This window comes from Lynx canadensis, chromosome E1, assembly GCF_007474595.2.
Source record: "Lynx canadensis isolate LIC74 chromosome E1, mLynCan4.pri.v2, whole genome shotgun sequence".
Lineage (NCBI taxonomy): Eukaryota > Metazoa > Chordata > Mammalia > Carnivora > Felidae > Lynx > Lynx canadensis.
The window spans coordinates 2,403,375-2,464,322 of record NC_044316.2 but is presented as its reverse complement, the minus strand read 5'-3'; the positions used below and the strand labels follow the sequence as shown (position 1 = coordinate 2,464,322).

Genomic DNA, 60,948 nt, shown 5'->3' with positions numbered 1-60,948 from the left:
CCCGGACTAAGCCACTTGGAGTTCCAGCCGGACCACTTCCTATTTCAGACGAAGGCACTTCCAGTTTCTGCCGCACTGCTTCTGCCACTGCCCGTCTGGAGCAAGTCACTTCCTGTCCCCAGTGGCCCACTCAGCGTCAGACCAAATCCACGCCGTGCCCCGACCGGTTCGTATCTTGCTATGGGCCACTGACAAAACAGGACACTTCTTCTCATGGCGGCTGTCATGACCCAACCACCCCAACATGGCCGGAGGACGTACGAGGGGGCCCGGGGCAGGGCAGAGAAGGAGGCCCCGCTGCCCACGCCCGGAGAGCTGGGGTGGAGTGCCGGAGCCTTCCCCATTAAGGCCCCCATTTTTGGCAGACTGAGGGGAGGGTCGGTGAGAGAGGTCAGAAGAGGGGGCCGAGGGCACGAATGCTTACATACCCCCACCCGGGGGAGATGGGAGAGGCGGAGGAAAGAAGCCAAGAGGGTAAGAGGAGGCGTAGGGAGGGGGGTGCTAGGGAAGAGGAACAGACCTAGAGGCAGAAGAGACAGAGACAGAGAGAGAATAAGAGAGAGAAGAGACAAGAAGAGAAAACCAGTGAGAGGCAGAAAGGAAGGGGTGCCAACAAAAGACAGACTGTTCCCGCCCCTGGCTCTCGGCGTGTGAGGGGCACAGGGATCGCCGGGTCGCGGTCAGGAGAGGAGGCTGGGTCCCTGCCCCCTCCCCAAGGAAAGAGGACCCAGGAGCACAGAGACGGAGAGGGGGCTCACGTGGCCAACCGAGGGCAGGAGTCTTAAGGAATCCTAACAGTGGAGGAGAGGGCGACAACAGCCAGGAGCACAGGAGCTGGGGGTGGGGGGGTGGGGGGGCGCAGAGGGGTCGAGGAGATGCCAGAGGTGGCCCTCCAACCGTGACTTAAACCGGAGGAGCACCCGAGAAGGCTGATCCAGGAGAGCCGGGAGGAGAAGCCCTCATACCTTGTAGTAGATGTTTGGAGGGCTCTGGGGGGGCCCCATCCTGCACGATGTACACAGGGTGCCCGTAGTCACCACTCACCTTCTCATAGTGGGGACAGAACGGGGCGTCTGCAGCCCCTCCACCCCGTAGAGCTATCCCTAGCTCCCCAGGCTCGGCCTCCCGAGGTCCCATCACAGCGCCACCCCCCAGGCCCAGAGACCCTCCCCTCCCGAAGGAGCCGGGACCAGGGTGGCGACTCTCCGAAGGCTTGGCCCGCCCGTCCTCCGCCAACACATGGCGCCCCCAGCCCCTGCCACGCCCAGCAACAGCAGCGCCAGCCCCCCCGCGGCCCCGGCCACCGCGGGCATGCTGGGAGGGGGCAGGGGGCCTTCAGCACCCCGGGAGGTTGCATTGCTGGTGGGGTCACCTGGCAGGGAAGGGGTGAAGGAGGAAAGAGGGGGAGGGGCTGAAGGAGCCACCTGGGCCTCCGGACACCCGGCCTCGGGGGTCCCCGTGGGTTTCCCCGACAGCGCCCGAGCCCCCTGGGGACCCCGCCTCCCCTTCCCCCCGAAATCCCACTCAGAATCCAGGTGGGTCCAGCCCTTCAGCTGGGCGCGAAGCAGTCTTCCCCCACTTCTCTGACTGCACTGATTGAAACACTGGCTCGGGTAATTACTTCTAATGAGTCTTTTCCTCACTCGGCTCCACTCCCCTCCCACCCTCCCATCCCCTCTTCTGTTTCCTGTATCACTCCCCCCCCAAAAAAAAAAAAAAAACAACAAAAACTGAAGGCGGAGGGAGAGGGTGAAGGCGGGCAGCTGGGGTCTGAGAGCAGAGGAGGTTGGGGTGGGGGGGGGGGGAAGGCAGGAGACTGGACCCCCGGTTCCTACCTGGCATGTTCTCCTTCCCGGGCTCCAGGCTGTGAGCTGCCCCCCGGTCTCTCTCCATGGGCATCTCAGACACAGGCTTTCTGGGGGCAGCCCCTCCTCGGGGGCCTGGAAATGGGGGAGACCCGACAGCAGGGGCTGAGACGGCAGCCCCCGGACCCTGACGGTGCTGCCCCAACCTCCCTCGGCTCCTAGGAGGTGCGCCCCGGCCCCCCCCCCCCACTCACTCTGTCCTACTCGGAGAAGCACCTTCATGCCCCGAGTGAGGCATACACCTCCCTGCAAGCTCTCCAGGCCTTCCCGGGTCCCATCCGACGTGGCTGGGAGAGAAGAGTCAGACGGAGAAGTTGGCACTCCAGAGTCGAGCCCCTCTTCCGCCCCCCATTCCCTGGCCCTGACACCACCCCGGGGGGCATCAGGGGTCTCTCTCGGCTCCTCCCCTGCCCCTCAGTCTTGGGGTTGGGTGGGGGAGAGCCTCCCCGCGGACCCCGCCCTCCGCCCAGCAGTACCAATGATGTAGTAATCGTGGTGTGAGCGGAACTCGTGGCCCCAGAGGTTAGGGCTGTACTCCTGGAACTTGATGGTGAAGCGGAGATCCAGGTCCGGCCGGTCACAAGTGAGAAGCAGGTTTGGGGCAGGGGGGGCCTCGCAGCGCCGGCCCTGGGCACCCCCTACCAGGTACAACTTGTAGAACTCGTAATTAGGAGAGGAGTGGGGGCCAGGAGGCCGGGCCCGGGGGCAGAGAAGGTCAAGCCGGTCCCCGATCTGAGGGTAGAGCACGTAACCCCCCTCTGCCTGGAATCTGTCAGGAGGGCGAGGTGGACAAGGAGAGGTGTTAAAGGTCTGGCCCCAGAGCTTTGCCTCCCTCACCCCACATCCCTGGCAGGCCGGCCTTCGCCTTCGTCTGAGTGGAAAGTCTGTTCCGACGGGGCAGGCGCTAAGGGCTCGGAAGCGGTGGGAGGCCAGGCTCACAGGTCTCTAGGCCCTCGGTGCCCAAATGCACTCTCCAGCCCGCCCTCACCACATGCACACTGTCATCTCTCCTCCATCCACTAGCCCCGTTGCCGTGGCAACAGGATGCCAGTACCAAGGAGCTGGCCTCTCTGGAACCACACAGCCCACCCATCCAGGTGATTTCACTATTGCACGGCCATGGGGGCAGAGCCTCCCCTCCCCCAGGCCACCGCTGAATTTGAGGGATCTCAGGGCAAGGGAGGCACCAGGGGTGGGTCGGGGGGGGGAATCCAGACCAGCCTCCCAAGTCAGCCAGGGGACGCGCCAGGAGTTAAAATGCCTGGCCTGGCCATGGCCCTACGTGAGGCTAACGGGAACCACGGTCTGGGGGCCAGGTGCCCCAGACACCCCCCTGCTCAGTCACCCCTCCTCCTCCAGGTCTCGGACTTCCCAGGGAAAGTGCCTTATTGCTGTGGAATTCAGGGAGTTAACCTTTCTAACCACAGCCTAGAGCCCACATCTCCCTCAACCCAGCCATCCACTGGCCCAGCACTGCCACTTGCCAACGCCTGTGACCCCTCCCTGTGCATTAACGGCCACGAGGTCTCAGAGCTGGGTCCCCGGGGACCGCTGCTCATTATCTTCCCAGACTCCCAAAGGACCCACCCCCTCCCCGCCAACATCCCAAAGAGCCCCCAGAACACCGTACCCCCCCCCTTTCCTCAACCCTATCAGAATAAGCCTAACTACTTCCTCAGGCTGCACCTGATACTCAAACTGCAGCTGGGAGTTTGGTGGGTAGGAGCCGGAGAAAGACATTTGAGATTATACCCCAAGAGACATAGCAGGGAGGGAGGGAGGGGAGGCCGGGAAGTCAGAGAACACAACCAATAATTCTAGTTCTCCTCTAATGAGCAGTAATACGTTCAAACACCTTACCTCTAATCCTCATAAAAGGTGTCAGGGTGTGGAGACTACAGACTCAGAAAGGTTAAGTGGCCCAAGGCCACACAGCGGAAAGCAGCGGAGCTCGGATTAAGACCTCGGATCTGATGGGCTCCGAAGCCGACCCCCTTCCCTTGGCCTCACACAGGCTCCCCAGGGAGGCAGGAAGTTTTCAAACCACAGAACTTTTGCCCAGCGGGAGTGGGAATCTGCATGGAGGCCAGGGTCCTAGATGAACCTCCCAGGGGTTCTGTCTTACCCTGTGTGATGAGAAGCTTCATGTGACCCCTGGCCTTTTTTCAGAGCGAAGCAAGCATGCCAAGGAACAGAGGGGTCTGATGGAAGAGTTTGCAACACAGATTGGGGGGGGGGGTGTGGTGTGGCAAAGGAGTCCTCAGGACTCCAGATGCAAGAGAAAGGAGGCTTTAGGGGGCTCCAGGCTTCTTCCAGAAAAAAAAAAGTCTCCAAGCCAGGAAGGCAGGAGTATCTTCTGGTTTGGGGACTGGATCCGCCAAGGGCTCACTGACCCTCTGGCTGTGGACAAGAGTTAGGGGACTGACGGTGTGGACAGAGTCGAGAAGCCTTGGGTGAGCTGTCCCCCGGAGCCCCCAAACTGAGCCCCCTTCCTTCCCGTCGCCGAGTCCCTTCTGGGGAGGGAGGCACCCTGCCCCTTCCCCAGCGCGCTCAGCGGCACCTACTCGGCGGCTCTCCGGAGAGCTGACATTAACCAGGCTCCCTCCAAGCCCAGCCCCCGACAGGACACGCGTCTTTCACAAACCCAAATAACCACTCCACTACCCTCCCGGCGGCTACCCGTGAACTTTGCGATCCTTGCCCCCTGTGGGGTCTTTCCAACTCCCGACACATGGCGATCACCACCCACATCCAGCCGTGTCTGTTGGCGACCCAGGAGTCTGGCTCCCAAGATCACCTCTGTCTCGTTACCCATCGGCTCGCATCAGAGCACTGGCACCCTCCCTCCAGCCTCCTCCCAGCTGAGAGAAGCCAGCTCCCCACCCCGAACCCCCGAAGCTTCCCTACTCCCTGCCCGAAGGGTGTGGGGTCTCCCCAGCCCGGGGCCACTCACCTCTTATTCGCCGAATTCCAGTAGACAGGCTCCAGGCTGAGCCCAGACACCAGCCCCAAAACGCCGAGCAGCAGCAGGGCCCCGACTCGCACGCCCCCCGGCCCAGAACGGGGGGCCCCCATGACCCCCGCCAAGGCCTGGGGGGGGCGGGGCACCAACTCCCCAAAGTCGCTCCACCCCCCCTGCGGTGCCTGCCTCGGCTGCCCCGGCGATCCGGCCCCGACCACCCCGGTGGCGGCCGCCCCCCTGCTCCCACGCGGACCCGCTTCCTGCTCTGCCCGCGCCCCTGCCGCGGAGCGCTCAGCCCGCTAGAGCCCTCCCGGGGCCGCCTGCAGGCGCCCTACGCCCCCGGCCCACCGCTCCAGCGCCCGGGATCGCAGCGCCGGCCTAAGTGGGGGACTGGGGCGGCCGGGGGGCCGGGCGGGGGCGGCATGGGGCGCCGCCGAGGGAGCGCGGGAGGGGCGCGAGCCGGAAGCCCCAGCCTCGCCGGGATTGAGGGCAGCGGGCTAAGGGAGGAAACCAGTCCCGAGCCCAGGAGGGGGGAGTTAAAGGAGTGGCGGGGAGGGGGAGAGGCTGGCGGAGGGAAAAAGCGGAGCTGGAGCGCGCGGCGGGAGCGGGGCGGCAGGGTAGCCCGAAGACAACGCCCACCACGCCGCCCTACACCATCGCGCAACCTTCCCGCCCGCCCCGCCGCCGCCGCCGCCGCCGCCGCCGCCGCGCCCCGCCGCCCCGCCCCGGCCGCCCGCGCGGCCCCCCGCGCCCCCTTTGTCCCAGCCGCCCCCCGCCGCCTCTCCCCCGCCGGCCCCCGGGCCGCCGAGCGGCTGGAACCTTCCGCTCTCGGATCCAGAAGGCCCTCGCCCTCGCCACCCGGAGGAGCCGGCCCCACGTGGCTCCCGCAGCCGCCGCCTCCTCCCCCAGCCGGAGCGCCGCCGCGGCTCCCGGCGGGTCCTGGAGAGAATAGTAATAACCTTGAAGGCTCCGCACTTTGCGAAGTGGGCTGAGTTGGCCGTCGCGACTACCTGTGTCGAGTGGGAGGGGCAGAGCCGCAGGCTCCCCATTGCTGGGGGGGGGGGGGGGGAATAGAGAAACTGAGGCTCGGGAGGCCCGTGACTTGCCAAGGTCACACGGGGAGTCTGGGGTAAAGGCGGAAACCCAACCCAGGTCGCTCAACTCCTCCTCCTGGGTCGTTGTTTTTGTTTTTGTTTTTTGGTCCCGGGGCTCCTGGGCCCTCTCCTGTTACCTGGGATTGGGTGGAAGGCGAGGGTTTAAGGGGGTAAACTCGGGCCCTTCTTGGACGGCTGTGGGGAGAAGCGGGGCTGGGGGAGGGAAGGGAGTACCTTTCCCCAAACCCACAGTCAGCCGGAAGGGCTGTTTCCAATTATCCCTGGGGGAAGGGAAGAGGGTTTGCCTTTTGGGTGTAAGAACCCCTCCCTCGCTTTCAGCATCTCTGGGCAGAGGGTGACATTCCTCTCCCTCTGCCGTCACAGGCCCCCAGTCCCTTCCCTCTGATGGTGAGGGTCCCAAAGCAGATCCCCCGCTGACAGTCTCTTCAGAGCCCCCTTCTCAGTGTCTGGCGAGGGAGGGGGTGGGGCGGAGGCACCGCCTGAAATAACATACTCCCCCCCCCACCCCAACCCCCAATCAAGCGGATGGATGGAGAAGCGGGACCAGGGATAGCTGCCCAATGGAAGACTCCCGCCCTTGTCCCGCATCTATCCGAAAACGGAATGTGACGCCTGCGGTTTCTCGGGAGGCACCTTTACTCTTTCGTATGGTGTCCTTGACTCTGGCCACTCAGTCGCCTGCCTCCTGGGGGAGTCCAGGGGAGAGGCGGGTGCTCCTGCTCCCCTTCCCCCAGAGCTGAGTAATGGTCCCTCTGCTGCCGGATGGTGGTAAACAGTGTCGAGCGCGAGTGAGCGGGTGTCTTGTCTGTCACCGTCTGCACAGTCTCACGCAGTCACACCCAACAGTCTGACACACCGCTCCTGCCACTCCTGCTCAGCCACCGCTCACCCTGACCCCTGCCGCCCCCACCTTGGGACCGAGATTCAAACAGGTTCCCCCCCTTCAGTTTACCGAGTTGCCTAGCAACCGGCCCAGTCAATGGCACGAAGCCCCCACACCCACTCCCTTGACTTCACACCGAGCCCCCGCAGCCCCATTGGCTCCCGCCTAGTCCCACCTCTCAACCCCGGGGTCGGTGTCGGGAAGGAGCCGCCAGCCCCCACCGCTGCTGGACAAGGGGGCCCACCTGTACCCCACCCGGCCCCATCCCCAGCATTTGCCTCCCCCCAAAGACACAAAGACTCTGGTACCATATAAAACCTGTTGTATATCAACTCGCCCCCCACCTTCCTCTGTCCCTCCCTGTCCCTGCCCGGCCCGGTGAGCGGTCAGCGACCCCGGTGTCCGGGCCCCCCCCCACACCACCAGAGCTGAAGCTGACTTTCAAAGCGGACGTGGCGCATGGAAAGCAGAGGAAGGTCCCCCCGCTGCTCCCCTTCGTCCTCACTGTCCGCGGGCTCCGGAAAACACGCGCTGAACCCGACGCGGTGGCCAGCAATGGCAGGCTGGGGTTGCAGGGCTGCAGGGAGAGAGGAACAGGCAGCGCCTGTCAGCATCCTGAGAGAGGATGCCTGTTCCCTCGGCACCCCCCGTCCCTCCCCAGCCACGAGCCCCAAGATCTGTGGCATTAACCGACGACCTCACTCCGTTGGTGCAGTCCTTCTGGGGCAGAAAGAAACCTCAGCACTGGCTCCGGCTTCCCCCTCGCGTCCGGCCCCGCTGGTGTCCCACACGGACACCGCCCCGTTGGTGCTTCCGCTCACTAAGAACTGCCCAGTCCCTGGGGAGAAGGAGGAAGCCTGTTGACTCGGAAGTCATCACCCCCGGGGGCAGGAACCCCTCACGGCCAGGGGCTGGGACCTACGGCTGGGCTCTGACATCCCCGGGGCACTGGGACCCTGGGCAGGAAGGACTCGGTCACTCACGGGTCCAGATCGAAGTAGACGCGCTGAATTGGTGGTCACCTCTCGACTCGGTGACCACAGTGGATGACCGGGCTGCCGGAGATCCCAGCACAGAAGCTCAGCATCCTGAAGACACAGACCAGGGGCCTGGAGTCCATTCCCCCTCCCGCACGAGATGTCCCCGCTTCCCCCAAGGTTTGCAGACACTCCCTTAGCTGCATCCCACGTCCGACCCCGACACATCACAGACTGCATCCCCATTGCTGCCTTCTGTGCACCCTCTTTGGGATCTCAGGACGTGACCCCTACCTTGCGGGCTCCTGAGAAGAAGCGGTTGCCGTCGGGTGTGAAAGCAAAGGTGAGTGACGCCTCCTTGGTGTCCTCCAGCAAGGCAAGAGGGGAGCCGTCGGTCACAGGCATACAGACCCAGGGACACGGCCGTAGGAGCCACAGGCATAGAGCGGCTGGGCTGGGCTGAAGGCTATGCAGGAGATGATGCCACTCTGGCCCTGCTTTTTTGCTAGAAAGGGACGGAACAAAGTGGGGACAGGGCCAAGGACACCGGACATTAACCGGGCCGATCAGGGACGCATCTCTGTCTCTTGTTCCACGTGCAGGGAACCAGTGCCTCCCCTGTCCGTCTGCCTCAAGCAGGCTAAAGATCCCTGATGCTCCCAGATCCTTCTATCCCCGCAAAAGGACCTAAACTTCTTCTTCAAGACTTATTCTTCCTTCTCAAATCTGTTTCTCCTCGAAGGGATGGAAACCTAAAGGCTTATAGGAAACGAAATCCGCCTCACTTCCAATTTCCCAGAGAGACCAAGATTTTAGAGATCAAGAGGCACACGGCTGACAGGGCACGGGCTCAGGAGTGAACCAGGTTGACCTTGGGAGAGTGTCGCCCCCTCCCTGAATCTGTTTTCTCCTCTGCCCCACCGAGTACGACCTGCCTCCCTGGGGCTTGTACTGAAGACGACATGATGGGCCCGGTCCCCCGCGACTCACACGAGGCCCCTCTGCACGTGGCCGTGTCCTCCCCCTTCCCTCCTCCCCCTGGGAGGCACAGATGCTCACCAAACGTTGCTCTGACCCTCGCAGTCACGGCCAGGCCGGGCCGTGGAAAAGAACAGCACTGTCCTGTTTGAAGCACAGAAGAGGCTGGGAGCCGTCCGGGGAGAAGGCAGAGGCGAGTGGGCTGTGCCGTCAGCCTCGTCCTAGAGGCAGGAAAGAAGCCGTGCAAACAGCCTCAGTGGCCCCCGGGAAGGAGCCTGGGCGAGGACGAAGCCCTGGGACGGGCGAGGGAGGCCCTACCAGGTGGTGGTAGGCACGGAAGGAAGCCCGGAGCTGTCCGGTGAATGCATCCCAGATGTGAATGGGGTTCTCCCCGGCTGCTGCTGGCCACGCTGTAGAGGACACGGACACTGAGGCCCCGTGCTGTCGAAGGAAGGGGAGGAAGCCAACTGGCCGGCCCTCTCAGCCCGCATTGAAGGGTACAGCAGCCTTCCCTCCTCCCGAGCCCCCTGCCAGTCCCTAGCTCGCTCTCCGCTCTCCGTAGAGGATCCCCTTGAAACTTGTGGTGGAGGGGGGGGAGGGACGATGAGAGGGGAAGGCGGAGGGGAGGCAAAGGACATCACTTACTAGGAGGTGTCTGGCTCGGCTGAAGACATCAGCGAATACCAGCAGTAATCGTAGATGGTGTCACCTTCCACCATTCGAAGGACGGGGGCCTGGACAGAGATGCAGGAACGCCTGGGTCACGGGCAGGAAAGGGAGGCAGACTCGTGCTACGGAAGCTTTATGCCAAAGGGGGACTGTCTGTCGGCACTTAACCGGGGGGGAGAAGGCAGATGGTGTCGATACGAAGAACAGAATCCTGATCTCAACGTTCAAGGATCAGCTCAGACTGTCGTGTCAGATTTGGGCCACCAAATGCCATACAGACTTCTTCTTTTGCTTTTTAAACACTTAAGAAGAAACAAGCCTGGTGACTCAGTTGGTTGAGCCTGCATCTGACTTCAGCTCAGGTCATGATTTCACAGCTCATGAGTTCGAGCCCCACATCAGGCCCTCTGCTGTCAGAGGGGAGCCCGCTTTGGAGCCTCTGTCCCCCTCTTTCTCTGCCCCTTCCCTGCTTGTGATGTCTGTCTCTCTCAAAAAATTCTTAAACTTTATTTTTTTAATTTTTTTTTTGAGAGAGGGCATGAGCGAGGGGCAGAGAGGGAGAGAGAGAGAGAGAGGGAGAGAGAGAGAGAGAAGCAGGTCTTATGCTCACCCAAAATGGAGCTCAAACTCACAAGCCGTGAGATCATGACTGAAGCCGAAGTCTGATGCTTAACCAACTGAGCCACCCAGGTGCCCCAAAATACATAAGCTTAAAGAAAAAAAGGAAGGAAAAAAGAAAAGAAAAAGAGAAAAGTAAAGAAACAAAACTACAACCAACCATTGATACCAATATTTACTGAGCACCTACTAGATGCCATTAGATCCTTTAAAAATTGTATTAAACAGTCCAAACATGCAAAGAAGTATATTTAAAACTTCCTGTGACTCCTCCACCCAGCTAAAAAAGGAAAATACAAGACAGTTAAAACTTCTTCCCAAGGACACCCTCCCTCAGAGGTATTCGTGCATCTCTTTAGAAATGTATTCATACAGGGGCGCCTGGGTGGCGCAGTCGGTTAAGCGTCCGACTTCAGCCAGGTCACGATCTTGCACCCCGTGAGTTCGAGCCCCGCGTCAGGCTCTGGGCTGATGGCTCGGAGCCTGTTTCTGATTCTGTGTCTCCCTCTCTCTCTCTGCCCCTCCCCCATTCATGCTCTGTCTCTCTCTGTCCCAAAAATAAAAATAAAAAAAACGTTGAAAAAAAAGAAATGTATTCATACAAGAAACACCCAGACGACGACGTTGTCTACCACGGTCTTTCGTGGCCTTTACCTTTAATACCGATGGTACCAGACCTTTTGCATCCCTTTGTGACTGGGGGATTTCACCGCAGAGACACGCTTAGCTCTAACTCAGGCACCTTCACCGCTGGGCAGCACCCCCACTATCCTTCTCTGCTGACAGTCACCCACGTTTTTCCGTATGTTGGGTGGAGGGCTTTGAACATTCTGGTGCGCGTGTGGGAGGGCCTCTCCGCAGCTTCTGCCAGCTGACCGGGCTCTATGGCACCCACTCTGCCAACTCTGCCGGATGGGGTCACCCGTTGGCCCAGAGGGATCATCCGATTCACTCTCCCACCGCCGCTATGCGGCGTGCAAGGGAGTGCCCGTGGCCCCTTGGTGCGGCCAGACCTCCAAGTCTTTGTCAATAGAAGGCTGTGCTGGCGCCTGGGGGGCTCAGTCGGTCGGGTGTCCGACTTCAGCTCAGGTCACGATCTCACGGTCCGTGAGTTCGAGCCCCGCGTCGGGCTCTGCGCTGACGGCTCGGAGCTCGGAGCCGCTTCGGGTTCTGCGTCTCCCTCTCTCTCTGCCCCCCCCCCCCCCCGCTCGTGCTGTCTCTTTCTCTCTCAAATACAAAATAAACATTTAAAAAAACTTATTTTTAAAGGCTGTGAAGTAGAATTTCACTGGACTACGAAGTTGCCTTTCCCCCATGACCACTGGGGTCAGACGTTCACCTACGTTCAGTATTCGCTTAAGCACACCTCTTCGTAAGTTCTGCTCACTTTTCCAAGTTACTGGCTTCTCCTTACGGATCGGAAGGGAGTCTTTCAATCATCTGGGTAACAGCCCTTTGTCAGTTATTTGCTGGCCCTCGGCGCGATGTCACGCACCCATGCCCTCAGCCCCCGCTCCGAACACACACGTCAGGCCGCCTGGCACAACGCTCCGCTCACACATCCCACGGGCACCTCACACTCGGCTTGTCTGTGACAGACCCGGCTTCCGCCTCCTTCAAACCTACTCCCCCACCCCCCCACCCCCACCCGGGGCTCCACATCCAAGTGTGGAAGCCGCAAATCTGAGCGGCAGCCTTGACCATTCCTACCCCTCACCCACTTTCCACTCCTGGTGCAGCCCGCGCAAGACCAAGTAACGGCCGGCGATCCAAAATCTTGCCCGGTCCGCCGCCCCGGGGTCTCTTGAACGTGTCCACACCCTTTCGTTGCCACCAAAGCCACCGCCTTCCTGCCAGCATTTGTGCGAGTCTGCGTGTTCTCCGGGCCTCCCCGCACCGCCGCACCCCAGCCTGCCCGCCCGTTCTCCACGCTGCAGCCACGTGCGGGCCGCGGAGACCTCATCGGGCTGGAATCCGGCCCTGCGTCACTCTCCTGCTTAAAACGTTCAGTGACTCCGGGTAACCCTCAGTATGAGACCCGATCTCCTTACCAGGTGTTGGCCCCTACCCACCTCTCATGGCGCACCCCTCCGTACTCACCCCTTTAGAATCTCCACATCCCGGTGGGACTCCCAGCTCCCAGAAGGTGCCGACGTACCGTACTCCCGATCTACAGGCTTTCACACACGCCAGCATCCAGGTCTGGAATGTTCCTCCTTCGCTCCCCTCAACAATTCCTCCTGGCTGAATGCCGATCACGCTTCCGGTCTCTCAGAGGCGTCTTCCCCTGCGAAGCCTTCCCTAACCCCTCTTGCGGAGCAAGGAGCCCCGCTCCGTGTTCCTACAGCCCTCTGCCCCTCGCCCTGCATCGTACCCATCTGAGGAGGCAACAATCACACCTGTCCGGCTCACCACGTTTTCCCCAACACCTAGCGTATCATCGGCAGTCAGAAAGAAATGTTCTGATGGGCGAAGAAGAGAAGACAGTTCCAGTAACATTAGGCCCCCAATAGTGACCTGACTTAAAGCGGGGACAGTGGAGTAGGGAGAAGCAGATGGAACCGAGAGATAAGGGGACTCGATGGGGGGAGACGGGGGGAAGGGTCAGGGAAAATGAAAGGATGAGACCAGCCTTCTGGTCTGGATACCTGACGTCACCACGACAGGAGAAAGACTTGGGGTGCAGCCCATGTCCTTGGTGAATGAGGGAGAGCCAAACGGCACAAGCCTCAAAGGAAAAGTTTTCACAAGAGACAGCGCGAGTGTCTGGATGCAGCATTTGGGGGATGAGGACAGCCCCCCTCCAAACCTGAGATACGCAGGCTCCCCTGGGCAGGGCTACAGGGAGCGAAAGCCTCGGGCAAGGGCCCCAGGGCAGGGACAGAACTCAGGACCGAGGCTGGGGAGTTAGGGATAGGAGTTCCAGAAAGCTCCGTGAAAAGGCACAGAAGGGAGGAGAGGAATTAAGAAAGCATGCCGGGAAGAAGAAACAGGTGCGTGGAGGGAGGGGCGCCTGGGTAGCTCAGTTGGTTAAATGTCCCGTTTCGGCTAAGGTCATGATCTCACAGTTCGCGGTTCAAGCCCTGCGTCTGAGCTGTCAGCGCAGAGCCTGGAGCCTGCTCGGATTCTGTGTCTCCCTCTCTCTCTGCCCCTCCCCTGCTCGCACTCCATCTCTCAAAAATAAATAAACACTAAAAAAAAAAAAAAAAAAAAAGAAACAAGTGTATGGAAATACTCAAAAGTGACCTCCTCCCATTTCCCCACCTACACTAACTGTATCCATTTCCAAATCCTAAACTTGCAGACACATGAAGTGTAATCATCTGATGCGTGCACTTGTGATACAACTCGTACACTCACACGGCTAACAGTAGTTTAAAAAAAAAAAAAGCAGAAGAGCTTTTGAAAACAGACTGGGTATCTGTCTACAAGATGTAGAACAAATATTGATACTTTTGACCTAGAGTATTTCTTACTCATCAAATTTCTCTTAGGAAAAGAATCTCCGTCAAAGCACATGAAGACGTTCACTGAATAATTTAGGATACAAAAATCCTGGAAACAGCCCAAATGCCCAAAGCAGGGGAATAGGTATGAAAATCATCAATCGCGGGCACTCGGTGTAGTCTCATACACCATTAAATACGGTAACTATGGAGACCGAAGCACCACGGAAATCACTTAGGAGACGACTGTTAACGAAACAAAAAAGCAGCGTACAAAACCATCTACAGTAGGAACACAACCACATAAAAAGCCTCCGTACTGTACAGGCCGAAAGAAGAGGGGATAATTTAAAGGCTGAATTTTGTAGAGTGGTGGCTGATGATGCCTTTTCTCTTTTACCATTCCCGTTTTTCTTAAACGAGTGGTGCAATAAATTCTCAACCTGCCACGCTTCCAGAAGCTCTTCTAACGACCCCTGCTCCTGAGCTCTTTCGGGACGGCCCACCATGCCCACCCGGCCCCCGAGACAACACCTGCAAGAACCGGGCCTGGAGCGCCCCGTATGTCGCACAGAGATCGCCAACAGGGGCGGCCTCTGCCTGTTAGGTGAGCGACCAAGCCGTCCCCGGGACTGGGCCCCCATCTTCGAGGCGGCCGTCACCACTTTCTCTCGTCACCACTTTCTCTCGTTCTCCTCCTCCCCAGGGCACACCTCAGGGACAGGAGGGAGCGGGTGAGTGTCAACCTTGCTCACGGTAGCCATTTCCAAATCTTTTCGCTTCCCCGAACTCCAGCTTCTCCGCATTTAAAAAATATATATTTATTTATTTTGTGTATGTGAGTGAGAGAGAGAGAGAGGGAGGGAGAGAGAGAGACAGAGAGACAGAATCCCAAGCAGGTCCCATGCTGTCAGCTCAGAGCTTGACTCCAGGCTCCATCCCATGAACCACTAGATCGTGACCTGAGCCGAAATCAAGAGTCAGATGCTTAACCAAGTATGCCACCCAGGCGCTGCCTTAAGCTCTTTTTTAAGATTTTACTTTTAGGGGCGCCTGGGTGGCTCAGTCAGTTGAGCGTCCGACTTCAGCCCAGGTCATGATCTCACGGTCCGTGGGTTCGAGCCCCGCGTCGGGCTCTGTGCTGACAGCTCGGAGCCCGGAGCCTGTTTCAGATTCTGTGTCTCCCTCTCTCTCTGACCCTCCCCTGTTCATGCTGTGTCTCTCCCTGTCTCAAAAATAAATAAACATTTTAAAAAAAATTAAAAAAAAAAAGATTTTACTTTTATTTTAGAGACAGCGCACGCGCGAGAGCAGGAGAGAGGGGAGGGATGGGAGAGACAGGAAGAGAAAGTGGGAGGAGAGAGAGAGAGACAGAGAGAGACAGAGAGAGAGAGAGAGAGAGAGAGAGAGAGTCTTAGGCAGGCTCCAAGCTCAGCATGGAGCCTGACTTGGGGCTCAATCCCATGACCCTGGGATCACGACCTGAGCCAAAATCGAGACTCACATACTCAACCGACTGAGCCACCCAGGTGCACCTTAAGATTTTATTTTTCAGTGATCTCAACGCCCAATGTGGGGCTCGAACTCACGACCCCGAGATCAAGGGTCACCATGCTCTACTGAGCCAGCCAGGAGCCCCAGCCGTACTTCTTGCCACCACGCCGGCCCCCCACCTTTCTGTCACCCTCTCTGATTCGGGAGACCGATTCACTGCCTCGCTCCCCGCAGATGCTCCTGTCACCGCACCCTCTCTGGCCACCGTCTCCCACCCGGCCAGGTAACTTGCTCTCTTTCCACCACGACAATTATCCCGCTTCATCAAAAACACATTTGCGATCCGCCTCCTCGTCTGCTTTCCGTCCGAGTCCGCCGCCACACGGATGCCCCCGCAGACGCTCTCGAGACACCCGCCTTTCTCGGCCGGCAAACCCCAGCCACACCAGCCTCCTCTGCCACGCTCGACCCAGCTCACACCCGCCACCGGTGTTCACCGAATACAGAACAGGCGCTGGTTCGCACACGTTCCGCTAACTCTTTTACTGCTCCCGACGGCTGTGTGGGGTGGGTGCTGTTGCTGTCATCCTCATGTCACACACAGGAAAAACAGGGTCGATTCGCTTGCTGGGAAGCGACGCACAAGGAAGTTAACAGATCTCACCTTAAACGGACGGCAGCAAATTCCTAGCGGGCGCTGAGCACGGAACAGCCACGTTACCGCATTCCTTGCCGGTCTGGATCTTCGACTCGCCGGGACCCGTCATCCCGCCTCCTGCTCTCTCCCCACAGAACCCCTTCCTTCAGCAGGTCAGCTCCCTCTCTGCTTCCCTGAGAAGCCAAGAGAGGAGACCCAGAAACCCTCCGACCCCCAAACGGCTGCCTCTCTTCCTACCTAGAGAGAGTGTTCCCCACCGAACCAAGTCCTCTGATGGGCTCCGGATCCTGTCCTCGGCCAGCCTCTCGGGGACCTGTTACCCCCCTCTCCCCTTCAGCATCAATTCCTCCGTGTCTACGGGGTTATTCCTGATGCTGCAGAAGCACCCCGCGAACCCTTCTCTGGCCCCACATTCCCTCTGGCCACCATTCCGTTTCTCGACACCCTTCCACAAGAAAGCTCTCCAAAGAACTGTCTGTACCTCCTCCTCTACCCGCTCTACCTGGGCTCCTGCCTCCATTGCTTTTCTCAAAGCGCTCCCGCTAAGGTCACTAACGCCTTCCGCCATTCTCTGCGTCTCGCCCTCAGCAGCATCAGGCCTGACCCTGCCTCGGCCTCTGCCATCCGTCCTGCACGCCACCCCCATCTGCTTGAGCGCTCCGGGCTCTGTGTGAGCCTCCTCCTCCTCCAGCCACACGGTCCTGACACCGAATCATTCACAAGATGCCAGATCCCGTCCACGTGCTCCTCCACTTCCCAAAGTACATCCCAGCCCCGGCTTCTCCCCTAGCTTCACATTTCACACAGACCTAAAAACGCTTCACTTGTCCGAGGCCTCCTCCTATCTGTTTCCTCCTCTGAGTAAATCGTACCACTGTCCCCCGGGCTGCGAGAATCTGGACGTCGCCAGTGATCGCTTCCTTCCCTGTACCGTCCAGGTCCTACAAAATACACTTCAGACCCACCCACACCTCTCCATGTCTCCTGCCACCGCCTGGCCCCGGCCACCACCGTCTCTCACCTGGACCGTGATAAACGCATCCTGATGGATCCCCGATTTCACTCTTGCTCACCACAATCCGCTCTCTAAACTTTGGCCATCCCTTCACTCTTCTGTGTGTGTGTGTTTTTACATTTATTCATGCTTGAGACAGAGAGAGAGCAGAAAAGGAGCAGACAGCCCAATGCAGGGCTTGAACTCACGGACCGTGAGATCTTCACCTGGGCTGAATGAAGTCAGACGCTTAACGGACTGAGCCACCCAGGCGCCCCACACTCTTCTGTCTTAAAACTCTCCCCTGGCTTCCCAAAGAAACCCCAAATGGCCTACCCACCAGATCCAACCCGATATGGGTTGTGGAATCCGTCCTCACCACACTCTCCCCCTCACTGGCCTCAGTCCAGGCACACTGGCCTACTTTCCGTTCCTTGAACACACAAAGCTCCCTCTTAGCCCTGGGCCTCTGTAAAATCATTGCCTCTTCCCGGGACGTTCTTCACATAACCGACCCCATCACCCTTCACGTCTCAACTCAACCGTCTCCTGCTCAGAGCTCCTTCCTGACCAGTTTATCTCAAGTGGTCTCCTCTAGGGGCACCTGGCTGGCTCGCTTAAACGTCTTGATCTTGGCCCAGATCATGATCTCACAGTTCATGAGTTTGAGCCCGCGGTCGGGATCTGCACTGACGGTGCGGAGCCCACTCGGGCTTCTTCTCTCCTTCTCCCAGCCCCTCCTCCACTTGTGCACGCTCGTGCTCGAGCTCTCTCCCTCTAAATAAACTTAAAATACATAAGTAAGTAAAGTGGCGTCCTCTGGTTACTTCCTCCTCGTTCTATTTATTTCCTTCACACCACTTGCTATCCTTTATAACGAACTTCCTCGTTTGTCAGTTTCCACGTTTGTCGCCTGTCTCCCACACAAGACAGCAAACCAGCTCTTCTGTCTCCTTCAGCTTTATGCCGGCACCAAATACGGTAACTGACACATTGGCAGTCGTTCAATAATTATCTGTAAGTCAACTAAATACCGCCACGACAAACCCACCGTTCTTTGATGGAAAACACACATTCACGAGTAAAGAACGGGCAAACACCACCTTAAATATCTCCGCGTCCAGGGTAGAACGTGCTACCTGTGAACGTTCGTGAAGAAACGTTCTGTTTGCGATCAGGAAACACGTGGGCTCAACTTTCTCCAGCCATGCGCAGGACTGACACGTGCAGCGTCCGGTGACGGGACAGAGGCAGCCCGTACCCTTACCATTTCTGCATATTCCAGCTGTTCCCCCTCATTGTACAGCTCTGGGGGCAGGTTATAAATACGCAGGATGTTATCAGCACTGTTGGTCAAGATGCAGGAACCATCAGGGGCCCTAGAAATAGGAAAGAGTTAGAAAGCTGGGCAGGGCTCTATTTTCCAAGTGCCAGGCTCCCTCTGGGGGTAGGTAAGCACCCCAAGACCCCGAGAAAAGTGGAAGACACATATTTCTAGGTGAAATGCAAGCTCAGTCCAAGAGGAACTTTTACTTTCTTCCCAACTCCCACCTCGATGGGCTCTTCTCCAAGATAACTGGAGGTCTCTTTATGGTAAAAATCCTGGGCACGGTTATCCCCCAGCCCCATTACCCTTAACTTACCACTTACAGCCCTTCAAGAAGTTCTCGGGCTGGGTGCTGAACTCCGACCAGGAACCACTGAGAAATCGAGGTAGCTGGGAGAAGCTATAGCTCCAGGTGCTGGAAGGAAGATGGGGAGACAACAAGGCAAGGAGGAAACGGGCCTGGTGAAGTGGGCCCCAAGACCCGCGAAGAAGCACACATCTCACGCTCCCAATCTCCTCGGATCTCTGCGTCCACGCCGTCACCACTTACCTGAATCCCTCATCCTCCGGAGGAGCTTCCTCAGGCACACCTGCTGTGGGCTCTCCGGGCCCCAGCTCCGGCCTGTCCGTCTCTTCTGCAGGAGTGCTCACATTCTCAGAAAGTTCTGGCTCCTCGACTGGAGGGCTCGGCTCCCTAGGAGTACCGAACCCCGTTTCCGGGGGAGCGGAGATAGAAGCTGAGCCTCCCTCTCCCGTCTCCTGGGAACCGGCTGAACCGGCCTTGGGATCTGGGGACAAGCGGGGCGGCTCGTCCCCATCGGCCGGCGGTGGTACCAGTTCAGGGTCCGGGTCTTTATCCGTCAGGGAAGCTTGAGGAGAGAGGCGGGCCGGGGCGGGGGCCGGGTCCGGGTCCGGGGCTAACACGGGCGCCTCCGGCGTGTTCATGCTGCCGAGGACGCGCGGCCACACTGGCCTCGGCCGGGCAACCCTCGCCCCGCCGCAGAGTTCGCAAGGCTCCGGACGCCGAACTGGAGCACCTACCTGCGCCTGCCTCCTTCCTCCGGGAGGGGGCGGAAGACCCCGGGAAGGCGAGGCGGACACAAGGACACCAAGGTGGCAAGCTCGGCGTTCCTCAACCCGCGCGGTCCCTAAGAGCCACGCGCTCTCGCGGGATTTGGCCTCACCTTTCAATTGGACCTCCGCCTCCCGATCGGATTTCGCGGGCGACCCGCGAGAGGGGCGGGGCAAGCACGTAACAGGTCACGAGGGTTTACCGTACCCATCACGCCCTGGGGCTCCCGGTGGCTGCTGGGTGTTGTAGTCCGAAAGCTTCCGCCTCTGTTTGAAGAGCTTGAGCTCCCCCTGCCGTCTCCCTCCGTCACTCTTAAAGCACCTACTCCCCCCTCACCTCCAAGAGGGCGCTAGCGCTATACTTGATTTTGATCCTTTTGCTTCTCATTCGCCAAATTCCTCACACTTCCGTCTCTTTTCATTCATTCAGTAAGTATTTATTATTGAGCTCTTCCTTGCGACCCAGTACTGTACCAGGCACTGAGAAATACAACAATGAGTAAGATAGCAGCACAAGGGTTCTGCCCTCCCTAAAAGGCTTACGTTGCTGTGTATTTAAGGCAAGGAACACATCTTTGCAGAGAGCGGCAAGGGCTGTGAAGGAAATTAAACAAGATGGTGTGATACAGAGTATCTGAAGGAATGCGTTGGATTGGGATATTAAGGAGGTCCTTCCTAAAAAAGTGGCATTTTAGCCGATGAGAAGAAACTATCCAGCTATCTGAGAGAGGGATGACAAGTGTCTTTCTTTCTTCCACCTTCATATTTGACACAGTGGCGGGAGTCTTCCAAAATGGTTTCCACCGATTCTGCCCTCCCAGTTCTGGCTGGTCGAACTTCCCCACCCCAGTGTCAAGTAGCTGCAGCACCAGCACGACGAGAATCCTGTCTTACTCCCACCGCCCCCCGGCGAACTGCTTGCCCTTACTTGTCATGGCGACTGTCCAGCTTTGTGCCAGGAGCCTCGCGGGGGTTGCTGGGATTGGGATTTTCCCCTCCCATGTGCTCTGTCTGGCGCTAAAAGTTTTGAGCTTCTCAAAAGTCCAGAGCCACCATCCTAGGCGCAGGTAGCTGCTGGGCTCCGGGGTCCTCTGGCGTCCGGCCTCGGAGCGTGCTTCCCAGGACGGTGACACGCTCCCCTGAGGTTCGGGTAAGCTCCTGCCTGAGCCAGATGAGTCCTCTCTGAGTCACCGGCTCTTGGCTCCGTGTATTTTCAGCTTGGGAGAATTGTGGGGTCTGGGGATGGGGCACTGGGGACTTAGCGATTTGGGGGAATGGACGCTTGGTTGACGGCACCGACATAGGAATGCAATGTTGGGAGGCCTCGGTGTGGATGATGGGGATGTTAGGACCAGCCGAACTCAGAGCTGAACAAGAGAGTGGGACCTTCAGCCGGCCTAAAGGGTTCTTCCCCCACCCCACCCCCATCCCAGGGCTGGGTGTGGGGAACCCTGAAATAGGACGCACAAAGCATCAGGATATGAGACGCTCGGAATTTGGTTGGGGGGACCCGTGATCCGAGATTTTAGGGCCCACAGCATCCTGGTGGAACCTCGGGCTCCATTCCGAAATGATTATTCGGGGGATGATCCGGGAAGCCCAAGCTGCTCAGGTCCCATAACTTCCGGACCTTTGTCCTTCCTGGAGTGATCTTTCCAACCGGTCCCCGGCTCCGCTAGATGGAGCAAATCCAATTAGACTGTCAGTTGTGGAAGTGGGAAGTGCTCAACGAGAGATTTGCCCGCGAAGCCCGGGAGGACTGTCCGGGCCGGAGAGGCCCACGAGCCCTGTTATTGTTTGGCTCTGCATTTACATTTTGCCACTTACAGGAGCGCTTCCGGTTTCTTTTTCCGGAGCAGCTCACTGTGCACCCGATGAGAGGGCATAGAGAGAAAATGTCATTCCGACAGGCTCCTCTAACTTGCGGAGGGAGGCTACTAGCCCCCTCCTCTACTTTTTTTTTGTCCTTCCCGAGCTACTTAGCAGCCGCTTCGGGGAGGGAAGGGGTATTTGTTTTGATGCAAACCTCAGTCCCTCCCCCTCTTTGAATGGTGTGCTCCACCCCGTTGCCTGCCATCTGGACGGACGCTACCATTGCGTGCGACGGGGTTTTAAAAAGCGTGCCGAGGGCAAGCCCTGGGTATTTTCGAGACTGGGTACGTTTGAGAATTAAATGGTGAAAGCGGGCGACGATGCGCGGTCCGTCTGTGGCGGAGACACGGTTTCTCCGGCATCCGGCTGCAGCCCAGCCATTCCGATTTCGGACGCAGAGCGAACGTCGCGGGGGCGGAAGGGGCGGGCCTGGGGGGGGCGGGGCCCGCCGAGCCGAGCGGACGGGGGGCCGGCCTCTCGCCTGTCAGTCACTTGGGGCGCGGTGTTTCCAGCCTGCGCTCGCGGTCGGCGCACCTGCTGCGTCCTGGACCCCGCGCGCGGTGCTGGCGTGCTGCTTGTTCCGAAATTGGGGTAGCGTTTCCGCCGACTGCAATTAGACGAGTCGTGGCAACTAACCACCGCGTAAAGCCCGTCAAAATACACATTGTCATCGCCCCGGAGAAGGTGGATGTGCCTCTCTTCCTAGTCGATCTCTGACCCTCATCTTTGGGTTCTGTCACCAGTTTTGCCCTTTGGAGAACGTCCTGTAAATGGAATCACACAGTATGTGCTCCTTTGTGTAGGCTTCTCGCCTGCAGCGTGATGCCTGTGACATTCACCCGTGTGACATTCCTGCGTGTATCAGTCTTGTATCAATGCTTTGCTGCTTTGTGTTTAGCCTACTCCATTGGATGAATAAACGATGGATTGTTTATCCATTCTTCTTATGATGACCCTTTGAGATGTTTCCCGTTTGGGGCTATTCTTAATAAAGCTGCTTTTAACATTCTTGTACAATTTTTTTTTTTTTTTGGACTACTTAGGAGTGGAATTGCCAGATAAGAGAGGAGATGTAAACTTGCAAATTCCTATATTTCAAAGCGGTTGTCCCGTTTTACATTCCCACCAGCAAGATCTGTCCTTCCTCACATGTGTGTGGTTTGTCAGTCTTCCTAATATTGGGTACATCGTTGTGGTGTTAATTTGCAGTCCTCTGCACTATGATCCATTTCCACCTGCTTATTGGCCATTCCTACGTCTTCATGGAAGTGACTCTAGATCTTTCCCCCCATTTCTTTGAGTTGGTGTATGTGCTGTTTAAAAATTGTGTTCCGTTGCAGGCAGTTCTTTATATATCCTGGATAGGAGTCTTTTGTCAAGTGTTTTCTCCTGTGTTTGACCTGTTGCTTGCCTATTTGTTGAAGAGGAGCAGCAGAAGATTCTTCTTTTATCTTTCAAATATTTTCTGTGACCTGTTTAGAAAAACCTTTGCTTGGGGCGCCTGGGTGGCGCAGTCGGTTAAGCGTCCGACTTCAGCCAGGTCACGATCTCGCGGTCCGGGAGTTCGAGCCCCGCGTCGGGCTCTGGGCTGACCGCTCAGAGCCTGGAGCCTGTTTCCGATTCTGTGTCTCCCTCTCTCTCTGCCCCTCCCCCGTTCATGCTCTGTCTCTCTCTGTCCCAAAAATAAATAAACGTTGAAAAAAAAAATTTTTTTTTAAAAAAAGAAAAACCTTTGCTTGACCCCAAGGTCATGAGATACTCTAGGATATTTTTCTCTAGAACCTTTAGGGTTTTAGGCTTTATACTTAGGTCTATGAGCCATAATTAATTAATTTTAAAGTAATTTTTATCATGATGGGACATACGGGTCAAGGTTTTGTTTTTATTTTTGGTTTTTCCTATATGGGTATCCCGTTCTCCTAGCTCCTAACAGCCTTCCTTTCCCCACTAAATTGCTTTTAATTGGAGTGTTTGGCCCATTTAAATGTAATGCAATTATTGTAAAATTTGGGTTTAAGTCTGCCACCTTAATGCTATTTTCTATTCTATTTCTCCTTTGTTCTTCTCTAACTTTGAGGAAGAAACAATACCAATCTAACACAAACTCTTGCAGAATAAAGAAGAGGTAACATTTCCAAACTAATTTTAGGATAATCCTCAGAATCCTGATACCAAAACCAGACAGGGACATTGCATGAAAAGAACATTTAGACCCGTATTCCTGCTAGCGCATATATATGCAAAAATGTGACAAATTTTAGCAAATCAAATCTGATAGTATATAGAAATGATAAATACATCCTGACCAAGTGGAGTTTATCTCTAGACTGCAATGATGATTAACATTCAAAAAATCGATCGGTGTAATTTGCCACATTAATGGATTGAAGGATAAAAATCCTATGATGATTTCAACAGCTGCATAAAAAACACTTGACATTATGCAATACCTTTTCATGATAAAAAAGAAAAGCCAACCCCCCAGCAAACCAGAAAAAGGAAAACTTAGGCTGTTCAAAGGCACCTCCAATCAAGTTACCATCAATACATAATAGCAAGAGACCGAATGCTTGTCCTCTAAGATCAGGAAATAGAAAAGGATTGGACTCTCACCCCTTCAACATTGTACTGAAGGTGTTAGCCAGGCTAATAGAAAATTCATTGAAAAACTATCATGGGGGCGCCTGGGTGGCGCAGTCGGTTAAGCGTCCGACTTCAGCCAGGTCACGATCTCGCGGTCCGTGAGTTCGAGCCCCGCGTCGGGCTCTGGGCTGATGGCTCAGAGCCTGGAGCCTGTTTCCAACTCTGTGTCTCCCTCTCTCTCTGCCCCTCCCCCGTTCATTCTCTGTCTCTCTCTGTCCCAAAAATAAATAAACGTTGAAAAAAAAAAAAAATTTAAAAAAAAAAAAAACTATCATGAAGGGCACTGCCTGGCTGGCTCAGTCGCTAAAGCATGCAACTCTTGGCCTCGGGGTTGTAAGTTCAAGCCCCACGTCGGGTGTAGAGATTACTTAAACAATAAAATCCTTAAAAAAAAAAATTTTTTTTTAACGTTTATTTATTTTTGAGACAGAGAGAGACAGAGCATGAACAGGGGAGGGGCAGAGAGAGAGGGAGACACAGAATCGGAAACAGGCTCCAGGCTCTGAGCGGTCAGCACAGAGCCCGACGCGGGGCTCGAACTCACGGACCGTGAGCTGAAGTCGGATGCTTAACCGACCGAGCCACCCAGGCGCCCCTAAAACTCTTTAAAAAAGCAAAGCTACCATGACTGATAAATGATTATAGCAAGGTCACAGGTTTTAAAGGTAATATACATAAACTGTATTTTTATATAATAGCAACCATTGAATCTGAAGTCAGAAAATGAATTGTAAAAACAATGCCACTTATAGTAACATCCGAAACATGGCATCCTGGGAATGAATTGAACAAAAAAGGGATGAGAGTTCTATATTAAAAACTACAAAATATTGCTGAGAGAATTTACGGAAGTTGTAGATAACAGAGTACCATATTCGTGGATGGAACACTCAATAGTGTTGAGAGGTCAAAAGTGATTTAATTCAATCCCATGCAAAATCCTAGCAGGTTCGTTTGTAGAAATTGATCAGCTGACTCCGAAATGAAAGTATAGTACAAAGTTGGAAGTCTTAAACTACCTGACCTCAAGATTCCTATAAAGCTACAGTCGGACGACAACCATGAACTAGACTAGAGCCCAGGAAAAGACACGTGAGTGTGGTCAAATGGTCCTCTACAAAGGCCCCAAAATGAATCCGTGGGGAAAGGAAAGTGAATAAATGGTGCTGTACGACTGTTAGAAGGAAATATGGCAAAGTATCTTGGGCTTGACAGGGCTGGGTCACAAGCTTGTATCAATTTGTCCAATTTTGGTATCTAAATGGTAAAATTATGCATTTCGACTTATGTAGATTTTTTACCTCAGAAACATTGGTGGGCTTCTGGGGAGCAGCTAGACATACGCTTGTGAAATTGTCCAGAGTATTATGTCATTTCCTTCTTTAGCTTTATTTTAGAAAAATACACAACACTTAGATTCCCACCAAATAAGTACACCAAATAATTATAACAATATTTTGTCTTATCTGAGTCCGTATGTTAATTACACATGTATGACTACCATCTTTTTTTTATTTATTTTTTTATTTTTTGGAGACTGCGCAAGCAGAGGAGGGGCAGAGAGAAAAGGGCAGAGGAATCCGAAGCGGGCTCTGCGCTGAGAGCAGAGAGCCCAATGTGGGGCTTGAACTCACAAACCGAGATCATGACCTGGACCAAAGTCAGTCGCTCAACCAACTGAGCCACCGGGGCACCCCCTTTTTTTTCTTTATTAATCAAGCTAGAACCCTTTGACAGTACCCCCCCCTCCCATAAGCATACATATCCCCCTTTCTCTGAAATCATTACTATCCTATCAAAACAATCCTAGCTCACCAGTAGGTTATTAGTAGTTAAACTTGGGGGGAGTCAAAAGATACACTCGGATTTTCAACAGCACAGGGGGTTGGTACCCCTAACCCCCACCCACCCTTGTTCAAGGGTCAACTGTAGTCTTTGTATTTTTAATTTACATGAACTACGTATATTTTACTGTGTTTGACTCTTCCCCACCTCCCGCCCTGCAAATTGTATTTTTTAATCCACAGGTTTCTGAGCTATATCCAGTTACACATATACAAATAAATTCATTTCCTTAAATTGCTGTAGTAAATTTCTCCTGTGAGGATACCACTGTCATTTAGCCACTCCCTGCTGATAGTAACATTGTTTCTTATCACCTGCCATCTGGGAACCATACTGACGAACATTTTTGCGCTAGCCTCCCGGTACAAAGTAGTAAGGTGTTCCGTTTTACCAGACGCTGCCCTGACTACTTTCCAGAGCCCTCTTTTTTTTTCTTCCCCCCCAATCAAATAGCTTTCGGCCAAAACAAATGTTTTTGGCACAAGGCTCTGGATGAAGCCCCGGGGGTGGGGGGGACATAATTATTTAGAGCTTGGAGGTGGCTGTGGACAGCCCAGGTTCAAATCCCTGGCCCTGAGCCCGGGTGAGTGACTTAATTACTTTAACCTCGGGTTCCCTCGGCTGATGACACCTACCTTATAGGCTTCTTGAGAGGATTAATGAGATAAGCCACCGAAAGCAGTGGGCCCCTGTGGGGATTGATTACAAACAGCAGCCATTGTCATGATGGTAGTGGGGTGGGCCTGCCCTTGGAGTCCCAGCTGAGTTTATGGCCTTCCCGCCAGGGATATCAGTGTCAAGTCCTGCCTCCCCAGACGTTTGGAAAGTCTGGTTCCGCTTCTGACAGTTTCATTTAATGGCCCTTGAGGCTCTTCTCCGTGGGGAGTACCTGCTCTGAAAAGGTTTCCTAGTGATTGTGCATTTTCGAGAGAGGAACACTGAGAATTTAGTTGCTGCCCAGGACCAAGAGAGGGAGACCTCTGTCTGTGGGGCTGTGTCCCTCCCAGCGGGACTGAGTCTCGGACTTAACCGTTGCCACACATCCCGCTGTGGCACATTTTGGGCTCTTCCTACGCTCCAGGCACTTTTCTCAGCTCCTTACATCATCCGTGATAAGTAAGGTGCAGTTTTCGAGCAAAGGACACTTAAGGCTCCGAGAGGTTAAGTAACCCTAACCCTAACCCTCACCTCCCCAAATCCTGCGAATATTAGGTGGTGCGCCGGGGATGCAGGCCTAGCCTGTCCGGCTCCCGAGCCCGTGATCTGTCTGCCACAGCTGCTCCATGTTCCCTGGTCCTGGGGACCTTTCACTAAACACACAAAAACTCAGTGCCCTGCATGGGAGGAAGCCAAAAGGCTAGCCTGTTAAGATAGGTAAAGTCACCCAGCAAGTGTAACAGTGCAATTTCAACCCTTCTGACTTCTGAGCCCCCTCCCCGTTCTCTTGAGCTCCCTTGCATAAAATCTCAAAGTTCTTTTGATCGCTGATGGAGGAGGGGTCCTGGTCCGTCCCCACAAATTAAATGTTTGGGATCACTCCCCGCTGGGGCCCTCTCTTGCTTCCTTCCACGCACGTGCGTGCGTAGCCAATACCCCCCTCAGCCAGCGTTAGCCGCCGTGACAGGCAGCCCTTTGCCAACCTCTTAATCCAAGGGCTTTTGTCAACCCCAAATCTGCACCTCCAGCCTTAACTGATTACAAAAGAGGGCTCTGCAGAGTCGTCTGTGACGAAGTAAGCATCTTACTCCTAGACGTTTGAACGGTCATTTTGAATAAAAGCTCGTTCATTCGCCTGTGTGTCAGGCACGCAATTCACTTCACCTCTCCCTGGGACTCGGGCTTCCTCGCCTGTCAGGTGACCGAGACAAATGAGACGAGGCGCTTGAAAGGATTTCACAAACCGAACCCACAAGAAAGCGCGCCCTGGATCCCACGCAGGTGGAGGCGAATGTTAAGGGAGATTATAATGGAAAAAGCTGCTTGGGACGAGGGTGGGGGGTGACAGTTTGTCAAGGCCCTACGAGACAGCAACAAAAAAGCAATGAACCTGGACCCACGCGGCAGGTGTGTTTTCTCGCAAAGCTGATAAACTTGGAGTCAGGGAAGGTGCCACGAGATGGTGGCAAGTGCCCCGGCCCGGACTGGGACCACCCCTCTGAACTCGCCTGCCCCTTGGACCGCTCACAGCCCGCTTGCTCATGGCTGGGGCACGACAATTCACTTACAGTTAGAGAGCCCAACCAGATGCAAGGCATCTGGCATTACCTATATTACTGAGGTGAGCACAACAGATAACGTGGCTGCACTGAGGAAGTTTCTAGTCCCCCAGAGGCAACAGCCGAAAGGAATAAGCAAAGGTGTCTGATGGCATACCACCCTGGAATTAGAATCAGATGACAGAGTTTGGCTGGTGGTTCTTTGACAGGACACCTGTCAAAGGTTCTTGAACCTCACAGTTCGTGAGTTCGAGCCCCGCGTCGGGCTCTGTGCTGACAGCTCAGAACTTGGAACCTGCTTTGGATTCTGTGTCCTTCTCTCTCTGCCCCTCCCCTGCTCACGCTCTGTCCTTCTCTCCTTCAAAAATGAATAAGCATTAAAAAAAAAAAAAAAAAAAAAAAAAAACCAAAGAAAGAAGAAGGCTTTGTGATGAAGGGATCTGGCGGGGAATGTCAGGGGTCCATGGAGGGATCGTCCCCCAGGTGGAGGGAGTGGCTGACAGTCACTTCATCCTTCTTAACAGGAAAGAGAGCAGAAGTAGGGTACCCTTCCACGAAGGCTTGTGGGTTCAGTGGTGGGAGGGTTAGGATTCCCTCTCTGGGTACCTTTGTGTCTGGAGGACATGTGCGAGGGGCTGGCAAAGGGTCGGGCAGGGGCAGCCCTGTTCCCGGGAAGACGGGGGACCCCGGGGTTGGGTGTGTCTCATGCCGGACCCTCCTTCCCTCCACAGCGGCCGCACTGTCCTCCCAGGGGCCACAATGCAGGAGCCGCCGTTGGAACTCACCATCGAGCCCCCTCTGAGCCAGGAGACATTTTCGGAATTGTGGAACCTGTAAGTGGGGGGCGGGGCGGCTCCCTGCCAGCCCCCCAGGACCCCCCAGTCCTGCCCACCCACCCCATTCCCCAGCCCCCCGGTGGAGCCTCTGTAGAAAACAAACCCCAGCACTGACGTTCTGCTCTTGTCTTTCAGACTTCCCGAAAACAATGTTCTGGTAAGGACTGGAGGTGGGGGGTTGCTGGGGGGGACACTATGGGGACAGGGGCCGGAGACCTGGCCCTCTGACTCCTGCCTCTCCCCCCTGCAGTCTTCCGAGCTGTCCTCAGCGATGAATGAGCTGCCGCTCTCGGAAGATGTCGCAAACTGGCTGGATGAAGCACCAGATGATGCTTCCGGAATGTCAGCGGTTCCGGCACCAGCAGCCCCTGCGCCAGCCACCCCTGCGCCAGCCATCTCCTGGCCCCTGTCATCCTTTGTCCCTTCGCAGAAGACCTACCCGGGCGCCTATGGTTTCCATTTAGGGTTCCTGCAGTCGGGGACAGCCAAGTCGGTTACTTGCACGGTCAGTGGCCCTGAGGGGCCGGTTTCCAGGCCGTAGCCCCCCTGGCTTTCTCTGTTCAGAACTTTGGGATTCCTCCTCTCTTACCTTCTTGTCAGTCTTCCTACATCCGACCTATTTAGTTTGGCCCGTGACCTTTGGCCTTGCCCCTGTCCCAAAGTTGACATTTCCCCTTTGACCTTGGGCTTCCGGCACCCGTCCTGTTCCAGTCAGCCTCGCTCACGGGGCCTTGGAACTTTTCTTTTTTCCTTCACTCCTTCCTTTCTTGGCTTTTGTAAGTGAGCTTCTGGGATAAAGACCCCCGACCCCGCCATCCGGAGCCACCTTTCCCCCCGGCTTCCGGTTGGTGTATAAGTGGTGCTGGTGCATGTGACCCACCCCACCGCCGCCCCGGGCACTCGTCCCCTGACCTGTCCATCCCTTCTCCTTCCCTCACAGTACTCCCCTCCCCTCAACAAGCTGTTTTGCCAGCTGGCAAAGACCTGCCCCGTGCAGCTGTGGGTCCGATCGCCGCCCCCACCGGGAACCTGTGTCCGAGCCATGGCCATTTATAAGAAGTCAGAGTTCATGACAGAGGTCGTGAGGCGCTGTCCCCACCACGAGCGCTGCCCTGACAGTAGCGATGGTGAGCCGTCGGGGGCTACAGATGGGGCAGGGCCTGCTGCTAGGGTCCCCCGGCCCCTGATTCCTCCCCGATTGCTCTCAGGTCTGGCGCCTCCCCAGCATCTCATCCGAGTGGAAGGAAACTTGCATGCCAAGTACCTGGACGACAGAAACACTTTCCGACATAGCGTCGTGGTGCCCTACGAGCCGCCCGAGGTCTGCTTTGGCATCTGGGGTCTCTGGGAGGAGGTGGGGGAGGGGTTTGTCAGCGGCCGTCCAGGTGGGAGATGGGGGGGGGGCTTTCTCCTTCTTATTCAACCTCCCCACGGCCGTGTGCGGTGTGCACGGCCAGCCGGGTGGTCCCCAATCCACGGTTGAGGAAACCAGCCTACACACTGCAGGCCTGCCCGGCGCTGGGTGGCCTCACTCGGCCGGATCTTCTCTCCCAGGTCGGCTCTGACTGTACCACCATCCACTACAATTTCATGTGTAACAGTTCCTGCATGGGGGGCATGAACCGGAGGCCCATCATCACCATCATCACCCTGGAAGATTCCAAGTAGGGACCCGCACGCCACCCTGCCCCAGGCCACTCTCTCCCGTGCTACCGCCCGTCCCGTCCTTCCCGCACATTCCCATCCCCGCCTGTGGAATCTCCTCTGCTGTCCCCCACCCTCCGCCTCCAAGTTTTCTTTTCTCTGGCTTTGGGACCTTCTCTTACCCGGCTTCTCGATACTCCTTAGGCTTTTAGGCTCCACATAGGATGAAGGAGGTGGGGAGTAAGGGGGGCCCCATCTCCCTCACTGCCTCCAGCTTCTGTCTTCTTACGTGGGTAGTGGGAAGCTGCTGGGACGGAACAGCTTCGAGGTACGAGTTTGTGCCTGTCCTGGGAGAGACCGGCGCACCGAGGAGGAAAATTTCCGCAAGAAGGGGGAGCCTTGCCCTGAGCCGCCCCCTGGGAGCACTAAGCGAGGTAAGCGGGCAGGACGAGAGGAGGCAGGGAGGGTGCAGTTCGGCTCAAAATTTACTCTTCTCTCGCCGTTCCTCACCTCTTTCCCAGCGCTGCCCCCCAGCACCAGCTCTACTCCCCCACAAAAGAAGAAGCCACTGGATGGAGAATATTTCACCCTTCAGGTAATCAAGGGCGGGATGCTTAACCCATTGAGCCACCCAGGTGCCCCGATTCCTTTGAAGTTAATATTACTGGGTTGAAGATTTGTTTCAAAATGTGGTTTTCTGCTTGACGGCTTTGCCTGCAATTAGGGCGTTTGCCAGTAGGGGGCAGTGGTGCCTTAAGACAATGGCTCAAGGTTGTGCCTAACTTCAGATCTCCAGTCACAAGGTGCGTTAAGTGGTACTGTGACTTTCGCCCTAATACTTCTTTATCCCCCTCCTCCCCTGCCGCAGATCCGTGGGCGTGAACGCTTCGAGATGTTCCGAGAGCTGAATGAGGCCTTGGAGCTGAAGGATGCCCAGAGTGGAAAGGAGCCAGGCGGAAGCAGGGCTCACTCCAGGTGAGTGACCTGGGCCCTCTCCCAGCCCCGCTCCCCTGCCTTCCTGCCGCGAAAGGCCACAGGACTCCATTCTAATCCCACTTTCAAGGCAAAAAGGAACTGGTGCCCTGAAAGTGGGACCTGCCCTGCTCAGTCATGCTTCAGTCTTCCCCCAGTTGTATCCTGCACCCCCTTTCGTGCCTCTTGGTCATTTCCAGCAACCCCTAGCTCAGAGCTGGGGTCCCAAATAGAGGCCTGATAACCATGTGGGAGTATGAGACACCGCAGGGTTGAGACAGTCCCCCAGCCCTGCCGACCGCCAGCAGGTCTGCGTGGCTTCGCGACTCCCTTTACTGGGCTCAGTTTCCTTGTTTGTCAGACGGGGTGGGGAAAGACGACGACAGGACCCAGAAGTACCCCGGGTGCTCAGTAAACACATCCGCGGGTGGTGGTGACCATTTCAGCTTAAATTCCCCTGCTCCTGCCTGGGGCCCTTCAGAGCCTGGATCTGAGACACGCCTCCCACTCACTGACGTCATCTCTTTCCCTGCCCCTTGTCTCGCCAACAGCCACCTGAAGGCTAAGAAAGGGCAGTCTACCTCCCGCCATAAAAAGCCAATGTTGAAGAGAGAGGGGCTCGACTCAGACTGATGTCCTTCCCCTTCCGGGCCCCCCCCCCCCCCCACTGACACCCTCACCCTTGTCTTCCTTCCCTGGCATTTTTGGGACTTGGGAGCTTGAACACACAAGCTTGGTCTGTTCCCCTGCTTGGTACAGGTATGCCTCGGAAACACCATGAATTTTTCCACTTACCTTAGCCTAAGGCTCTGCTAACAAAGTTGGCCTACGTAGTTGGTTAGTAGGGGGAGGTGGGACCTTCCAACCGAGTTTTTTAAGATTTTTTACTATGAGGAACCGTGAGGGAGATAGGAGAATGTTCCTGCCTATAAAGAGCGTTCTAGAACCAATCATACGCTGGGCCGCAAGCCCAGTTCTCTACCATTTTAACCAGCTATTGAATTTGTCCTGATTTTATTGTCCATTTTTATGAAATGCTAATAACCATACCTACCTCACGGTGTTTGTTGTGAGGGTTAATGAAATGATACATGTCTTGCCCCCAAACAGTTTTTTTATTACGCGATGTCTGAGACTTGGTGCCTTCACGGGTGCTGATTCCCTAACGTCCCTGTTGGTGGATGGGATGATCAAGTTCCTACGACCGGGACAGCTGGTCAGGGGTCCCCTCCTTGCTGGCCCGGCTGAATCCTGTCTTCCCTCTCGCCGAACCTCACTTCCTAAAAGGAAGTCTGACTCTGTCCTACGCCCGCGAGGGATCCGATCCCTGGTGTAGGATCTGTATCTATCAAGGTCTGTTCCCTGCCCCCGACTCCTCAGGATCAATTTCTTTTGCACTCTTCGAGGCACATCTGCGTATTTCCCCACACCCTTCCCCCTCTCCCCTTTTTATATCCCCTTTTTATATCGGTTTCTTATTTTACAATAAAGTTTTGCTAACACCTGTGTGTCTGAGGGGCGGGTGCCCGTGGAGGCTGCGTGGGGCCTGCCGTGCCGCAGGGGCGAGTCAGGAGGTGACGTTGGGAGGCAGCCACCTGAGTGTCCGGGGAGTGGGGGCTGGGGGGGGGGGGGGGGGGGGTGCCACGCCGGGGTTCCGGGAGGAGAACAAAAGCTGGAGACTGGGTCAGTCTGCGGGCTGCATGACAACAAGGGAGGGGGGGACTCCATTCATAACTCGGGAACCAACTGTCCCTCCTCCCCCGCCCCCCTGCCCTACCAGGGCTGGCACAAGGTTCTCTCCTGCCCCTGCTTCTAGGATTGGGCTGCTGCCCCCCTCTGTCAGCCTCTCACCAAGGATTATGGGATTTAAATGTCTGATTTAGCAAGCCTGAGCCTCCGGGGTGGCCATCTGCTCACAAGAAAGGGGCAGGATACCTGGGTCCCCGAGGAGGAAGATGGTGGGTGCCGTTGGATGAAGACAGCCGGGGAGGCCTGCCAGCCAGGGTCCCAGGAAAGTGGGGGCGGCTAAGGTGAGGGCCGGGGTGCGGGGCTGGGGCCTTCCCGGCATCCCCTCATCCTGGGCCTCAGGCCAGGCAATTCAATGAATTGAAGCTTTAAACTCTGCCAGGAAAACCTCAAAGGGCTTCTTGGGGTAGGGAGGAGAGCTGAGGTTGGGGAGCTCTGCTCCCCCGCCTGTCCTGTTCCTCGGTGCTGCTGGCTCCCAGGGAGGGGGGCTGGGGGGGGAGCTCTCTCCATCACCCACTGCTGCCAGAGCCAGCGCTTGGAGGGGCGGCCAGACACTGGGGACATGGCTTGGCCCACCTCCTCCCTGGAGGCAGAGGGAGGGGTGCTAAGGTCCAGAGAGGGTTCTGGGGCCAGCGTCCTCTCAGCTTCCTCAACCAGGCTGAGGGTGCCTATGGGGAGTGGCGTGGCCTGCCCCAAGGGTCCCAGATGGCCGTGCACCCACCAGCCCCCCTGGCCTCAAGACCACCTTCTTTCTCTTTCTCTCGCCGGGGAACGCCAAACGCTCCCCGGGAGACCTGGAACCATCTCCTTCAGAGACCTGAAGCTTCACCATCTCTCCCCACCCTCCGGGGCCTTGGCAAACCAGCGCTCTCGAAACTTCTTCCCTCTCCTCACTCCTCCAGACGGGTCACCTTGAAAATGCCTTCTGACCAGCACCCGGCACCCCTTACTCGCATCTCCCTAGACTGCATCCCCACCCAGCAATGGGACCAGGTCCATTTCTGCTCTGCTCCTTCAGAAAGCAGATCCGATCCGGCTCTGCCCAAACCCCCGTGAGCCGATAGATCACTGGGCTGGGAACAAGGCTGGGTTCGCAGGCCAACTCTGAGATGGGCAGAGGTGACCACAGGTCACTGGGTCCCTGACTCTGGTCCTACCTGCCTTCCTTCCCTCGCGTTCATCCAGGCATCTGTCTAGGCTACAGGCACTCACCGGTGCCTTCCTCTGCCTGGCTCTGTTCTAGAACGTGGGGGCCCATGGCAGACGTGGCCCCTGCTCTCAAGTTCAGAGCCCAAGCCCTGTACCACTGGGATTTGGGATATTTCTTGGGATGCCTGGGTGGCTCACTCAGTTAAGCGTCCAACTTCGGCTCAGGTCATGATCTCACGGTTTGTGAGATCGAGCTCTGTGCTGACAGCTGGGAGCCTGGAGCCTGCTTCCGATTCTGTGTCTCCTTCTCTCTCTGCCCCTCCCCTGCTCACACTCTGTCTCTCTCAAAAATAAATAAATATTAAAAAAGGAGAAAGAGAAACCAAAGGAACCTAGCATGCATCCTAAAAATGATACAAATTGTTGAAAAAGAAAGCAAACTTGGTTGAAAGGGTAAAATCCAAAGCAGGAGGTTATTTTTTTTTTATGTTTTTATTTTATTTTTGAGAGAAAGAGCGTGAGGGGGGAGGGGCAGAAAGAGAGGGAGACACAGAAGCCGAAGCAGGCTCCAGGCTCTGAGCTGTCGGCATAGAGCCTGACGCGGGGCTTGAACTCACAGAATGCAAGAAAGATCATGACCTGAGCTGGAGTTGGACGCTCAACTAACTGAGCCATCCAGGCACCCCCAAAAGCAGGAGTTTAGAAAAAAGATAAATTTATAAAAGGAAAAGAAGGGGCTCCTGGCTGGCTCAGTCAGAACATGTGACTCTTGATCTCGGGGTTATGAGTTCGAGCCCCACGTTGGGCGTAGAGTTTACTTAAAAATGAAATAATAATAATAATTTTAAAAAACTCAAGGGCTTGTTGAAAACACAGCAAGGACCATTGATTGGTCCAATGCAACTTAAACTATTCTGTGCCACAGGAAAAGAATGAAATCTCCAATTTATGTAAAGTTGTGGTTTCATTAATATAAAACCTGATAATAAAGACTGTAAAAACCTGGAAGCTAAATTAACTTAGAAGCAAAACTCTCAACATAGTATCAGAATACATTGATGAATTAAAAGAAGACTAACGCTGTAAGTAAAGGTTCATTCCGGGGGCACAAAGTTGATTTTGTAGAGAAAGCTATCAACATAATTCGTGACATTAACAAATTAAGGAAGAAAAATATGATCCTGTCGAGAAATGCTGAAAGGAATTTGATTAAATGTCAGCATCCATTCCTTCAAAACAAAATTAAGAATACAAGGAGATATCTGAATGGCTAAACACTAAGAGAATTTCGATTAAAGAACCATACAGGGATGCATACGGACAATGTTATAATGCATTCAAGAGGATCAAAGAAAGAAAGAAAACAACACTGGTTAAGTATCTCTTTGCCTTTTTGATCATAGGACCATGCGCCTAAGCACTCTAGAGACCATAATAAACAGCTCTTGGAGTTAGAATTTAATAAGGTAGATAGTAGATAAATATTTTTTATCTTCTCAAAAAGTCACAGAGAGGGGAACCAGGCTGGCTCAGAACAGCACGAACACTTGACCTCAGGGTCATGAGTTCAAGCCCATGTTGGGCGTAGAGATTACCTTTTTAAAAAGTAAATAAATAAATGTTTTAAACATCTCAGGGTCATGAGTTTGAGCCCTGTGTCGGATGTAGAGATTACAAAAAAAAAAAAAAAAAATGGAGGGAAACCTACTTACTTTCCTAGGTAACAGAAAACACACTTAAAACGACCGAAATCAAATGAATATAGCTTGGTATGGGGCACCTGCATGGCTCGGTTGGTTGAGAGTCTGGCTCTCGATTTCGGCTCAGGTCGTGATCTCACAGTTCATGAGTTTGAGCCCCGCATCGGGCTCAGTGCTGATAGCGTGGACCCTGCTTGGGATTCTTTCTCTCCCTCCCTCTCTGCCCCTCCCCTGCTCACTCCCCTGTCTCTCTCTCTTTCAAAATAAATGATAAACATTAAAAAAAAAAATTTTTTTCCCCCTTGGAGCTCCTGGATGGCTGAGTCAGTTGAGCATACGACTTCAGCTCAGGTCATGATCTCACAGTTCATGAGTTCAAGCCCCACATTGGGCTCTGCACGGTCAATACAGAGCCAGCTTGGGATTCCCTCTCTCCTCTCTCTCTACCCACCGCCACACTCTCTCTCTTAAAATAAGTAAATAAACTTAAAAAAAAGATTTCTAAATAATAATAAATAAATAAATAGTTTTCTTATTGACTAAACTCTATGCCCAACATTTGGCTCAAACTCACCAACCCCAAGGTCAAGAACCACACGTCCTACCAACTAAGCCTGCCAGGCTCCCTAGATTTTTTTAAAAGTAAAGTGAGGTTAAGAAAACTAAAAAGTAAAACTCTGAATTACACCACACGTAAAAAGAAATAAAGATCAGGGGAATTGAAGGGAAAATAAAAATTTTAATGAAATTAAAATCCAGTCTCCCCCCGCCCCCCGCCAACACCCACAAAAATCTAGATAATAGGCATATGCTCTAGTGACTGGATGCCCAGAAACTACAAAAAAAACTAGACATGTGAAGGAAGACCTAACACTTTAACAAAGAGGCAAACATTGCTTAGGGCAGGGGGGCAGGGCAGAATTTTGCAATGCAGAAAACAGTTTCTATCTGTAGCTGTCAAGGAGCTTGAACAGATTCAGGGAAGAATGACCCAACGGGAAAAAAATACCACGCAGCCATCTAAAAAATATATATGCAGGGGCGCCCGGGTGGCTCAGCCAGTTGAGTGTCCGACTTCGGCTCAGGTCACGATCTCACAGCTTGTGAGTTCGAGCCCCGCGTCGGGCTCCGGGTGCTGACAGCTCGGAGCCTGGGGCCTGCTTCGGATTCTGTGTCTCCCTCTCTCTCCGCCCCTCACCCACTCGCGTTCTGTCTCTGTCTCTCTCAAAAATAAATAAACGTTGAAAAAAAATTTTTAATAAATTAAATAACTCAATAAATAAATATATGCATTCGAGCTCTACCAGGTGGCATAATGGCACAAGAAAATTTATTGAGTGAAAAACAGTGAAATGCACAAAAGCGGGTACGATAGGATCCAGTTCCGGCATGATAATGAGCAAACCCCAGCAGGTTGTGCGCGTGCGTTCGCGTGTGCGTATACAACTCATTCGTGATGAAATCGTGTATACGGATGCTTGTGCAATAAAGCTATCTTGCGAGGCAAATCCTAACTCCGTTGCAAGCAAACCAACAAAAATAAAGCCCAAGAAAATAAAAAGTAGCTCTAAACCCATCCACGTATGTCACAGTAAACACCGTACTGTGCACCTGTCCGTCCCTTTTTTTTTTTTTTTTTTTTCCTATGCTGTGTGTATACTTTCACCCCCAATCAGGGTCCTAACGGTTCACATTGTTTTTTGAGATCTGTTTCTTCCGGTCCACTTTCCCCATGTCCCAGGGCATTTGCGGAGGCTGTTCTCTCTCCCCAACCACCTCACCCTTTAAGGCTCTAAGAAACCTGCCATTGGAAGCCCCGGAGTAGAAAGAAAGCCCGTTGACCGCTCTGAATATTCTCCTCACTGGCTTTCTCCCCTCCCTGGAGGCATGTTTAGGTCTACCTGGCAGGAGAGTTTCTCGCGTGTTCCTCACCTCTCCCGTTAAACTGGGGAGCTCCTTGGGAGCAGGAAGTCTGTCTCTTTCAAAAGTGTATCTTCACGGCGCCTAGAATGCACACAGTAGGCACTTCGTAAGTATCGCCCAACAAAGGGATGTAGGCTTCCTGCCTCTCTTGCTCTGAGCCGTCTCAAAGACAGTATGAAAGAAGGAGCGATCTGGAAGGTAGACGTTTGGACATTGGATGAAGAAGTCAAAGCTGGGAAGCAGGACCCCCGAGGTCCAGGCGACCCCCAAATCACCCAGATCGCCTCCCTCCCCTTCCCAGAGCTCTTCCGAATGCTCAGAAAGGAACAACCCACACGCAGGGTTCCGTGTGTGATATATATTTATATATATAATTGCTCTCATTCTATTGTACTTTATCCTCTTTTTACAGTAGATCTGACACAGGCATTAAATAACTGCAGAGAGAGACCACTGGGGCGAGGGGAATGCAGGAAAACATGGGGGACCCCAAGGGAAGAGACTCAGATCCAGTGAGAGGGGAGGAGGGAAGGGTCCATCTGAAGGGGGGGGGGCGGTGTGGAGGCTGCAGGGTCAGAAAAGAAATGGGGAGTTAGAGAGGGCAGAAATGAAGGGCACGATCACTCAAGAACACCAGAGGCCCCTCATGTGACATTCTATGGGCACTACGGGGTCGTTTAAAAACGCCAAGGGGTCCCGAAGGAGATGGGCCGAGAAGTTCAGAGCCTAGACTGGGGGGCTATTGGCAGCGTTTAGGCCGAGAGGCAGAGGAGAGGGGAGGAGCTAGTGATTAGTTGATAACGTGCTAAGAGAAGCCAGAGGGAGGAGGGGGGGTGGCTCCGGGCCCAGGGGAAGGAGGTGAAACAGTCCCACAGCCAGCTGACGTTTCCAAGGTGGCCACTGGGGACCCAGCCAAAATGGCTGCCCTCCCCCAGCGCTCTGGGGAAAGGGAACTTGAAGGATATTCTGGGAAAACAAACAGGGAGACAGTGAGCCGTCGGCGGCAAAAAAACAAAGTGGATGTTCAGCCTAGGTCAACCCCATCCCTCCGAGGAGTGCCTGTTTGGGTGACAGGAAGAGAACTTTCAAGAAGAACCAACAGGGACTCCTCTTCCAGACCCTCGTCCCCAGCTCGCGCCAGTCACCGCAGGGCGAGGAGAAAAATGTGCCAGAAGACAGGGAAAGGGCCACCGAGCCACCTCGTCCTCAGTTACAGACAGCTGTCGTTCAGAGGAGGGAACGGGGATGGAGAGGACATGGGGACACCCCTGCCAATGCCGGAGGAGCCGGATAAAGTCAGAAGCCGCCAAGACGGTGACGGTGTCGATGAGGCAGAAAGCGTGGGAGAGACAGAGGAAGGTGAATGGAGGGCCACGTTCGTGTCTGCAAACCAGGGATGGAGGGAGATGCGTGGGGGGCGGGGGGGAGGTGGACGAGGGTGAAGGCAGGTGCGAAGGTGGGCAGGTGGGCAGGTGGGCGGGCAGGCAGGCATTTTCTATTGCTCTCTGGGGACAGCAGGGGTGGAGACACCCCACTCACAGCTAAACCAGAACCAGAACGGCCCCCAACTCCTCGGGCCGGCCTTCCTGGGATCCTGCCTCCCTGCCTCTGACGGAGCTGGAATCCGGAGGGGAGGGTGGAGACGGGAGGGAAGTCAGGGGACCACAATGGCCATCAGGCTGGGTTCACAAGTAAAGAAAAGGGGCGTGAGGCTCAAACAAGTCATAGCTCTGTTATAAAAAATACCTTTGGGGCGGGTGAGGGAGGGATCAGGCAGGGTCAGGGACATTCCAGAGGCATCCATAGGAAAGAGGTGGGGGCAGGAGGAAGGGGCCTCAGGTTTTGTTGATGCGGAGTTTGAAGGCCACGCGGCCGGCGAACTTGTCCCGCTCATCGTCCGTGGCGATGTTGGCGGCATTGATCCGGCATTCTACGTTCACCTCCACATTGGGGGTCACGTTCAGGAACTTCACGGCCACCAGGGGCTGCGTGTAGTTCACCTGGGCCAGAGGAGGAGAGCACAGGTCCAGGCCCTTGGCAACTCCAGCCTCCTCCCCAAGGACCCCGCTCCCCGGGCGGAGCCACCGGGCCGGGCCTCCCACGAAACTTACGTGGAACTTTTTGCCATAGTAAGGGAAGTACATGAGGTCGATGCTGCCGTTGGCAGGGAACATGACAAAGTGGCCGAGGTTCTCAGCATCCTCGTCCCGCTGTGGGGGAGCAGGAGGGTAGGGGGAGAGCGGGTTAGGGGCGGCAGGAACCCAGAAGCTCTCCAGACTGCCCTCTACTCTTCCTTCGCCCCAAGTGATTTCTGGCTCCAATCTGCTTCCCTTGGGCTGTGAGTCTGTGTGTGCATGTGTGCAGGAGGGGCTGTCCTGTCTCTCCGTCAGACTGGGAAGTCCTGAAGGGTGTTAATGACCCTGGAGCCGCCCACTTATCCTCCCACACCACCTTCTTACCCCGGTCTCAGCAATCGGTTTCTGGAGCAGAGCCAAGAGAGAACAGATAAGTGAGTAAGGGCTCGGAAGGAAGGGGAGGGTGTGTGCGTGCGCGTGTGTAAAGGGGGACGGGAAGTTTCTAGAGAGGACAGAGGAGGGGGCCGCAGGGTTCCCAGGACAACTGAGTGGTGGCAGGTGGCCCTAACTACCAGAAACCTAAAAAGAACTGAAGAGCAAGGTGAGACACACGGGAGGGGGAGCGGAAGACACGGTGATCAGGGACTGGAGAAGGTGGAAGGGGTCAGGCATAGAAGCAGAGGCCGAGGCCTGGGTGGGCTCGGACAGGTGGGTGTCTATCCACGCGAGAGCATCTAGAGAGAAGCAAGAGAGAGTGGTGGGAGCCCCTGGGAGTTGGAGCCACGCTGGCACGCCCTCTTACCCCCTTGTCCCTAGAGTGACGGGGCCTCTGACAGCAAAGGAGACAGAAAGACACGAGTGAATTACGTGCAGGCCAAGAAGGGCAAACAGACGGGCAGGTGGACAGGGCCCCACAAACTCACCTTCCCCACACAGGTAACATTCATGCTCTGATTCGCTCCCGCGTAGAAGTTGATGACCTGGAATGAAGAGAGAGGATGAGGAGTTAGAGAAACAAGGTGGCGAAGACACACGTGTCCAGCCTCCCCCCCTCCACAGAACCTGGCCTCCCACGGCCCCACGCCTCTGGTTCTCGAAGCTGCTCAAACCTCCCCAGATCGCCCCAGTGAAAGGAAGCAACTGCCCGCAGATGATGACCCCAGCCCCCTCCTTCATTCTCCCTGGTGACCAAGGTCACCCGTACCCGGTTCATCTTGATGAAGACACAGGGCTGCCCGGTGCTGTAACCATAGTGGGTCGGGTCCCCAATGCCAGAGCAGTCGCCCAGCTGGGTCCGGTTGAACTGACAGGCACGCTTCGGGTAGTTGAGGACTCCGTTGTCTGGCTGTTCGTAATAGCGCCCAGGGCGGCAGACGTCATTCTTCTGGGCTTGGATGGAATCGTTGTAAGCTAAGGAGGCGGGGGAGAGAGAGGGAGGGAGAGAGAGAGAGAGAGAGAGTCACGGGGCCAATGTCCTGCTTCCAGGGTCCCCCGATCGCCTGCCCAAGCCCTTGCACGGCCACATCACCGGCCCCTCACTCACGCTCCAAAAACTTGTTGAGCTTCTGAACATGTTGGTCCCAGCTTTCAGTGTCACTGACGTTGACAATGACATCAAGATTCTCAGTCTTGGGGCGAATCATCAAGCCTGCACCAGACAAGTGCATATACGTATACGTATGCATATCCGACGAGGGACCACACACGGAGGGAGGAAACCGGACACGGAGCAGCAGGGTGACGGACGGGGTGGGGACAGGGGGAGATCTCCTGTGACCCCACAGCACCTTCCCAGATCACAAAGCTCTCAGCTGCGGGAAACGGGAAGGAGGCAGACTTCAAGGACTTCCCCGCACGTGGTAACCGGGTCATCAGAAGCCGCATCACTCACCCGGTGTGGTCAGTCGGTCCTGGTACTTGGGGGTATGGTCAGAGACCGTCTGCAGCATGACCCACATGGTGAGGGTGAACATGGCCGTGAGGAAGCCATAGAAGACGAGGTAGAAGAGGAGGATAAAGGCTGGGGAGGAGGAAACAGGGTCAGCGGGTTCCAAGATGACCTCACCTATCCCCGCAGACCCCTCTCCCACTCAGACGTTCTGCACCCGGACGGGTCACAGAGTCTCGGGGACATCTGAGAGCCTGCCCCTGGGAGCAAAATGAGAGGAGCTGGAAGCAGGCCCTGGTGTCTGGCGTCCAGCCACGACCCCCCGCCCCCTCCGGTCCCATAGTGAAGCCCAGCCTCGTGGAGGCCGCAAGAGACCTAACTTCTCGTTGCTGGGCCAACCCCAAGTACAGGCCGCGGTCATTCGGCATCAGATTCCGTTCCCAACTTGTCAACCATTCGCGGCCCTACAAAGGCACAGCACCTGTTACTGCTTCATGGGTCCTCGTGCTTAAAGCTGTCCGGCGCGATGAGTTTCCAAGCTGGCCCTGGCCACCATTCGCAACCAAACTCTCACCCCGCCCCTCAGAGCGCGGACCCTCACGTTCAGACAGCAAACTCTTCTCTCTCCTGGCGCCCCACAGAAGTGGCACCTTGGACGCAGCTGCCGTCTAGCTACGAAATCTCTCAGAGCCGCCCCGAACCTTCAGCGGTCACCCCACCCCCCAGTTCACGCACAGCACCCAGGGGGAGGCGGTTGAGCAAAGGTAGAATGTCCCGGAGGCTTCCGGGCGGGGAGCAGGTCCTTGCCGCATGTGACATGTAACTCCGTCACTCCTCAGCCTAAGTGTCTGTTGTTGCCACCACCCCACCACCCAGGAACCCCTGTCCTTCTATCTCAGACGACACTGTCCCCATGAAGCTTCTCCAGGTTTCCCCGAGCCATCACCGATCCCTTCCACCCCAGGGACTGGACTCCCCAGTTTCCTGAAGGTGAGGACTGCCCTGGTGGGTGGGCTGATGGGAACAGTGTTCAACCGGTGTGGAGGAATTGTAGGTTGTGTCACAACAGGCTCCCCTATGCTTGACCTCCCAAGCTTAACAATCCCTTTTGGAAGAATGCCACCCTTCACCTGCACTCAAGCCCAGCACCAGACCCTCGCCTGGGGACAACTCCCTCTACACCCGAGTCTCGCAGTCCCGCTGTGGGTTGGGAAGGTCTGGACACTCTGCCGGATGATGTATGCGCACGTCTCACCACTGGTGACCACTCCTCCCTCCGCCTGCGACATCGGAGCCGAACATCCAACCTCCAAAACCTCCCAGGGCCACCCCTCTCCAACAGCCCCCCACCCACAAAGCAGCCACAGAGAAAGCTCCAAACAGCAGCGGGATACTGACAACTTCCGCTGTGAAGAGCCCCCCCCCGCGGTCCCCCCCACCTCTCCAAGACCCGCCCCCTCATGAATGTTCCCAGGGTCCAGGGGATGGGCACGAGCTAAAAATAGACGGGCTTGGCGAGCTAGTGAGAGCCAGAGGGAGGGAAGGGGCGCTCTTCTGGGGAAGGGGGGGGCGGCCGTGTGCAGCGGACCTGCCCGGAGAGGGAGCGCCAGCGCCGCGGCGCGGACACGCGCGCAGAGCCCGCGACCCCCCGCGCGAGGGGGCTCCGCGGGGGGCGGGAAGGCGGCAGTGACCTACTTTCTCCGCCTCCGCAGCGGCCGGCCGGGGAGATTAGACCGGCGATTCGGCCCCCTCCCAGGCCGGAGCCAGGCAGGGCGGGGGGGTGGGGGGGAAGGGCAGGACGCCGGGGACCCGGGAAGGGAACCGGGGCCGAGCCCGCGGGACCTGGTGCCCCCAGGGGCGTCGCCCGGAGGACCCCCGCCCCGCCCCGCGCGCGGCCCGCCCTGCGTACCCCAGCTGGTCCCGGTGCGGCCCATGAACTGGTGCGTCCTCGGGTTCCACACGAACTCCTTCCACTCCTCAACCACCTGCCCGCAGCTCTTCGTCTCCTTCTGGATGACCATCTCGGCGGCGGGGGGCGAGTCCCGCGCCGGGCGGGGGGCTGCGGAGAAGCTGGGGTGCGGCGCGCAGAAGCCCCCCCGCCACGCTCCGGAACGCGCGGGGAGCGAAGGCAGCGGGGGCGAGGGAGACCCTCCCCAGATGGGCAGCCGCTGCAAATTCCGGGGTGCACGGCCACGCGCTGCGGGGTGCTGGCAGCGCGGCGTGGGATGCACCGATCCTAGCGCCCCCCCACCCCGCCCCCGGGCTCCGATGAAAAGGGGGCTGTCAGAGCAGGGGAGGTTAGAAAGAGAAAGGGGTGCGACGCAGCCTCACCCCCCAAACCTTCTAGAAACAAAATGAAAAGGGATGCAAAAACAGACGGCTGCAAAACCCGAGCGAGGCGCAGAAAAAATAGGGGTGCAAGGAGGCAAGGGAGGGGTGGGGGAGGGGGCTGCCCCGAAATCCAAGATGCAAAGAGGCCGTGGGGAGGGACCGGGTGGCCGCTCAAGGCTCTTCCGCCAAGCGGAGACCGCCACACCAGTGGTGGCTCGGCCGCGGGGGTGGGGCAGGGACGCGCAATTGGGGGACAGCCAGGGACGGGGGTCCCCCGGGCCGAGGCTCCGCTCCTCAGCAGTGCGGGGCCGGCGGTCGCGGCGCGCAGTCTTTATACTCGGCGGCGGTGGGGGGCCCGCCCCCTTCCCACCCCCAGAAGCCCCGCCTCCTCGCCGCTGGCCCGGGCGACCTCATGCATATGCAAATATGGAGAGAGGGATTGGGTCCGCCCCCTTGCCGCCTCTTTAAGACCCGGAGGTCTCTCCCCTCCCCCCACCCCAGGTACCACACTGGATCAGGTGGAAGAAGGGGATGGAGGGCGTGTCCGGGCGGAGTGGAGGCAAAGGGAACCCCGGAGAGAGACAGAGCTGGAGAGGGAAGCCGATCTTTGCGGCGAAGGGGCCCCAGGCCGGCCGTTGGAGACTAAGATCCGGAGACAGACAGGGCCAAATGTGAGAGGGATAGAGAAAGAGCCAGAGACCAAGAAAAACAGAAGGCACCAGCCAGGGCGCTAGACCCGCCGGGATGGAAGCTAGAACAGGCCACACAGGATGGAGAGAGGCCACCACAGGAGGGAAATTCCCTTTGGGGGAGCCGCTACCAGCTCCCCCCAACACCTCCTTCTCCAATCCCACAGCCCCTGGTTCTCTCCAAGCCTAGGGGCTTCCCCATGTCCCCACCCAACTCCCCCCGTCACCACATCCCTAGCCCCTAGCGTTGCCCGGAGACCCCAGCCGGGATCCGGATCTCCTCAGGTGTTGTGTCTCCCCCCAACCCCCAGGTGTGAACTTCCCCTCCCCATTTGCCCATTGGGGTCCACAGACATGGCCCATTTGAGCACCTGTTAGAGACTTTGTGCAACTCTAGCCCTGGGGAGGCAACCTCGCAGTTCTCACGGGGCTCCAGAGACCCACAGTCTAGTTGGGGGGGGGTTCAAGAGCCTCTAAAGACCTCGAGTTAAGAATCATGATCTCTCTCTTTTCATCTCTCTTCGGATCTTGTCGCTTTGCCTTGGAGAGGGGTTTCTTCTCCTTCGGCCTCTCACCCAATTTCCTCGGCTCTAGTCCTCACCAGTGCCAGGTTCTGACTCTCGCCCTCCTCCTCAAATTCTCTCCCTCCAGCCCCGCTTTACGGACTTGGGGGCCTGTTCAACCAAAGCTCCCACTCAGAATGGCCCATGTGGCTGGTTTGGTGCTTTCACCATCTCGTAACTCTTCATAATTTTATCTTTGAACTTGTAATTTGTGCGTGAAGTCCAACGGGACAATGGAGGACGCGTGTGAGCGAGGAGATGTATGTAACGTGCCATCGTGAGGCCGCCCGGTGTAGAACTCCAGTGGACCCATCGTGCGTGCGAGCTCAGCAAGACTCAAGAGTTAAGACACAGCAAGCGTGTTATGTGTCCAGCTGAATGACCTCGAACCCTAGAAGGCAATGTCCTTCTAGGAGACACGGGTGACTGAGGCATCTTCTTCTTCTCCCCTTTTTGGGTCCCGCTGTTTCCTGATTCAGCCAACCACTTCTGCTGACGACGATGACAGGGAGGAAAGGGAAAAGCTGAGCTGCCCATAATTCCTTTGGCTTCTAGTCCTTCCGTGCTCATTAGTAAGCCGAGGGCAGAAAAAAGTTAATTTTTCTTTATTTCAAACAACGTTAAATAGCAAAAAAAAAAAAAAAAAAAAAACATGAGAAGTTGAGAAAAGAACCACGGAAGAAATGAAAACATGTTCTCTTTCGGTACCGTGAGTGGCACTTTTTTCCTGCCTTCTGAACAAGGGATCCCACATCTTCGTTTTGGACTGGGTCCTGCAAATTATACAGCGGGCTCTGCTTAGCCCCTTCTGCAGGCTCCGGATTAATTTTCTCCAGATACAGTTTTAATTAGGCCACTCCTCAGCTCAAAGGTCTTCACTGGCTTCCTGTCACCCTGTGCAGGACGGAGTCCTGATTCTTTTGTCTAAGCCTCAGGGCATTCCAGTGCCTAGCCCCAGCCTGTGTCCCCAGCCCCCTTTCCCACTAGGACCCAACTGATCCTCTGCTGGAGCTGAGCCTGACCCGGCCACTCCTAGGACAGGCTGTGCTCACTCCTGACTTCACACCTTTGTCCATTTCATTCCCTTGTCCTGGAAGGCTGCCCACCCTTCAGAGTCCAGCCGCAACTCCCATTCATTCATTCAATGCGTATCTAATGAGCATTTACTTAGAGCCAGGCACTGTTCTGGTCCCTGTGCTCCTGGGACTCTCGTTCCAATAAGCGAAAAAAAACAAGCAAACAACTAAAACAATGTAGTATAATATTACGCAGAAAAAATAAAACAGGGTGGTGTGCCAGAGAGCCCCTGCATGGGCAGGGAGGGCCTTACTGGAGAGCTAACGTTCAGTGTGAGACCCAAGGAACCCAAGGAACCACGGGGAACTGTAGGAGAAGAATCTTCCAGGAGGAGGAGTCTAAGTGCAAAAGCTGGGCTTCAAATGAGGGAAAGCAAGATTAATGCAGCAAGAGATCCGAGAGGTAGGCACATCATACAGGTCCTTGTAGGCCAAAGGGCATAGTTTGGATTTTTTTTTAAACGTTTATTTATGTTTAAGAGGGAGAGAGAGAGACAGAGCATGAGCAGGGGAGGGGCAGAGAGAGAGGGAGATACAGAATCTGAGTCAGGCTCCAGGCTCCGAGCTGTCAGCACAGAGCCCGACACGGGGCCGGAACCCACGAACCGTGAGATCATGATCTGAGCCGAAATCAAGAGTTGGATGCTTAACCCACTGAGCCCCCCGGGCGCCCTGACTCTTACGGTATTTTATCTCTTCAACCAGGTTGCAAGCATTTCGAGGACAGGCCTCTGTCTTATATACCCTGTCGTATATACACCCTCTATACCCGAGCACTCCACAGAGCTATGGAAAACAGCGTCCGGTTGCCGAATTGGACTTAGACATGGAAGGCCTCCTTCTGCTAGAAACTGCGGGGAAGCAACTTGCCCTTTCCTCCATGAGACAAGGAGAATCAAAATGAGCTAGGTCCGATCTGGAGAGATGAGGCCTAGACCCTACCCTCAACACACACAGCCTGGCAGACGCTGGCCTGGGGATGCCCTCCAGACTGCTAGCTCAGTTCTGTCCTGTACACCCTCGGAAAAGAATGAACACGTCCGTACGTCCGTACGTTTCAGGGGAAGGCTGTGGAACCTGCTGTTCCGTGCACATCTTCCCCTGTGAGGGTCAGCATGAGGAGGGGTGTGATGGAGGGAGCGTTGCTATTCATTGCAGCATCGGTGTTCACAGGGAAATTGGCTAAGGAAGGAAGGAATGGGGGTCAAAGAACCAACCTCTTCCCGGAACCCAGTCCTGCCTCCGGCATCTCCAGAAACAAGGGAAGGGAAGAAAAACTCCCACAGCCCCTCTCCCAGATCCAGAGTCTGTCATGAGGTCTGCGTGCCCTGAGCAGAGACAAGAACAAGGAAAGTAGCGGGCTCTAACACACAGATGTGGGTGCGTGTGTGTGTGCGTGGGGGTGGGGGGTTATTATTTAACGGGGACAGAGCTTCGGTGTTTCAGGATGAAAAGATCCGGAGATGGCCAGTGGTGATGGTTGCCCGGAACGGAGAAACTCGGTTAAAAGAAGGAAAAAGAGAAGAAGGGGAAGGAGGGAGGGAAGAGAGGGGAAGCACAGAAGGTGGAGTGAGTGGGTAGACCAGGCCTGGAGGCTATGGGGTATCCTGCCAAGTTCCGGAAAGATCCGCAAGGGTGGGGGAGAGGCAGGGGACACTGGGCAGACGCCGTAGGTGCCCTTGGTGGGGGCCTGGCAGGGTCTGTGTCGGAGCAAAGTCAGTCTTAATGAAAGAGTGTAGACAGCTCTGGATGGTAATCAGGAATCCTGGAATCTAGGACAGCCTGGAGAAAGAGAGGTTGGGGGCACGGTGTCCTGGACGGGGTGGGGTGCAGGGACGAGAGAAAAGCCAGCCCCGGGGAAGAATCCTCAGGGACAAAAATTCACGAAGCTGCCGCTCGCTCAGAACAACCCCTTGATGGGAACCCAGGTGTGTTCGGATCTTTTAACTCTCCCTCCCCACCCCCCACTGGCTCACACCCGAGGCCCCCACGGGACTGGTTTCTTTTCATTATTCAAGTCTTTGCTCAAGTAACACTGCCTTAGAGAGGCCTTCCCTGACCACCCGGCTAAGGCTGTCTGTCGACTGCCGCCCTCTATTACGTTACAGGATATTATTCCCCTTATAGCACTAACCACTACCTGAAATGATCTTGCTTATTTATTTTTCTTACGGGCCGTCTGCCCCTGCCCACCTCCCCCCTGCCCACCCCCCACCCCCGCCTCCCCGCCAGTGTGAGCTCTCCACAAAAGCAGGCACCGTGTCTGTCTTTTTCATCCAGGCATCCTCAGCGTCTAGAACGATGCCCGATACGCAGTAGGTCCTCAGTGACTATCGGTCGAATGGACATACCCAAGGGCCCAGGTGGGCCCCAAACATTGCCCAGGGGACCAGAGTTGAATCGGGGCTTCCTGGCCATGCTGAGGACGCTCCAAAGGCACTCTGCCTGTGTGGCAGCAGCTGTAGACCAGCAAACTCGAGACTGGGAGGGTCCAAGGAGAAGCCTAGGCTGTCTTCCACCCCAGACACAGTCCTGGAGCCTCCTTACCCTGGGGTCACTTAGGTCCTGGCTGATCCCTGCAGAAGGGGATGACAGGTCCAATGAGTGAGTCACCCTGGCAACAGGGCGACTGGTAGGCAAATCATTTTAAGAAGCCAGGAGTCTGGGACACTGGGATCCCCATGGGTTGGGGGGTTGGGGGATGGGCTAACAGTCCTCGAGAGGAGAGGATGGAGAACAGGTGCCAGGGCTCCCGAGGGTGCCCCAAGTAGGGGTTGGGACACCAAGATTCTGCCGAGGCGACGGGAAGGGGCGGAGGACTGGGTCACCACATTCTCTGAGGGCAGAGATATTCCTGAATCTGTTTTTCCCAGCTGGGACCAGCATAAACCAGCTCTCCTTGAATGGACTAGAGACGGGTTCGTCTGGGAAGGCGGCAAGGGGACGGAGACAAGACTAGGAGAGATGCCGGCTGCTTCGCCCTCTGCCCCACTCCCTCTTTCCTTCTCCCTGCTGCTTCCGCCCCGGTCCCCAGAACCCCTGTCCCCCTCCCTCTAGGGCTCTCCCATGCCCCCTGCTGCTCCTTCTTTGCACAGCAGTGGCCCGGCTAAGGGAACAGCAGGATTCCGTTTCTTCCCTTCCTTCCAGGCCTCTCAGGACCAGCCTCCGCGAGGGGAATGCTAAAGCCCCACAAGCAGGAAATGCTGGGGAAGGAGGGGGGCTCCCGGCTCCCAGAAAGTGACCCGTATCTGGTGCGCACATCTGCCTGTCGGTGCTGCTGAACTCCCAGGCTGAGAAGTCACGGCTTCCTCCTCCTCGGGAAGCCTGCCTGGACCCCCAGACTAGGTTAAGGCCCCCGGTCTTCAAGCTTTTACAATTCCCTCTACGGCGCTTATCAGTTTCCGATTCTCCACTTACTTGTTAGTCTTTGATGGATGTCTGCCTCCCCCAGGGGACCTTGAGCAGCCAGAGGGCAGGAACCAAGGGGGGCGGGGGGGAGGTTACTCATCAGTACAGCCCATCGCTCAGCGCAGTGCCTGGTACGTTGCAGATACCCCGTAAAGATGTGTCGAGTGAATGAACGAGTGACATTCGAGGGGATTCTCAGGTGGGGGTTTAATGGGTGCTGTCCGTGTCATTGCCTAGGCTCTGGGGACAGCTGTGAGTCCAGATGTTCTGACTTCTGCTCAGGGCCCGGTCCATGTCCAACTTCTGGCCTTGTGCCCAAAGGCCATCCAAGCAAAAGGAGGCCGAAGAAGCCTCTCCTAGAGGGAGGGGACACAGAGGGGTCATGAGGGCAGCTTGGACCCACAAAGCTCCTCCCCACCCCAGCTCTCTGACCTAAATTTTCTAAAGCACTTCCTCTCACTGGCCCTTTATCCCCTCTCTTCTTGTGGCCTTTTCTTCTAGGCTCCCAGAAGTTTCCTTTCCCTAAAAACATGGCCTTGCCTGTCTTCTCCTCCTCTCCCTCTAGCTGATTCCAACGGCGTGCTGAGGAGCCTGGACATCGCTCTTACCTGGCAGAGCCCCCAGGAAGAGGCGCCCCTGTGGCTGGACCCAGAGGTTGAGGAGGGAGGCAGGATCCAAGAGAGGCAGGGCAAGGATCTCCTTGTTAGGCCTCTGGCTCAAGACTATCCCAGACTCGCCCAGCTTCAGCTGAAGCGGGGGTCCCGAGACCAGAGGCAGATCCAGCTATGGGCCCGACGCAGAGGACAGCACCACTTTCTGCGGAGTGTGTGGGACAGGGACGTGACCGGGGGGAGGAAAGAGCAAACCGCCTGGACCCCTGTGGCCCCACACCCCTTGCTGCCTCAGTCGGGCCTCTGAGCGGTACCTTCTGTCTGCCAACCGTTTCCGCCCCCTACGTGCTGCCCCAATCTTCCTGGCTTGATGTTCCATAAAACCACACCGACCCCAAGTAAATACGGTCCAGATAAGAGCCATTTGTAGGGGCACCTGGCTGGCTCACTCGGTAGAGCATGTGACTCTTGATCTTGGGGTTATAGGTTCAAGCCCCACGTTGGGTGTAGAGATTCCTTAAAAATAAAACCTTGGGGCGCCTGGGGAGGCTGAATCCATTGAGCATCCGACTGTTGATTTTGGCTCAGGTCACGATCCCAGGATCGTGGGATCGAGCCCCGCGGTGGGTTCCTCACTGAGCATGGAGCCTGCTCAGGATTCTCTCTCTCCCCCTCTTGGCTCCTCTCCCCCGCTAGCACATGCACATGCTCTCTCTTTCTAAAATAAATAATAAATCTTTAAAAATAAATAAATAAATAACAAATATAAATAAATAAATGCCATTTGCTTGCTGTGGGCAGTTTTCTTTTTTTTCTTTCTTTTTTTTAATATTTATTTTTTTTTCAACGTTTTTTTTGTTTTTTGTTTTTTTTTTTTTTTTTTTTTTTTTGGGACAGAGAGAGACAGAGCATGAACGGGGGAGGGGCAGAGAGAGAGGGAGACACAGAATCGGAAACAGGCTCCAGGCTCTGAGCCATCAGCCCAGAGCCCGACGCGGGGCTCGAACTCACGGACCGCGAGATCGTGACCTGGCTGAAGTCGGACGCTTAACCGACTGCGCCACCCAGGCGCCCCTTAATATTTATTTTTGAGAGACAGAGAGAGACAGAGACAGAGCATGAGCAGGGGAGGAACAGAGAGAGAGGGAGACCCAGAATCCGAAGCAGGCTCCGGGCTCCGAGCTGTCAACGCAGAGCCCGACTTGGGGCTCGAACTCACGGACCATGAGATCACGACCTGAGCTGAAGCCGGACGCTCAACCGCCAGAGCCACCCAGGCGCCCCTGGTCTGTGTCAAGATATGTCCCTACCGTCCACCTTAAGCTTTCCTAATATTGACAGTTTGGGGTCCCCCTTTCCCCCTGCCACTCCCAGGTTCCACTGAATACAGGCAACACCCCCTCTTACTTGATCTTAGAGCTGGAGGCTGAGCCAAGGAGGGTTTTCTGGGGTCCCAAGGGCAAGGAGGTGGCCAGAACCTGCTGCCAGCTGGAGTCCCAGGTCCAGAGAGAAGGCCCAGGGCTCTGCATGAGGCTGGGGGATGTCGGGGGGGGGGGGGGAGAGAAGTGACCCTTGACCCTTTCTGAGGACTCAAGGCTGGGGACTCAAGGAAAGAGGCAAACTAGTGGTGGAAGGAGACAGGGGAAAGCAGACACAGGGCCGGCCATGGAGGGAAAAACCGCCTTTACCTTGGAGACTGAATTCTGCTCGAGTCCCCGGAGGGAAGAATGTGCCAGGCTGGGACTCTGCAGCGCAGCTTCTGAGGCTGCTGGTAAGAAGGGCAGACACCGAGGTCTGGGCCTGTTGGTCCAGCCAATTTTCCCGGCGCAGACAGCCATCCAGGGTGGGGACCAGCTGGAGCCGGGGCAGGGAAGGGAAGATGTGGGGATGTGGCAATCAAGACACGTGAACCCCTGTCCCAGCCTCTCCACGCTCAGTTTATTCTCCTCTGAGACACAAGCCTTTGGCCTCTCCCACGCAGCTATCATGCTGTCCCCTCTCCTTTAAGAGTGTGGACTTAGACCCCCCCCCCCGTGGTCCCCCGGGCAGCAACACTTTACCACCTGGGGTGGGTTCCCACCCTCGTGCTGTCGGTTACCGGCAAACGGAGACTGGAGACAGGGAACAACAGTCCCCCCAGTGCAATCCTCACGACAGGCTGGACTTTGCCGGCCAGAGGCCCAGAGACCTGTCTCAGGCACAGCACCTCCTCCCCATCCACACTCAGCAGCAGCGAATCCCCGAGGACCTTCACTTCCACCTGCGGGACAGGGCGAAGCGAGGCTGAATCAGAGGCCCCTGGGGCCTGCCTCCACCGCCTTCTGCAGAGGCAGCCAAGTATAGCAGAAAGAACGCGGACTTGTGGAGGCAGCTCGCATCCTGGGCTCGCTCAGGACCTGAGCCTCAAATTCCCCTCTGAAAAAACGGAGACAAGAATCGCAACTCCATAGCGGTTTTGCTGCGGGTCAAATAAGACGACGGTGGTAAGGGGTTGCCCGGAGACCCGGTTCTGGTCCCCTTCCGCAGGCCAGCGCAGGCCCGGACCTGGCTCACCTGATGCCACTTCCCATCGTCCAGCCGGGGCCCGGCGCCCACCGTAAGCTGGGCCAAGTGGTTGCGCATTTGGATCTCGGGCCTGCCATCTCGAAGCCCCAGCACAAAGCAGTCCTTCTGGGGGTTGGTATCGCCATAAAAAATCACTCCCTCTGGATCCCAGGTTCGAAGCTCAAAGGAGGAAGAGGTTCTGGAAGGACGCAGAAGGAAAGATGGTACGTGGGGCATGGCCTGTGGGGACAAGAGCGGGGTCAGGGATGGTGAAGCGGCGGAGAGGGAAGCAGGGAAAAGAGAAGATCCGAGGCATAGAAGGTAGGGTCAGGGGACCAGGTCAAGGAGCTATGTCAACCTCATACTTCCTGATCTTGGTGAAGTCAAAGGTCATGATGGTGATAGGCTCTTGTCCTGAGCCACTGCTGAGGTGCACAGCAGGAGGGTCCTGGATCCTCTATCAGAGAGAGAAAATAAACAAGGTAGGAAGACACGCCAGAGACCCAGCGACGACGGCAGGAGAGACACAGGCTACCGCACGAAGAGGAGAGGAAGGAAGAGGGCAGAGCCGAAGGGTAGCTCATTTCTACGCACACACGGGCTGAGCACCTTGTCCTAATCCTGCACCAGGGTAGAGAGACTGTCTCGGGGCCCTTACCTGGTGGCCGTGAGGTGGCAGCGGCAGCAGCAGCAGCAGCCCCGGCGATGCGGCCAGTGGGCCTCTGCTCTCCATAATCGGCCGCGGTCCTCTCTGTGGCTCAGATCACCCGGGGACAATGTGTTGGGGACAGGCAGTTGGTGTTGGGTTAAAGGTTGTCCCCAGGCAGGGGCGGGGTGGAAAGAAGGGGGGCAGGAGACTGGGCACTCACCCTCCGCCCCCTCTGCGGACAAATTGGGGGAGGGACAGGGCTCGTCCACTTATGCTCTCCATGCTGGGAAAGTGTAGGAGCCAGGACAGATACCCCATTTTCCCCTCTCCTCCTCTAGAGCCTGACCTGGGTCCCCGAAGTCTTTTGCCCACCTGAGGAGGCTGCCTCCCCAGGCCCGAGGTCCAGACGCAGTCCTGCCCTGCACCCCAAGCAGCATCTGCCATCAGAACAACAGCGGTGGGGCGCCTGGGTGGGTGGCTCGGTGGGTTAAGCCTCCGACTTCAGCTCAGGTCCTGATCTCACCATTGGTGAGTTCCAGCCCCACCTGGGGCTCTCTGCTATCAGCCAGGGGCTGTTTGGGATCCTTTGTCTCCCTCTCTCTCTGTTCCTCCCCCGCCTCAAAAATAAATAAACATCACAAATAAATTTTAAAAAAAGAAAGAGAGCAAGCACTACAGCTGAAATGTAGAATATCAGATATCTAGCTGGGTGCCTCTGCACAAGTCCGTCCACCATGGTGCTGTAGTGTCCTTGCTGACAAAATGTGAAAAATAATACCTACTTTACGGGGTGACTGCGAATGACGATTCATGGAGATCATGCAGGCACAGGGCCTGGTATCTGCTCTGAGCTCCTCCCTCACTATCTTCCCAGGCCTCGGAGGCTCGCCTCAGCGGGGAGGTACCGTCCCGGAGGGTGATTTAGTGGCTCCTAAGAAGAGGCCCCGTCCGCCGCTCCTCATTATCTTACCACGTACCGATAGAAATTCATCACCCCCTCCCTGACCCGTGTTGAAATACCACTGTTCCCGAGGGCAGGGCCACTCGGAGCCACTCAAGACCCCTAGGAAACAGCTCTCACAGCTGGAGCAGGGGTGGTGGCGGTGGGGGGGACTCGGGGCCGGGTGGCAGGTGACTTTTGATCCATGCGGTTTCAACCACAGAGCCTGAACAGCACTACGGGACGACCAGCACCCAGGCAACCACAGCGAGGGAGCCCGCAGTCCAGCCTTGACCCCTGCCCGGGGGCCCAGTCACGGGGCTGGCGGAGGCGGGGGGGGGGGGCGGGGGGGGGGGGGGGGGGGGGGGGGGGGGGGAGGGCTGGGGGGGCGGGGCGAGGCTGCTCTGCCAGCTGATTGGCTGGCGGGGGCGCGCCCGGGGCAGGGTGCGGGGCGGGGGGGGGGGGGGGGCTCCCACCACTCCAGCGGCGGCTGCCCGCGGCGCCCCCAGCTCTTCGGGACCCGGTGTGCGGGCCCCGTTCGAGAGCTACCTGCTTTTCAGCCGCGTCTGCGGAACGGAAGGGAGGGCCCGGACTTCAGTCCCAGACGGTGGGGATGGCGATGGCTTCCGTGCGGATCCGACAGGCCGAGGAGGGAGACTGTGGAAATATCCTGAAGCTGATTCGGGTGACGGCTGCGGGCCGGAAACAGGGGGCCCCGGCAGCCTGGCCGCGGGTGGGGGCGGGGAGGCCAGGCTGCAGCGGGAGGGGCGCGCCTGGGGAGGGTGCTGCCCTGATCCAGCTTCTGTCCCCACGCCGGGACCCCCTGCCCTGACCCAGTCTCTGTCCCCCACATCCTAGGAACTAGCCGAGTACGAGAAACTCTCGGACCAGGTGAAGATCAGTGAGGAAGGTGGGGGCCCAGCACCGGCATCCTGATGGAGGCTGGGGAGGAGGTAAGGGATGGATGGGTTCCCAGGCCAGGCACACACCCAGGCTTTTTCTCTCTTTACCACGACTCGGATCTCCGCAGCCCTCAGAGCAGACGGCTTCGGAGAGAATCCTTTCTATTGCTGTTTGGTGGCCGAACTTCTTCCCGCCCCCGGGGAGCCACAGGGTAAGAACCCTGGGACCTGGGAGGTTCCCCTCGCCTGTCCCTCTCAGAGGTCTGCCTCAGGGGCCCAGAGGCCTGAGCCCTTTTTTTTCTCTCCTTCTCAGGGCCCTGTGTGGTGGTGGGCTATGGGCTATACTACTTCATCTATAGCACTTGGAAGGGGCGCAATGTTTATCTGGAAGACATCTATGTGAAGCCCGAATACCGGGGTACGGGGAGTGGGGGGGGGGCAGAGGCTGAGGCTGGGGTGGTAGGAGATCAACCCAGACCCACCAACATCCCCTGCCTCCTAATCCCAGCCTTCTGGCCTTTTCAGATCCCCTTCAACTGAAACGATTTTTGTTTTGTTTTGTTTTGTTTTTTTGGTCTCTTTTCCCCCACAACAGGTCAGGGGATTGGTTCCAAAATAATCAAAAAGGTGGCTGAGGTGAGGAGAGGGATGGGGCCACCAGCCTGGTTCTGGAAAAGCAAGCATGTATGAGAGGAGCCCAACCCCCCTCGGGTTGAATGGTGAGAAAAGCTTCCTTTTGAGAGAAAGGCTAAGTGATGTCTTCTCCCACAGGTGGCCCTGGAAAGGGGCTGCTCCCAGTTGCGCCTCACAGTCCTGGACTGGAACAAGGGGGCCATGGACTTGTACAAGGCCCTGGGTGCCCGAGACCTGACTGAAGCCGAGGGCTGGCACTCCTTTCGCTTCGAAGAAGAGGCGATGAGGGAGTTGGCAGGAAAGTGACGCCGTTCCTTGGGCATCTCTGTCTTTGGCCTCCTCCCTCCCCACCTGCTCAAGCACTCCAGACAGAGGCCTCCCGGAAGGAAGAGAGGTTGGGAGCCGCTCAACCGGAAGGACAGAAAGAGCAGAACTGAGGGAGAGGCCCTTCCATCTCCCTGTTGAGGATGAGAATTGCTGAGTCCCGATGTGGTGCTGGTGGAGGAGGAGTTGATGGTGCAATAAAGCTCCGGCCACTTCAGGACCCTTCTCGAGTGCCCTGCAAGTTGGAGGCTGCTGCCCGGGGGGAAAGGTGGGCCCAAGGTGACTTTCGCTCACCCTCCGTGGGCCAGAGCCCTGGCTCCGGGCTGTGGAACGTGGAGAAAAGAAGAGCAAAGTGCCAGCTTGGCACATCAGGCTTGTTGGTCACAGTTGGGACTCAGACAAAGGCCTCCAGTGTCTGAACTGCGCGCTACAGGACGCAGGAGTGAGGCTGGCCCGCTGGCTCAACATTTGGAGCAGGATGCCACCCGCTGGTGGTGTTTCGGGGGCCCTGGGAAGGACCACCGGCCTCCACTTAAAAAAAAAAAAAAAAGTCTGCTCAGCTTGCTAGTGCTTTTTTTTCTCTTCCCCCAGAAGTCACAAAGTCTGTATTTTCAGTTCAGCAAAACCAAAGGACCCGGGAAACAAGGAAGGCAACGAGCTTACGTCCTACTTTCGTACCATCTTATTACACAGATAATGCGGGTTTGTTGTAGAAAATGTGGAATGTTCGCATGAAATAAAAATAAAATGCGTAGGGGCGCCTGGGTGGCCCAGTCGGTTGAGCATCTGACTCTTGGTCTCAGCTCAGGTCTTGATCTCAGGGTTGTGAGTTCAAGCCCCATGTTGGGCTTCACTGAAAAAGAAAAAAAAAAGCAGAATTTGTAATCTTACTTATATAACTGTTATTAATCCTCTGGTATCAACTGTTTAGAATTTTCAATGTCCATACATACACATGAGTAGTTAAGTGAGTAGAGGTGGGATCGTATACTTTCCAACAATATATCAGACCCATCTCCCTGTGCTATTAAACGTACATCTGTCGTCACTTTTGTGGGTGGCATATTCTTCTTTTCTTTTAAGTTTTTTTTTTATGTTTATTTTTGAGAGAAAGAGAGACAGAGTGTGAGTGGGGGAGGAGCAGAGAAAGAGGGAGTCACAGATTCCAAAGCAGGCTCCAGGCTCCGAGCTGTCGGCACAGAGGCTGACGCGGGGCTCGAACCTATGAACCGTGAGATCATGACCCGAGCCGAAGTTGGACACCTAACTGACTGAGCCACCCAGGCGCCCCTGGTGGCATATTATTCTTTTTGTTGATGAACCATTGGCCATAATTTAGACACTGAATGAGGGCAGGCAAGTAACATAAATGTATAAATTGTAAGAAACACAATCTCTAGACTTCTACGGAATGTAAAGAATTGAAGATCTGGGGTGTCTGGGTGGCTCAGTCGGTTGGGTGTCCATCTTCAGCTCATGATCAGAGGTCAGAGGTCATGATCTCGTGGTTTGTGGGTTCAAGCCCCATGTCTGCTGTTAGTACAAAGCCTGCTTCGGATTTTGTCTACCTCTCTCTCTGTTCCATTCTCTCTGTCAAAAATAAGCAAACATTAAAAACAAAAGGTTGACGATCCACCTTAAAATCTAAACTATAAAAACAAAAGAGGGGTGCCTGAAGAACGTGCAACTCTTGATCTCAGGGTCGTGAGTTGGAGCCCCACGTAGGGTGTAGACATTACTTAAAGATGAAATCTTAAAAAAAAAAAAAAAGATTCAGCCAAAGAGAACACATCAGGGGCTCAATTCTTCTTCAATGATTCCAATTTTGGGCCCTTCACACCAATTTAGAGCAGATGGGCCTTAGGACAATCTTGATCAGGAGATAATGAAGCTGGTCAACCCCTCCCCCAGATGGGAGCCAGAAAAATCCAGTCTCCTATGGCTCCTTGGCTCATCTCAATCTGACAGGATTTATATCTTTTGAACGTGATCAACTTATCTAGTGATGGGGCTGTTTTTAAATGTCAATTGCAGGAGCGCCTGGGTGGCGCAGTCGGTTAAGCGTCCGACTTCAGCCAGGTCACGATCTCGAGGTCCGTGAGTTCGAGCCCCGCGTCGGGCTCTGGGCTGACGGCTCAGAGCCTGGAGCCTGTTTCCGATTCTGTGTCTCCCTCTCTCTCTACCCCTCCCCCGTTCATGCTCTGTCTCTCTCTCTGTCCCAAAAATAAATAAAAACGTTGGAAAAAAAAAAAAAAAAAGCCCTCCTCCTCAGTGCCCTCCCCTCTGTTCTCCCGGCCACGGCCAGAACCCAGGGCCTTATCACCTCATACAGATCAGCCCCAACGTCTAACAGAATCACCTCGCAGGAGGCTCAAACAGTGATGAGCGGGCAGGAACCCAAGGCCGGCTGTGGCTGCAGCACAGAGCGATGCTGGAGTGTAGACATCCTGCCAAAACTTGCCGAGAGAATAACATGAAAACCGTGAACACCAAGAAGCAAAGGCAAAACAAGATGGGGACAAGAGAAATTTGGGAAACGTTACGTTTCCTAGTTTATGCCCTTTTCTTCTGCATTAAACATTTTTTTTAAATGTATTTATTTATTTTGAGAGAGGGAGAGAGCGCAGAAGCAGAGAGGAGAGACAGAATCCCAAGCAGCAGAGCCTGATGCGGGGCTCGAACCCACAAACGGTGAGATCATGACCGGAGATCAAGAGTTGGTCGCTCATGGGGCGCCTGGGTGGCTCAGTCGTTAAGCGTCCGACTTCGGCTCAGGTCATGATCTCGCGGTCCGCGAGTTCGAGCCCCGCGTCGGGCTCTGTGCTGACAGCTCAGAGCCTGGAGCCTGCTTCCGATTCTGTGTCTCCCTCTCTCTCTGACCCTCCCCTGTTCATGCTCTGTCTCTCTCTGTCCCAAAAATAAATAAACGTTGAGAGAAAGCATCATTAAGACAACTCTCAAATCTGTCAAACCTGCATATTGCTATCACTGCTCTTTGAAAGTTGCCATAGCCTCCTGACTTCCCAGCCCCCTCCTGTAACAGCCCCCTTCCATGAGGTTATTCATATTTTTTAATATATATTTTTTGAGACAGAGAGCACAAGCAGGGGAGGGGCAGGGAGAGAGGGAGATACGGAATCCAAAGCAGGCTCCGGGCTGTCAGCACAGAATCCGACTCGGCACAAACCTCAAGATCATGACCTGAGCCGAAGTCAGATGTTTAACTGACTGAGCCACCCAGGGGCCCCGGTATTTTTTTTCTTTTTAATCATAGTTATGCATGTTATTTATTTATCTATTATTTACCTAAAATGTTGTGTGTTTGTTTGTTTTTAATTTATTTTTGAGAGAGAGAGAGAGTGCAAGTGGGTTGGGGCAAGGAAGGGGACAGAGGATCCAAAGCAGGCTCCACGCTGACAGCGGTGAGCCAGATGCGGGGCTGGAACTCACCAACCCTGAGACCCGGACCGGAGCCCAAGTCAGCTGCTCAATCAACTGAGCTACACCCAGGCGCCCCTACTTGATATTATTTAAAGAGTCCCATACTGCTCTACCGCTGATAGAAAAAAACAGTAGTCTTACGACTCCCAAGGTTCTCGAAAGACCATTGGTTCAACCGAGTGCTTAAATTGTTACTATGTTTTGTCTTGGACTCATCTGTATATGTCAGACTAAAAATAGCACCCAAATGCTGCCGCTTCTCCATGCTTCTGCTTTAGCACGAGCCCTGACTTCCCACCGCTCACTCTCTGTTCGGCGGCCACGCCACCCCACCCCCATTCCCCAGCCTGCCCTGCTTCCAACATTGTATCACAATTCCGGATGGATCTGTTGGGTGTTTACACTGCCGTGATTATGCAAATGATCTTCACAGTTGAGCCCTGTGGGTCTTCCTCCCCACCCCCCCAGCCATTTATGTGTTTTCTGGAACTGATCCTTTTTTGGTCCTTTTTGTTTGCTTAGTTTTCTGTGTACTGCGCCCCTCAAATTCTCCTTTAGTTGTGTTACCTGTGCTCTAAGGGTATACAAACACGTGAGGAATTTGATCTCTTCCAGTTGAAGAATCTTCTGGTGGAGACTTTAGACCTGCTTGCTCCAACAGAGTGGCTGATCTTTAGACCGCACTGCGGGTTCTCCCCGCACAGCCATCTTTTCTTTTAAGTTATTTATTTATTCTGAGAGAGTGAGTGAGCATGGGGGAAGGGCAGAGAGAGAGAGAGAGAGAGAGAGAGAGAGAGAATTCCAAGCAGGCTCCACACCATCAGCACAGAACCCAGCGTGGGGCTCGAACTCACACACCGTGAGATCACGACCTGAACTGAAATCGAGAGACACTTAACCAACTGAGCCACCCGGGCGCCCGCCTTCTGGATTCCCTTGCAGGATATCTGTCTCTTCATCTTTTCCTTGGTTTATTTTGATAGAGCTTCTTCTTTTTTTTTTTTTTTTTTACATTTTATCTATTTTTGATAGAGAGCACGCACACACACAAGTAGGGGAGGGGCAGAGAGAGGGAGACACAGAATCCGAAGCAGGCTCCAGGCTCCGAGCTGTCAGCGCAGAACCGGATGCGAGGCTCGAACCCACAAACCTTGAGATCGTGACCTGAGCCGAAGTCAGTTGCTTAACCGACTGAGCCACCCAGGTGCCCCTTGATGGAGCTTCTTAAGAAAAGATACTTGGGAGATAAATTTGTTGGGACCTTGGGGCAC

The 60,948-nt window shown here is 55.7% G+C and overlaps 6 protein-coding genes across 17 annotated transcripts; 2 read left to right on the top strand and 4 right to left on the bottom strand.

Moving 5' to 3' along the window:
* Positions 1-554: 554 nt before the first annotated feature.
* Positions 555-4,940, bottom strand: EFNB3 (ephrin B3). The gene is given in 7 exon segments (XM_030296918.1): positions 555-1,001; positions 1,003-1,221; positions 1,224-1,372; positions 1,836-1,940; positions 2,060-2,152; positions 2,342-2,634; positions 4,819-4,940. Coding segments are annotated over 7 exon segments (1,023 nt in total). The 3' UTR covers positions 555-959.
* Positions 4,941-5,126: 186 nt separating this feature from the next.
* Positions 5,127-20,060, bottom strand: WRAP53 (WD repeat containing antisense to TP53). Its single transcript, XM_030296282.1, is given in 23 exon segments — positions 5,127-5,324; positions 5,647-5,878; positions 6,059-6,116; positions 7,134-7,209; positions 7,211-7,240; positions 7,242-7,358; positions 7,361-7,402; positions 7,516-7,560; positions 7,562-7,585; positions 7,587-7,682; positions 7,805-7,834; positions 7,836-7,913; positions 8,097-8,132; positions 8,134-8,220; positions 8,222-8,307; positions 8,862-8,877; positions 8,879-9,001; positions 9,099-9,170; positions 9,172-9,190; positions 9,426-9,514; positions 17,927-18,038; positions 18,303-18,401; positions 18,537-20,060. Coding segments are annotated over 23 exon segments (2,160 nt in total). The 5' UTR covers positions 18,932-20,060.
* Positions 20,061-20,099: 39 nt separating this feature from the next.
* Positions 20,100-32,587, top strand: TP53 (tumor protein p53). Of its 2 annotated transcripts, none has more exons than XM_030295518.2 (11): positions 20,100-20,207; positions 28,365-28,466; positions 28,605-28,626; positions 28,720-28,974; positions 29,410-29,596; positions 29,678-29,790; positions 30,024-30,133; positions 30,411-30,547; positions 30,635-30,708; positions 30,982-31,088; positions 31,637-32,587. In XM_030295518.2, the coding sequence occupies exons 2-11, from the start codon at positions 28,393-28,395 to the stop codon at positions 31,716-31,718; spliced, it is 1,161 nt and encodes a 386-aa protein (XP_030151378.1). In that variant the 5' UTR covers positions 20,100-20,207; positions 28,365-28,392; the 3' UTR covers positions 31,719-32,587. The 2 variants fall into 2 exon arrangements, with proteins under 2 accessions (XP_030151378.1, XP_030151376.1); XM_030295516.1 differs by having other exon boundaries at positions 20,108-20,207; positions 31,634-32,587.
* A 4,715-nt stretch (positions 32,588-37,302) lies between these two features.
* ATP1B2 (ATPase Na+/K+ transporting subunit beta 2) lies at positions 37,303-44,186 on the bottom strand. Its single transcript, XM_030296672.1, has 7 exons — positions 43,476-44,186; positions 41,570-41,698; positions 41,222-41,326; positions 40,883-41,088; positions 40,602-40,658; positions 39,715-39,813; positions 37,303-39,603 (listed from the first exon to the last, which is right to left on the bottom strand). Exons 1-7 carry the CDS (start codon positions 43,585-43,587, stop codon positions 39,439-39,441), a joined length of 873 nt encoding a protein of 290 aa, XP_030152532.1. The 5' UTR covers positions 43,588-44,186; the 3' UTR covers positions 37,303-39,438.
* Positions 44,187-48,449: 4,263 nt separating this feature from the next.
* On the bottom strand, positions 48,450-53,941 carry SHBG (sex hormone binding globulin). 8 transcript variants are annotated; one of them, XR_003964853.1, is made up of 8 exons: positions 53,447-53,941; positions 53,147-53,245; positions 52,798-53,028; positions 52,343-52,504; positions 51,933-52,098; positions 51,652-51,777; positions 49,643-49,989; positions 48,450-48,801 (listed from the first exon to the last, which is right to left on the bottom strand). XR_003964853.1 is itself a non-coding variant. In XM_032591190.1 (7 exons), the coding sequence occupies exons 1-7, from the start codon at positions 53,519-53,521 to the stop codon at positions 49,841-49,843; spliced, it is 1,008 nt and encodes a 335-aa protein (XP_032447081.1). In that variant the 5' UTR covers positions 53,522-53,941; the 3' UTR covers positions 48,450-49,840. The 8 variants fall into 8 exon arrangements, 5 of the variants coding, with proteins under 5 accessions (XP_032447081.1, XP_030152559.1, XP_030152560.1 ...); XR_003964854.1 differs by lacking the exon at positions 48,450-48,801 and adding an exon at positions 50,242-50,449 and having other exon boundaries at positions 49,919-49,989; XR_003964855.1 differs by lacking the exon at positions 48,450-48,801 and adding an exon at positions 50,242-50,449 and having other exon boundaries at positions 49,919-49,989; positions 51,933-52,012.
* Positions 53,942-54,848: 907 nt separating this feature from the next.
* On the top strand, positions 54,849-57,018 carry SAT2 (spermidine/spermine N1-acetyltransferase family member 2). Of its 4 annotated transcripts, none has more exons than XM_030296718.1 (6): positions 54,850-55,062; positions 55,236-55,287; positions 55,408-55,491; positions 55,593-55,697; positions 55,875-55,963; positions 56,051-57,018. In XM_030296718.1, exons 1-6 carry the CDS (start codon positions 54,991-54,993, stop codon positions 56,216-56,218), a joined length of 570 nt encoding a protein of 189 aa, XP_030152578.1. In that variant the 5' UTR covers positions 54,850-54,990; the 3' UTR covers positions 56,219-57,018. The 4 variants fall into 4 exon arrangements, with proteins under 4 accessions (XP_030152580.1, XP_030152578.1, XP_030152581.1 ...); XM_030296719.1 differs by having other exon boundaries at positions 54,853-55,062; positions 55,875-55,915; XM_030296720.1 differs by lacking the exon at positions 55,593-55,697 and having other exon boundaries at positions 54,849-55,062.
* Positions 57,019-60,948: the final 3,930 nt, after the last annotated feature.

Coding starts and splice junctions, on each gene's coding strand:
- TP53 (XM_030295516.1), top strand. CDS start 28,393: ATGCAGGAGCCGCCGTTGGAACTCACCATCGAGCCCCCTCTGAGCCAG. Junction 29,597..29,677: donor CTGCCCTGACAGTAGCGATG/GTGAGCCGTCGG, acceptor GATTGCTCTCAG/GTCTGGCGCCTCCCCAGCAT. Junction 30,134..30,410: donor ATCACCCTGGAAGATTCCAA/GTAGGGACCCGC, acceptor TTACGTGGGTAG/TGGGAAGCTGCTGGGACGGA.
- ATP1B2 (XM_030296672.1), bottom strand. CDS start 43,587: ATGGTCATCCAGAAGGAGACGAAGAGCTGCGGGCAGGTGGTTGAGGAG. Junction 41,327..41,569: donor GGACCGACTGACCACACCGG/GTGAGTGATGCG, acceptor TGTCTGGTGCAG/GCTTGATGATTCGCCCCAAG. Junction 41,089..41,221: donor GCTCAACAAGTTTTTGGAGC/GTGAGTGAGGGG, acceptor CCGCCTCCTTAG/CTTACAACGATTCCATCCAA.
- SHBG (XM_032591190.1), bottom strand. CDS start 53,521: ATGGAGAGCAGAGGCCCACTGGCCGCATCGCCGGGGCTGCTGCTGCTG. Junction 51,778..51,932: donor AGCAGAATTCAGTCTCCAAG/GTAAAGGCGGTT, acceptor GACATCCCCCAG/CCTCATGCAGAGCCCTGGGC. Junction 49,990..51,651: donor GCCTCCAGCTCTAAGATCAA/GTAAGAGGGGGT, acceptor CCCTCCCTCTAG/GAGAGGCTTCTTCGGCCTCC.
- SAT2 (XM_030296718.1), top strand. CDS start 54,991: ATGGCGATGGCTTCCGTGCGGATCCGACAGGCCGAGGAGGGAGACTGT. Junction 55,063..55,235: donor ATATCCTGAAGCTGATTCGG/GTGACGGCTGCG, acceptor CCCACATCCTAG/GAACTAGCCGAGTACGAGAA. Junction 55,964..56,050: donor GGTTCTGGAAAAGCAAGCAT/GTATGAGAGGAG, acceptor CTTCTCCCACAG/GTGGCCCTGGAAAGGGGCTG.